Here is a 54,501-nt window from a genome sequence, read left to right as displayed (position 1 = left end):
CTTTAGATGACAAATTAACAGACGGACATTAAAGGAAATAACTTCTAATATTTGGTCACAGTTACATCAAGTCACTGACAGTTTTTGGAGCTTAAAGGAAGAATTTTCATCCTCTTTCTCATCTTCTTCCTCTTCTCCTACTTTGTCTTCTTCTTCTTCTTCTTCTTCTTCTTCTTCTTCTTCCCTTTCTTGCCCATCTTCCTCATTTCTTCTTCACCTCCCCCCATTTCTGTATCATCTTCTTCTTCTACTACTCCTCATCCTTCTTATTCTTTTCCCTCCTGCCCCTCCTCTTCATTCTCTTGTTCTATTTCCAGTAGATATGGTGCCCTCTTGATTAATTCAGTTCTACAGTGATTGATTACTTTTATCTGATCACATCATTTGATTTGTTCTCCATGTAAACTGTTAATCTCTGATCGGGATCAGGTTTACGTCTGAACTCTGGATGAAGTCTCCTCTACTCTTTTTTTGTGTGTTCCGTGAAGGAGGGTTTGTATCTCATTGTTCAGAGATCTGTTCCTTGTTGTAGAACAGATGGTTTTGTAAATCTCTTTCCTGGGTCAAAGTGACATCAGCTCATAAATACAGCCTCCTCTTTGTAATGTCTTTATTATTTTTATTATTTCTACTAACTTGTACTCTGGTGCAGCCTTTTTAAGATTAAAAAACATGTTTTTCAAATACATTAAAAAAAAGGAGAACTTGAAAAATACTCTTCAATTTAGCTGAACTGATTGCAGCAGGAAAACTGACATGAGGTAATTTGAACACTAGATGGCGCAACTAACAAACAAATCAACAGCCAGGGGAGGACTCACTGGCCAAAACTTTAGGTACACTAGTGAATGCATTCTTATCTAAATCGACCTCTATGACTGTTCTAATGTTCAGTTGTGTAAGACTAAATTATTTAGACTAAAATGTCAAAATATTAGTAACATGTTTCAATTCAATTCAATTCCATGTTTCAATTCAATTCAGCTGAATCAATATCTCTCTCAATTGTCAACTAATGAATACCAGAACCTTCATGAACGAAAGATTTAGAGCAGGACTGCTATATTAGAGTGTATTCACTAACGAACTGGCCTGTGAGTGCACATTCATACATCCACAATCAGTACATCCACTGATTGATTCAAACTAATTATTTTAGTAAGTTGTAAATAAGATAAGCCATAAGAAAATAAAGTCAGAACTTTAAGACAAAGAAAGAAAAAGGTCTGTTTTTTTTAAGTACTCTTTTACTACTTTTAGTAGGTAAGTACTACCTCCTGTCTCTTCTCTTTATGTCAGCTGATATAAAAAGAGTATGTTTAAATGTATGTTTAAGGACGAAGACACTGATGACATGAGTGTTTAATTTACTGCTGTATAAACCATCCTCTTCCTTCCCATACTCCAGTCCATGTTTAGTGGAGGAGGGCCCCGGGTTTCCTTCCCAGGGCATCCTGACCGGGTGGAGCTCCTGAATGACAGTGGTTTCCTGCTGGAGGCTCAGTCAGCTGTAAACCACTTAGAGTTATTTTTGAAATGTTTGGTCAGCATGTGTCTGGCAGAGTTTTTGGTTCACCGAGTTTAGCGCATCTGTTTCTGGTTCACAAGTTTCTTGCGTTTGTTATCAAACGTCAGGGTGGAGGTTTTAGTTTAAGCGTTTAAGTTTAAGTTATTTCTTGTTTTGATTTAGAAGCGTTGGAGAAATCTGTCATTCCACTGAGTTAGATGCTGTAGAAGAGTTAGTAGAAGAGTTATTAAAACAGAGGACTAAAGGAATGAATATGAGACACGTTTAATGTAAAACAAATAACTTGTTAAGTCTGGATGAAACTATATATATAACTAACTATATATACAGTGCTGTTTAAAACTTTTTGCATCCTTAAGAAGTGTCAATGAAGTCAATGAACATCAATTACAGTGATGTGAAAAAGTGTTGCCCCATTCCTGATCTCTTTTCTTTTCTTTTTTTTCCATGTTTGTCACACTTAAATGTTTCAGATCATCAAACAAATTTAAATATGAGAAAAAAATAACACAAGTAAACACTAAATGCAGTTTTCAAATTAAGGTTTTTATTATTATTAAAGGAAAAACACTAAACCTATATATAGCCTTGGGTGAAAATGTATTTGCCCTTCCTATTATAACATAACTTAACTGTGGTTAAAAAGGTGATTATGTAAAACTGCTGTAAAAACCCTCCAATGTGAATGTGTGTGATGTATGTGAATTAAAACAAATCTGCAAAGATGAATGGACCAAAAACCCTCCACAGCGCTGTAAAGCCATTGCCTGTTGCTAAGGGTGGCCCAACCAGTTGTTAGGTTTAGGGGGCAATCACGTATCCACATACGACCATGTAGGTTTGGACTATGTTTTCCCTTGCAATGCAATACCATCAGGAAGCGTATGATTGGCCCCAAATTTATTCTGTGGCATAATGGGGCACAATGGCCCCAAACATACAGCCAAGGTCACTAAGAACTATCTTCAGCACAAAGAAGAACAAGAAGTCCTGGAAGTGATGGCATGGCCCCCACAGAACTCTGACAAAAGGACCAGCTGACATCATGTCAGTGACTCTCTTATCAACACAGGTGAGTGTACTGTCAAGAACAAGGCTGGTGATCATTTTGTGGTGCTGATTGAGTTAGAATGACGAACTGGAAGCTTTTAAAGGAGGATGGTGCTTGAAATCATTGTTTTTTCTCTGTTAACCATGGTTATCTGCAAGGAAAAATGTGCAGTCACCGTTGCTTTGCATAAAAGGGTCTCACGGGCAAGGGTATTGCTGCTAGTAAGATTGTGTCTAAATCAGATCATCAAGAACTTCAACGAGAGTGGTTCACTTGTTGTGAAGAAGGCTTCAAGGTGCCCAAGAAAATCCAGCAAGTGCAAGGACCGTCTTCTAGAGTTGATTCAAGTTCAGGATTGGGGCATCACCAGTACAGAGCCTGCTCAGGAATGACAGAATGCAGGTGTGAGAGCATCTGCACTCACAGTGAGGTGAAGACTTTTGGAGGATAGCCTGGTGTCAGGAAGGGCAGAAAAGAAGCCACTTCTCTCCAGGAAAAATATCAGGGACAGACTGATATTGTGCAAAAGGTACAGGGACTGGACTGCTGAGGACTGGGGTAAAGTCATTTTCTCTGATGAATCCCCTTTCTGACATCCGGAAAAAAAGCTTGTCCAGGGAAGAAAATGTGAGCATGTACCTCAGTCCTGTCTCATGCCAACTTTAAAGCATCCTGACACATTCATGTGTGGGATTGCTTCTCAGCCAAGGGAGTGGGCTTTTGCCTAAGAACACAGCCGTGAATAAAGAATGGTATCAAAACATCATCCGAGAGTAACTTCTCCCAACCATCCAAGAGCAGTTTGGTGACGAACAATGCTTTTTCCAACATGATGGAGCACCTTCCCATAAGGCAAATATGATAACTCAATGGCTTGGGGAACAAAACATCGAAATTTTGGGTCCATGGCCAGGAAACTCCCCAGTCCTCAATCCCATTGAGAACTTGTGGCCAATCCTCAAGAGGCAGATCGACAAACAAAACCCCACAAATTCTGACAAACTCCAAGCATTGATTATGCAAGAATCCAGTCAGGATGTGGCCCAGAAATTAATTGACAGCATGCCAGGGCAAACTGCAGAGGTCTTGAAAAAAAAGGGGGTCAACATTGCAAATATTGATTACATTACATAAACTTATTGTAATTTTCAACAAAAGCCTTGAAATGCTTGTGTTTATACTTCAGTATACCATAGTAACAACTGACAAAAAAATCTAAAAACACTGAAGCAGCAGACAGCAAACTAATATTGGGGCATTCTCAAAACTTTTGGCCACAGCTGTATATATTTATAGATATAACTGATATGTTTCCATCTCTCTCTTCCTCTCCATTAATAACGTGTCTCTCATCCAGCTGCTTCCTTCCTTTGTCTCCTTCCTTTCATTCATTCAGACCAAACAATGACTTAATCATGTGAACTTATCATTAATTAGTATTAATCAAACCACAATGAGTATCTTTATATTAAGTGATGTCACCATCAGACTGGTTGAAGTTTAGGGTTAATGTTGCATGTTTGCTGTACGTGTGGTAAACATCAGGTGAGGAGTTTCCAGGAGGAACAGAAACATGGAGGTAGAAAAAAAACAGCAGTTGAAACAAGTGTTTGAAAAGATGAACCAAGCTGGAATCCATGTGGACAGCAACTCTGGAGACATGGAGACATCTTGGTTCATCTTCTTCTACTCTTGACATTCAGGACTGAAGGTAAACATGGAGGGGAATGTTCTACTTGTACAATTATGTCTCCTCTTCTTTGCGCCCTGCTCTTCCTCCTCCATCTTCCTCCTTCTTCTCCCTTCTACCAGCGCTTTTCCTCCCTCTTCTTCCAAATTATTTTCTTGTTCTTCCCCTAACTTCTTCATCTTCTTCATTCTTTCCTCCTCATTCTCCTCCTTCTTCTTTCTCTTCCTCCTAGTTTCCTAGAGCCTTTAACCGTGTTCATATATATTTGTATTTTAAACCCTGACTTCTATGTTTATTGTTTTTGTGACAACAACACCTGACTTCTAACCTCAACAGACTCTTAATGAGTTCAGAGCTGGAGGCTGAAGGACTGTAGGCTGCCTCATTACTGATGGAGAGATGGCTGCTTCCTGTTGGTTTCATGAACAGAAATAAACCTGTTGATGATCTGAGAAGAGGGAGCGTTAAGACCAACACCTGATGTCAGAATAAAAAAACATGTGACCTGCAGGGGGCACACAGCAGACCATGTATTTCTGTTCCTCCTCCTTCTTCCCCCTCCTCCTCCTTCTTTTCCTTCTTCTTCTCTTCCTCTTATTTCTCTTCTACTCTTTCTTCTTCTCCTCTTCCTCATTCGGCTTCTTTTTCTCTTCTTCATCTCTGGGTCCAAATTTTTGTGATCATGAATAAATAATAAACAAAACGGAATCTAGATAATTCTATTAAACTTTCCATCCTTCATGCTGAAGTCAGACTGTGACCATTCTGGTAGAACAAAAACCTCTACCAGATGAAGACATTAGCCATTTCTCACCACTAGAGAGTGGATGTTATGGATATGTCCCTTCAAAATAAAAGTATTTAAAGATTTAAGAACTTAACTGAGTGCAGTCTCTAGTAACAGCTTGAGGTCAGGTGTTTATAAAGGGCATACAAGTAGACCCCATCCCAACAGAATTGCTCAAGGAGGTTTTTCCATTAATTAATTCCTCCATATTAAATCAGATAAACTTATCTTTATTAACAGGATATGTGCCCCAGTCTTGCTGTTGCAATTAAACTTTTACTTAAAAAACCCACTCTTGACCCAGATGTTTTAGCCAACTATAGGCCAATTTCCAACCTTCCTTTTATTTCTAAAGTTTCAGAAAGGGTTATTGCCAATCAGTTGTGTGATCATTTAAACAGAAATGGTTTATTAGAAGAGTTTCAGTCAGATTTTAGAGTTCATCATAGTACAGAAACAGCTCTGATCAAAGTTACCAATGTTCTCCTCATGGCTTCAGATGATGGACTTGTCTCTATACTTGCCCTGCAAGATCTCAGAGCTGCATTTGACATTATTGATCACAGTATTCTACTACAGAGACTTGAAAGTGCGATCAAGATTACAGGAATTGCATTAGATTGGTTTGAATCATATCTATCAGACAGATTCCAGTTTGTCCATGTAAACAACAATTCTTCTATGTATACCAAAGTAAGCTATGGAGTTCCTCAGGGTTCTGTGCTAGGACCAATATTATTGACATTATACATGCTTCCCTTAGGCAATATTATTAGAACGCACAGCATAAACTTCCATTGTTGCGCAGATGATACCCAGCTATATTTATCCATGAAACCAGATGAAACTAAACAAATAAACAGATGGTTAAACTCCAAGCATGTCTTAAAGACATGGTTTCTTTGAATGGCATTACCTTGGCCTCCACTCTCACTGTAAAAAAACTTGGTGTTATATTTGACCAGGATATCTCCTTTCATTCTCACATGAAGCAGGTGACCAGGACTGCTTTCTTTCACCTTCGTAATATCATCAAAATTAGGAACATCCTTTCTCTGAGTGATGCTGAAAAACTAGTTCAGGCATTTGTGTCTTCCAGGCTGGATTATTGTAACTCATTACTGTCTGGCTGTCCAAACAGCTCTTCTTTAGCTTCTCTTTATTGGCTCCCTTTAAAATCTAGAATTGAATTTATTTAAAATCCTCCTCCTTACATACAAGGCATTGAAAGGCCTAGCCCCATCATATCATATCTGAAAGACCTCATAGTACCATATTGTCCCAAGAGATCACTACAATCTCAAAGTGCAGGTCTATTTGTGGTTCCTAGAGTTTCTAAAAGTAGAATGGGAGGTAGAGCCTTCAGCTATCAGGCTCCTCTCCTGTGGAACCAGCTCCCAGTTTGAGTTTGGGAGGCAGACACCATCTCTACTTTTAAGGTCAGGCTTAAGACTTTCCTTTTTGACAAAGCTTATAGTTAGGGCTGGACTTAACCATCCCTTAGTTATGCTGCTATAGGCCTTGGCTGCAGGGGAACGATGCACTGAGGACATGTCCTCTACTTTCTCTTCTCTGGCACCAAGCTCCTGTCCTCTGATCTTTTATAATTTATTTTCTATTACTAACCACTGTGTCTCACTCTCTCCCCTCCCCTCCCCCTCCAGTTTCTTGTGAGGGTCTCTGGCCTGGAGTGCTGTATATCTGACCTGTGGAGTTCCAGGCCACATCTGCTATCTCATCAACCTGCCCAGTCTTCATGGCCTGCAGTTGTCCACTCCTCCCTGGATGAACAATTCACCATCCTGCCCATGATTCCTCTTATACTCTCAAACTGTCACACAAGATCATCAGCTATATCTTGTATAATTAGATTGTACGTGTTTCCTTTAGCTCAGTGTATGCATGCATGTATGTTTGTTTATCTTGTTTCTCCTGCTCTTTTTTCTCTATGGTAAATGGTAAATGGTCTTGCTCTTATATAGCGCTTTTCTACCTACTCAAAGGTACTCAAAGCACTTTTACAGTCAGAGACACATCCACCCATTCACTCACACAAGCACACACACATTCACAAACCAGCGCCAGTTGCACTGGGAGCAACTGGGGGTTCAGTGTCTTGCTCAAGGACACTTCGGCATACGGCACACTCGGGGGATCGAACCGATAACCCTTCGGTTCATGGACAACCCGCTCTACCATAGCCGCCCCTGTTTTGGCAAATGGATCCCTCCATATGAGCTGGGTTCTGCTCAAGGTTTCTATCTGTTTAAGGGGAGTTTTTCCTTGCCACCATCACCTTCAGGCTTGGTTTCAGGTCAGTTTTTGTAAAGCATCTTGAGACGATTTTTATTATTATTGATGCTATATAAATGAAATTGAATTGAAACTCCTATCAAAACTGAGATATAACTCAGAAAAACAATAGAATAAGTTATCAATAAGTAATGCAAACATTCAATGTGATGATTCAATTAAATTGTGCATTTCCGGGTTTTATTTTGAAAGGTCTACCGGTAGCAGTGTTCTCTTAGCTAGTTTGTTTCGTGGAGGGAAACTTTTTCTCCAGGGAGCGCGCTCCTCGTCTCCACGCTCCCGGACCTGCAGCCTCTTCAGCGGGACACTTTTTAAGAGGCGAGCGCTGAATGAAAATCTTCCGGTTCGAACTGGGTTTTTTTGTTTTGGTTTCACCCGTAAGGATTAACATCGTGGACGGAAGCGGGATGGAGCGGTCCCGGTGAAGTTAAAAAATAAAATAATTTAATAAACAAAAACTCTTAACAGACTGAATTTTTGCTGAGTCTCTCCGCCGCGACTCATTCAGTGCTCCCTCCCCGCCTCGGAGGCCATGGGCTGCGGCTTGAGGAAACTGGAAGACCCGGAGGACAGTAGCCCCGGGAAAATCTACTCCACCTTGAAGAGACCGCAGGTGGAGACCAAGACGGACACGGTGTACGAGTACGTGCTACTGGACTTCAGCCTGGAAGGTAGATTCCTGATATAATTAACCGTAATTTAACGATTAATCGATTAATTTCGCGACAGGAAAATGACCGAATAAGTGTTTGATTGATGTGAAAATGTAGATTAATTGTTATTTTTAGTATGGATTAATCAATTAACTTATAAATCAAGTATTCCGTTAACCCCCTGGAAACCGTCAGTCAATAATCGATACAGATGACAGAAAAACACTAAATAAAGGTCAATAATTTACTCTAAAATTGACTCAAAGGATTCATAGCTCAGAATATATTGATTCAATCTTTGTTTGTACTGTGCTAATTATCTGGGTATTGATCTCCAGCTAGATATATATAAGATAATCATTTTGTTGTCTTTGTGAGAAATGTTTTTGGTGTTTCCTCAGTCATTATTTTTATTCAAATTCATAATGATTAATGGACCTCAGTATTTCATTATTGATTAACTGTAAATTTTTGAGCTTTATATGATTGTTCTGGCTTCTCTTCTCTTCTCTTTGCTTGTTTCACAGTTTTATTTATTCAGAAACTCACATTTTAACTGCTGGTCAGAAGAAATAAAGCTTCTTAGGCAGATCTCATTCTTTTATGATATTTAAATATATATGCATAAAGTGAAATTAACCATATATTTTGATGATTGGAATGTTGGAAAAGCGCAGTCTTCTATCTATGTCTTATTTGAACATCTTTTATTGTTCAGTATTTGTAAATTTAGGCCAATTGTTATTTTATTTTATTTTTTAGCCCTTTTTGCTTTCATTGTAGGTAATTTTTGAAACATTAGTTCATTAATCAATAAATCAGTAGAATCAAACAAAGAAACAATTAATGGTAGCTCCTGTTCTATAATTGATTCACCGGAAAATCATTATAGTTGGGCGTTACTCAAAACAAAAAAGGGTTAAATAATTAAACCGATCACTTTTTAATGATATTTGATTAACGATTCATGTTTAAGTTTAATTTTTCAGATAAAAGCCAATAAATATTCTTTTCCTACATCTTTGTAGTTGGATTTTATGATTTATTTTACAGTAAACTGAATATATTTGGGATGTTGGTCCATATTTTATATAAAAACCAGCAACTGAAGCTTTAGTTTGTATTATTTCTATTGTCACTAATCCTAATAGAGATAAACTACTGTTACAAACACATTGGAAAAGGCCTAAACTTTCCTCCTTCCTCACTGAAACATTCTTTGGTGTTTATTTGACTTTCAAATGGCCCTAAATAGCCGACATGTTTATGGCAGTGTCTCATTATTATTCCCTTGGGGGTTGTATTTTCCTGTCATGATTTTAAAGCGCAATAAATATCTGAATATCCATACTGGGTGTCTGTCTGCTTCCGTGAGACCCCAGTATGTTGACAGCTAACAATTATTTTCATATATTTTGTGAAATTCAGCTACAAAATTCAAATTTAGCACCTGGGTTAGCATTAAATAGATAAGATGAGGCTAAACTAGACAATATAAGCTGATGAATTAGCCTAACAAGATATCAGTAGCCAAACAAGAAAATATTATCCACTTGATTAGCCCAAATAAGATACACTATCCCAAACTGGACAAGCTGTGGTTCAGTTATATGATATTCATTTTAAATAATGGTCTTTTGAAGCTTTTTAAAACATGTCATAGCCTCTATGACATGTTTTAAAAAGCTTCAACAGACACATGGACATTCACTCATTCACACACCTTCATGTGCAGCAACATAAAGAAGAGGAATGATAAAAGTCTGATGACTTGAACATGTGCAAGCATTATTTTTTTAAGCATAATCCTTTCATCTGGTCCTCCAGCTGGCTGCTTTCACTCGGATTTATTTGGAAGGAAATGGTGATTAAATTGAGAATGGGAGCAGAGCGTTTAAACAGCAGGCTGGCACAATGATGAATCAGGGAGGGAATTATGTTGTGACGTTGATTGACCTCAATGTAGCTACAGCTAACATTTATTTTAATGATTTAGTAAATTATACCTACAAAATTAAACAGCTACACAAGCCCGAACCACATAGTATTAACCACTACATTAGCCTTAACTAGATAGTATTAGCTGCAGCATTAGTCTAAACTAGATTGTATTAGCCTTCTTCACTACTATTGTATGTACTATTGTACTACCCTAGCCCAAGCCACATTAGCCATTAAATTAGCTCAGTGATAAATAACGTTTGTTACTACACTAGCTCAAACAAGATACTATTGGCTACGAAACAAGATAACAAAATATGCTACATTAGCCTCTGCAGGATAACTTTAGCCTATTATTTAGCCTTTTGATTAGCTTAAGAAAGATGGATCTAAGAAAGATTCAATTAGCTGCTACGTTAGCCCAAACATGATACCATTAGTTGCTAAATTAGTCTGAATAGGATAATATGAGCTTAAAACAGGCCATTACCTACAACTATAACCTAAACAAGATATACTGTATATTTGCAGCTACATTAGTCTAAACAATATAACATCAGCTGCAATGTCTTTAATTGGTTAATTTACGTACCAACAACTTGGTCCAGGTTACATGACTAAAAGTTACAATGAAGTATTAATGCCAAAAGTATTCATGTATTTTAACAATATCTATAGACCATATTATGCTTGTGACTTTCTGCCATTCGTCAAGGGTGTGGGTATAACTAAAGTCTAGAGGTTAATTTGTGGGAATGTGTCAAAAGTCATGTTTTCATCAACTTCACAATCTCAAGAAAACGCAGGGACGGAATTTTTAAAATAGCACCAGACAGGCAGAAAGAAATGAACGGTACTTGTGTTTGTCAGTGTTTAAATTCAAGTCAGCATTTAATTAAATACAAGCACCACACTGGGTTCTTCTCGGATTTGTATCATCATCACTTCCTGGAAATGTGTTTAGTATGAAGCTTCATAATTGGCACAGCTAAAGATAAACTGGAGTGTTTCCAGTCTCTAGTAGTCTGCTGATGTCTGCCATCCTCTTTTTTTGTGTAAGAATAGAAACAATTTACTTCAGTACAGACTGTGTTTATCTCCTATTTAATGGTTTGTTAAAAAGAAAGAAATAATGAAAGATGTAATCTTGGTTTGTTCTTGGCAACGGAATCATGAACAGACCCACATAAAACCAATCTGTGCCTCAAAATGTTCCCAGGATTTACTGGCTGTTGATCAGATTTTAACCAGACTTTACTCACGCTGCAGTGTTGTATTGCTCCTCGGAAATCACTTCACAGAACGAGAGGATAACTGATGGTGTCCCCGCCTCATAGGATACAAAAATATTTAACTAATTTCCAGCTAATTTTCCAACAAGCTTCCTGTTTGCTGTTGGCTATAAAGAATCATATGACATGTGATTCTTTACGTCTATGACTCTGACTTTTGTGTAAATAAATTAGCTGCTACATTAGCTGTACCACGTGAATAAGTTGCTACATTTACCTAAAAAAATATATAACAGTGCCAGTAGCTCAGGAGGTAGAGCGGTCATCTAATAACTCAAAGGTTGGCGATCCGATTCCACCCTGTCCCTAGTCTGTCCATTGTGTCCTTGGGCAAGACACTTAACCCAACTTGCCACCAGTTGTGTGCTCTCTGGTGTATGATTGGGAGTGAGTGATGTTTGGTGGAGGTTGGAGAGGCTGCAGGCACAGAATAGCAGCCACGTTTCCGTCAGTCTGCTCCAGGGCAGCTGTGATTACTGAGGTATTTTACCACCACCAGGGTGTGACTGTGTGAGCGAATGAATAATACATTCAATTGTAAACACCTTGAGTGCTGTATATAAAACCCATGCATCATTATTATTATAACATTTACCATGATATCTAAATGAGATTGACATGACAATGACATTAGCCTTAATAAGCTGCTACATAATCTTAAGCCATCATTTGTAGCTGCATTAGTCTAAACAAGATAAAATTAGCTACTACATTAGCCTAAACAATGTAAAATTAGCTGCTACGTTAGCAAGAAATCAGACAAGGTTAGCCGTTACATAAGCTGAAACGTGAACAGCTACGTTAGCTTGATTTAATAGCTGCTACATTAGCTTAAACACAACAGGATAAGCAAATTCATTTACACAAGACACCATTAGCCTAGATGAGATAAAATTACCTACTACTCTTAGCTTACACCTATTAATGCTATATTAGCCCAAACCAGATAACATTAATTGTTACATTAACTTAAGATAAAATTACCATTAACATCTTTTAAGTAATTACTTCATTAGCTTAAACGGACACATCCCATGATACATCAGCCACTAAATTTACCTTAACAAATGTCAAAAGTTGATAATATCCACTACTAAACACCTGGTACTAATGTGAATACCACACTTCACTTCATAATATCACAGAGACAGAGGTTTTACTAACCTTTACTGGGAAGCGTCCCACATAGATTCAAAGAAGGTCATTTATTTAAACCAAACTGTTTGGCCCAATAAGACTCAGATTAGTTATGTAGTCTCAGAGCTGGATTCAGATTTGATTAATTGGATTCCACCCCATGGTTAGAGGACATCATCGCCCCTCCTTGACACAACCAGGCGTTTCTGGGACAGCGTATCTCCGAGGCCCAGTAAGCATGGCCTGGTTTTGAACGTGGAAGCTTGGGGCAAAGTACTCTTACAACTGAAGCTGACATGTGTGTATATATAGAGTTTAAACTGAGAGGGAGAAAGCTTGAGGACTTCTCTTAAATCGTTGTAGTTATTGATATTTTATTGTGTGTTAAACTGTGTAGCTTGTGACCAGTGTCAACCTCTTTACCACATCCATTTGCATCTAAAACAACTCTGGATTAATTTTGGACCTAATGTCCAGTATGACTTATTTAAACGTCAGATATAATATCATTAAAACAACATACAGTAAGTGACAACAAAAAAGTCATGTATTAGTTCTGATGAGCTCAACTTAAATAATTATGTAGCACCCACCTAGACCAGATCAGGTGCCCCCACCCCATAGTAATGGCATGTCTTGATGGCTGCAGAAAATTGGTGCTGCCATCCATCGACTACAACCAGAGACTGTGCGGTAGTGACCATCTTGAGATGCATAGATGACAGACTATAAAGGCGGGTCCGAGGATTATTCATTCATGTGAAGAGGGCACATGATGGCAGATGAATAAATGTGAGGATACAAAGAGATTGATGGTTGGAGAGATGGCTTAACGTGGTATGTATTCATGGCTGGCTGCATGAACTGCAGGTGAAATGTTTTGTAATCTTCTCCCAATCCAGTGAGAGTTTATTTTTCTGCCCCAGTTGTAAATGGTTTCTGTTCCATGTGAACACCAGAACTGCTTATTATTTCCAGGGATGATGACAGTTTTCTGTAATGCTAACCTAATCTGAGAATCTAGAGCCCTATCCTGTATTATCCTGGATTATTTCAGATTAAAATCGGTAGGTATTTTAGGTATTAGATTTGGAGGATATTTTAAGGTCGTTCAAAGGCAGTGCAAACCCAGTGAACTAAAACAATGTACATTAGAGAATTAAATATTTTCTCTACCTTCTATAAAGTACTTGTTGATGCTAAAATTCAGAACATGAGTGTAATGTAATGAGCGCACTAGGGATTAATTAATGTTGACAATGATATGAGTCTTAAGTATTGCTGGTTCTCTGATGAGCATGCACATTGATGACGTTAATCAGGAAGCAAGTCAAATGAGCATCGCTTGTGTTAGTATTGGTGATTCTGCATTAAAGTTTTCAAGCAGATGTTCCTTCAGTGTGATCATTAAATACAATAAACTGCATCAATAGATGATATAGCAGTCATATATTCAGTGGCAAATGTTGTCTTGTTTAGGCTGAGGCAGCAACATGTTTACATTAATGTAATAGCTAACATTAGGCCAACATTACAGCAAAAACACAAAAATATCCTTTTTAGGCTAGGAGAGCAGCTACTATTATTTTATTTAGGGTAAGGTAGAAGCAGCTGATGTTACCTTGGTTGATACAGCAGCTAAATGATCTTGAGCACAGACTGTATATATGGATGACATGTCTCTACGGACAAGTGTGAAAATTAAATAATTTAGCCATATGGCTATAATCTCTTGTATTTACGTGTAAAGGTTCATTAATACAAACTGTACTGTTTTAAAAATCTATCAATCGGTCAATACAGAATACAGAACACACAGAATGTGCTGCTGTTTTGCCATTATCTTATTGGTCTGCCCCACTGTAGATTAAATTGGGCTCGAATTAAAATGAGTTTGACACCTGTGGTATACTGCCTGTCACCAGAGGGTGCTCTACTTGCCTTGGCTTCACTTTTGAGGAGCAGTTCTACCATCCATACTTACATTGTCTTGTATGATCTTGAGGCTAAAGTCAGTGAATCAGCTAATGTTATTGGCTGCTTGTTTAGGCCAACATAGCAACTGCTGTTGTGGCACAGTCACTGAGGCTAAAGCAGCAGCTGACATTTGATGAGGTTAAAACAAAGCAACAAACATTATCTTGACAATGCTAGTTTTTGTGCAAGTATAGCAAAGAATGTTATATTGTTAAGGCAAAAAGAGCAGCTAGCATTATCATGATGAGGCTAAAGCAATGACCCAGCTAAGTAGCAAAAACAATATTTTGATGAGGCTAAAGCAGCAGATATATCTAATGTGGTTACTGTTATCTTTTTTAATCTTTTAATATAGCAGCTTTATTTAGAGGCTGAAGCAGCACATCTATTAATATCTTGTTCAGGCTAACATAGCAGGTAATACTATCTTGTCCAGACTAATGCACTAACACATACAAAAAATATTAAAATATCAAATTCTCTGTACTGTGAGACTGTGTTTTAGTGGTGTTAAGGTTGGTGGTGTTAATCGTAGTTTTGAGTTACAAATACTATGGTGAAAATGTGGGTAAGCACACATCTAGCTTTAGTTTTAGAATTACACCAATTAACACATAACTACAGGACAAATCGTAGTCAATCCAGTCAAAATGAATCACTAGCAGTTAAAGGCTCCCATGAGGACCTTGATGGCGTCAAACACACTTCTTAAACAAGGCTTTCGTTACAGCTTTTGGCTTTCACTCGCCCCCTTCCCCCCACCCTAATCTGCCAGCGCTAGCTCTGTCCACCCTCACACTGAGGCCTCTGTTCAGTATGTGGGAGAAAGAGGAGGAGGAGGAGGAGGAAGCAAAAAAGGGTAAAGAAGAAGCAGGAGGGCACAGAGAGGGGTGACAGAGCTGAGAAAATGGGAGATGAAGGAGGAGGGGGTTTATAGCCAGAAAGTGGCTTCAAGTTGGCTTTCATGGCCCAGTGTGTTTGAAGGTGTGAAAAGGAGAAAGCTACCCAGCAACAAGAATAGTAAGGTCTCTTTCACATTGAACGGGTTTTTCGTGTGATGTAAAAGGATATACCCGGGTTTTCAGTTCGGCTTCGATGTGAACAGGAATGCTGCATTGACCCACTAATTTACACGATCATGTTGATGTACCTGCCTTTTAGCTGGAACATAAAGAAGGCACTGTTAGCTGGCTGTGAAAGCCAAAACAACAAAATGTTAACATAAACATAACAATATTAGCTATTATAATAGCCTAAAAGGTGGTCCAAAGCCAGAGCAACGTAACATTTCTTACTAGGATATAGTACCTAAGTATGGTAGCTGCTATGTTAGCCTAAACAAGATACTTTTAGCAGCTATGCCAAGCATTATAACTAAACTAATATTAGTATTACATTTGCCCTTAAACAAGAAAATGTTAGCTGTAGTAAAATTAAAGCCTAGAAAATGTTATCTTAAACAAAATAATGTTAGTTTCAACAAGAAAATATTAGTTGCCATGTTATCCTAAGCAGGATAATGTTAGTGGCTAAGTTAGCCTAAATAATAAAACGTTAACTTAAACAAGATTATATTAGCTGCAGCAGCTTCAGCCTAGACAATAAGTGAATTAGTCTTTACTGTTAGCTTCTACGTTCTACTATGAGCCAAATAACTCATATATATTGGAAAAGGGTAGCTGCATTATTAGCTCAAATAAGATAATGTTAGCCTTTTGTATGCTGTGTGTTTCGCATTGCATTGCATTGCATTGCACAGCAACAATAACATTTTTAGGCCCTGATGTTGTCAAAAGAAGCCTGAATTCTGTGGTTTGGTCAATGATAACTCGTCCCTTATCTTAGACTCAGTCTCTCTGTTACATGATCACAGCCAGTGTACTTGGCCCTTCGCTCCGCTGTCTGCAACATGTGTTTTTTAAATTTAAATTCACCTCAAGTATTTTGAGGCTTTAGTCCCTCAGGAATGCCAGTAAACTGCTGCAGTGTTTTGGCCTGCCTGGCGTTTACTGGTCTCTCTGACGTTCTGGTGGTCGTTGGCCTCATAATGAGAGCCAGCCAGACGGCCCATTCAGAGCCGGACTCCCCGGTCTCTGGCCTGTTTGTCCCTGAGAATGTGGGGGGTTGTGGTGTGGAATGCACACACACAAGCTTTATATTTTTGTGAGGACCTTCCATTGACGTAATGCATTCCCTAGACTTCAACTATCTCAGCCTAAGCCCTTAGCTAATTTGAATGTTTACCTTCATGGCTCTATAATATTAGGATTCAATGAAAAACTTACACTTCTGAGGACATTACACTGATGTCAATCTTGCATTAACCATAACCCTCAAATATCCATGTCCGAATAAAACATCAGACATCCAACAACATCAATACATGCATAAAGTAACATTACCATAATTAAATTACTTTTTGTCTCCACAAACAATTAGAGTCTCCCCAGTGTGACTAATAAAACACATTTATGTCCCCACAGAATTAGCAGTGAGTATAAACACACCTTTCTGTGTCTATGTCCACATTTTTTCCCTTGAAGTCTAAAATGTGGTGTGTTTAAATCTAGAGATCCATTAAATAGCATTAGTGTGTGTGCTTGTGTGGCATGAAGCCAGATCTCCTCCTGTGAACAGCCCACTCTTTGTGGACACAGGAAGTGCAGCGATGGTCGCAGGGATTTACAGATAGAGCTGTTAGAAAAACACCATGAGACCCCAGCAGTGACTGTGATGGTGAACTAATGAATGGAGTTTATATATATTTATAAGTTAGAAGTAATTAAAACGGATTATTTTAGTTACCCCACAATTTAGTCTTAATACAGTTCAATTTTATTTACATAGCGTCAGTGACAATACAAATAGTCTCAATACGCTTTACAAAAAAAACAATCTGAAACCTTCAAAGCAATCAGAATCAGAATCCAAATGTACAATGTATGAATTTTATCTGCTTTAACTGGTGTAACAGAGATGGTGGCAAGGAAATGAACTATATTTTTGCAAAGTTGTGTTATTTCAACAATAATATACGTCATACATACATATATATGTATGTATGTGTATGTATGTGTATATACACACACACACACACATATATGCTTTATGTGTGTCTGTATATGTATATATATATATATATATAATGTATTTATTACCTTTTAAACACCTGACATTGAGTTACTACTGGAGATTGCTGCCAACCAAAATTTCATTTTACTTGTGTGCAATAACATTTAAGTTCTTTAAATAAAAAAGAATTTAACATGTGAGATACTTTACAGCTTGTTTCAAAATATGTATGTAACAGCTGTTTATGGGTCTGATCCAGTGGTAGGTAGAGACAGCAGCTGTTACAATATTCTACTGAACACATGATGGCGCTGGTTATTTACAGACAGACACATCACTCTAAGTTACAGACAGTTTATTCCTATGTTTTTACTAAATAAATGTCTCATCCTTGCAGGAAGCCGTCCCACCGTCCAGTTTGTGTCCTCGCTGTCTGAGCTGCCACAGGTGTTACAACCCTACTACACCCAGGGCTATGTCCTGGTCACTCTTCACCCCATCATCCTGTCTGTGGGCCGAACCCGCTCACTGCCCTTCAGTCTGATCTACAGAGCGGTCCTGGCCCGACTTCGACCCAGGTATACGCAGAGATGAACTATTAGCATGGAGACCAGATCAAATGATGTGATCACTGTAGAACTCTATTGTTGAAGAGGAGCATCACATCTATTGGAAACAGAATAAGAGGAGGAGAAGGAGTAGGAGATAAAAAAAGGAAGGGGAGATAAAGATAAAGGAGGAGAAAAAGGAGGATATGGAGGACGAAGAACAAGGGGGAGAAGGGGAAGGAAGGATGAAGGGGAATAAATGGGGAGGAAAAGGAGTAGTGCAGGAGTAAGAAGAAGTAAAAGGAGAAAGAGAAGTGAAAGAAGAGGAGGATTAAGGAAAAGCAGCAGGAGGGTAGAAAGAAGAAGAGGAGGATGAGGAAAAAATAGGAGAAATAGAATGAGGAGTAGAAAAAAACGGAGGAAGATGATGGAGGGAGACAAGGGAGATTTTTCTGTCCATCTTTTCAAACACTCATTGCTGAAAGTAACTTTTTATCCAACATCTGTCTCTGTCTCCAGTAAACAGGTGGTGTCCATGTGTCTTAGTGTCCCTGTCCTCAGGGTAGAGGAGTGGCCTTTACCTGGAGACTCTCTGACCAGTGACACTGTCAAAGCTCTCATCGACAGGGTCAGCCATCATTAACTCTGATCACAGAGTCAACACTGATCAATGAACTGATGACTGATGGTAGCTGTCGTCTGTCCTGTAGGTGAACAGCAGTGCTCGGGGGGGTGTTAGATTCGTCGGCTCTGTCCTTCAGCAGGTGAGCGGGGTCAACAACGGCCAGGTGCACAGTCCGAAAAGAGGCTGCCGTTCGCCGCCACGGACACCTCCCAGAACGCCGCCTGGAGACAGGCAGCTGGACGACCACGCCTACAGCCCCGGTGAGACACTCGGCTACACAAATCCATCGTGGTTGGAGGTGTGGCCACAGAGTTCCACCTCTGACCAATCACAGCTGGTGGTGTCTCATTGTGCTCTTTCCTTCCAGACTTGAGGTTGCTGGTGTTCTTTCACTCGTGGGCACCAGGCTGCGCCCCTCTAGATTCACTGGCCTGTCAGTACCACCAGGGGGCGTTGTCCATGCGCGTCTCCAGGAAGGGTCAGGTGGTCAGTGCCTTGGAAGCTGATTGGCTGGAGCTGACCGCGGCCTACTACCGCAAAGGCTGGCTGCTGGTGGACTCCTTCGTGTACTGGGATACGCCGAAAGGTCGGTCTAATGAGACGGGGATCAGTGGAAACATGATAAATTCACCTGTCAGCCATATCATTATAACCACCTATCTAAGATTGTGTAGATGCTGCCTGATGTGTCCCATGCACCAACAGGACCCACGTCAACCAGTTAATCAATGGTCATAATGTTACGGCTGATCACTGGATGTTGGCAGGTGTCAGGACATTAGAGGAACAGGAAGTGAGGTCGCTGGGTTCAGGTGACCAAATATAGACGCACTGGGCGCGGAGTCAAAACAGGAAGTGACTGAAAACAGTGCTTTGTGATTTTTATTAAAAAATAAATAAAGTTGAGTGGGGGTCTTTATTCAGAATATTTTTATGGTGCAAGTTCAAATGAATGCTTCAATGCTTCAAATGAACATCCTTTAATCCTATTAAATCCTTTAGATGGCAGTGTACTGATTTGTTACACATGAAATCAGAACAGATCATTGTCAACTGTGGAATAAAATAAAAATATTTTTATCTAAATCAAAAAAAAAGTTTAAAATTACTTTTGGAAATAAGTTATGTTATACCAAAGCCAGTCTTCTTGTTATTTCCAGTCCTCCACAGATGTAGACTCTGCTTCTGATAGAAAACAAGCTTCTGAACATCTACCTATTAGAAACAGTTGTCACTCAAAGTGGCGTCGCAGCACCCCCAAAATTCTTGAGGCTCCAGTCCAGCAGTAGAAGGTTGACACATAGCTTGACTGGTAAACTACTGAATTACGTGTCAGCTTTGCTTCCTTTGCCAGCATGAATATTTAAATTACTTAACGTTTCAAATAGTTTGACATTCAACAGATTCAGGCAGCAAATCATGGATGGATGAAAGTTTGCAGGGTTGCTCAGAGATCAGGAAAGCTATGAGCTGTCTGAATGAGTTTGAGGTTGTTAATGTGAACTTTATAAAAAAAAGCTATAATTTGGTTTTTGTTTCTGTTGTTAAGGTGAACCAGTGCCCAGATCACTGGAAGGATTGTTTGTTTATGAGGAGAAAAGTTCGTCTCCACCGGCCAACGACACCATCGTCGTCGAGCAGTGGACTGTCATCGAGGTTTGTTCAAGTTTTTCCACTTTCTACATTTCTACATAAAATTACTCAAAACTTATGCGGATTTTTACACAGTTCATGAAAGCAGACAGAGAGAACACAAACAAATGAAACACAAATATTGTACTTGGAAAAAAATGCACTACAGTTTTTCTCAACTGCTAAAACACGTTTTCTGAAACCTTGCTCCATTGTCTGAAAACATTGAACACAAAAGCTCAGCTTCAAGCACTATTTACAAAACAGTTTTATTTGTGCTCAAAATGTAACTTTCACCTCAAAACAGTTTTACCTGTGCTCAAAACCAAACACTGCTCTCAAATCATAAACAAAGTGATCAAAATGATATACACTGTCAGTCAGTAAACAATCCACCAAAAAACAAAAAACACATTGTTCAAAACATATAGAACGGAACGGAAAACATGTTGTATCATAGTAGCTCAGAATTGATCAGAAATTACTGCTCTGCTTTGTTCTTTGCAATTTTTCTTCTTCCTCCTCTTTGTAGCCCTATTTTTACAGCACTGTAACCTGCATCTCACAAACGTGTCGTTTGTTTCTGTGATACTGGTCAATTATTGTTGCTGGAATTTCATCAGATATTTCCACTCTTTGTCTTCCCCTTCCTCTTCATCCTCCTCTTCCTCTTCATCCTCCCCTTCCTCTTCATCCTCCTCTTCCTCTTCATCCTTCTCTTCCTCTTCATCCTCCCCTTCCTCTTCATCCTCCTCTTCCTCTTCATCCTCCCCTTCCTCTTCATCCTCCTCTTCCTCTTCATCCTCCCCTTCTTCTTTATCCTCCTCTTCCTCTTCATCCTCCCCTTCCTCTTCATCCTCCTCTTCCTCTTCATCCTTCTCTTCCTCTTCATCCTCCCCTTCCTCTTCATCCTACCCTTCCTCTTTATCCTCCCCTTCCTCTTTATCCTCCTCTTCCTCTTCATCCTCCTCTTCCTCTTCATCCTCCTCTTCCTCTTCATCCTCCCCTTCCTCTTCATCCTCCCCTTCCTCTTTATCCTCCCCTTCCTCTTCATTCTCCTCTTTCTCTTTCTTGCCCTCCTCCTCTTTGTCACCCACCTCACATACACACTCGCCCTCGTCCCATCACACTGTTTCTTCTATCCATTCTAAGACTTTCTCCTTTCCACCTTCAGCAACCTGTTTGCACTCTGACCTGGCTCATACTGGTTGTGTCACATGATTTGAAACAAGTGAAATCAAATTTGGGGGGTTGTGTTTAATCAATGATGTGTTCTCTCTTTGTATTTGATTGTTGCCCCTTGTGTTTCCCAGTATGGATGGCATGTGCATTAGAGTGCACAATGTGTTTTGAGAATGAGAATGTGTTTAGAGTTCTGCTGAAAAGTCTGAGTGAGATCTGCAAATTGTGTTTTACCATGTGAAATGGTTTAAGGTATTGACAAGACCGCACAATTAGCTAAATGAGTTCAGGCAACTGCGAACTTTGTTCAGCCAATGGCTTTTAGTGTTTTAGCAATTGAGAAAAACTGTAATATTACACATCAGACAGGTGACCACATCAGTATCTGCTGTGACCTTGTGCAGCATTGGCATTCAGTAAATGTTTCTGGTAACTTCTGATCCGTCGTCTACAGCATCTTGGAGGAATTTTAGCTCATTCCTCTGAACAGAAGCACCTTAATTCTTAGATGTTGGTGGGTTTCCTCACATGAACTGCTTGCTTTAGGTCCTTCCACAACATTTCTATTAAGGTGATTAATCGTTATCACCTCATCATCCTTACTAAGGTGATCATGACTAAGGTCAGGACTTTGACTTGGCCTTTCCTAAACATCCATCTTGTTCTTCTTAAACTGTTCTTTGGGAGAAAGACTTGTGTTCTTGGGCTCATTGTCTTGCTCCATGACCCAGTTTCTCTTCAGACTTCAGATGTGGACCGATGTCCTGACCGTTTCTTTTAGAGTCCACTGGTAGAATAAAGAATTCATTGGCCCATCAGTGATGACAAGACGCCCTGGACCAGATGCAGCAAAACAGGCCCAAACACTGACATTGCCACACCCCATGTTTCATCTCCAGACGTGTTTTTTTTCATAAATTGGTCCTTTAAGTGTGTAAAAAAGACTGGTTACAAAAAGACTGAAATAACTGATAAACGATTTAAATCTTGGTTATTTTACTGATTTCTGTCTTGTTTTTCTTCAGGGCTCCAATGTGAAAACAGACTACGGGCCTCTCCTTCACACTCTGGCTGATTTTGGTTGGCTGCTCACTTGTGTGCTACCCACACCCATCATCCGACATGACAGGTGCGTCTTTAACATCTCCAGATGATGTTTTTGTTTTTCTGAGCCTGACACTGTTGACATTTGCAGTGATGGGAATCTGGCCACTAAGCAGGTGGTGTTTCTCCAGAGGCCAATCAGAGGTGAGACGGGTGGTCAGTCGAGGAACCAGGTGAGATGACAAGATATTTATTTATTTAATCATTCATTCATTCTAACGAATAAAAGAAAGTCAGGGGGTGTGAGGGGTCAGATCCTGGATGGAGGGAAGGTCGGTGCCAATAATCCTCTCTGCAGACCTGATTGTCCTCTGCAGTCTGTCCCTGTCCTGTCTGGTGGCTCCTAAACTAGACCATGATGGATGCAGTCAGGACAGACTGGATTATTGCAGAGTAGAAGATGATCAGCAGCTCCTGGGGCATGTTGAACTTCCTGAGCTGGCACAAGAAGTACAACCTCTGCTGGGCCTTCTTCCTAACAATGTCAATGTGGGAGGTCCACTTCAGGTCCCATGAGATTGTGGACCCTAGGAACCTGAATGAGTCCACAGTGGGGACTCGTTCAGGTTCCCAGAACCAGCTGGTCCCCTCTGTATGCAGACTTGTCCCCGTCCTGGATGAGTCCAATGACGGTGGTGTCATCTTCAAACTTCAGTGACCTTGGACAGCTTGTGGTGCAGAAGCTCAGGGACGATGGTGTTGTGATATTACTCATAGATTTTTATTATAAATTGAACATTTTAATGTTTATCTTTATTAATGAGTATATAGATATTCTAAACACATTATTACACATATTTAAATGAAGCACTATTGAAAAGACTTCAGTTGTTTCTCAACAATAAATATGTTCTTCCAGTTCTTCCTTTTGATCTTCTGCTGACGTTCTCCATTTTTTTTCACTGTGGAAACAGTTTCTCCCATGTTTTCCCATGCCTGTGCTGCAGCCATAGGCTGAGCATTTTAACTATAGATCCAACTTTATTCTGTTATTGCCACTTGTCTATGGGTGAATGTTGGTTATATGTATCTAACATGGCGCCCATGAAACACTTGACCAGCTTAGAACCAATCAGCATAGCAGGATAGCTCAGACGGCCCATTCCCTAGTAGGCCAGACTTTCTAATATTCGGCTTTGCTGTGTTTGAGGCTACACTGCCCCCTGGTGGTCCCATATGTGTCCTGGTCTAACAGCGTCCACGTCTGTCTCTAGTCTCTGTCAGTGCAGAGTGATGTCTCCAGTCGCTCGGCGAGCCAGGCAGTCGGCAGCCCTGACCCTCCAGATGACCTCCGGCCCAACATGGGAGGCATCGGCGGCTTCCCGGTGTTCGAGGGAGGATTCCCTGCCTCCATGTCTCACCTGGAGGAGGGAGGCTTCGAGCAGGACGAGGGAAAGTCAGAAGTCACCTGTATGTAGGCAGCTGGACACAGACACAAACTCTCTTCTTCTTTTTTTTTTTATCTTCAAACATAGAAGAAATCTGCACTTTGCTCTTTTTTTCAAGAATCTTTTTAATGAAGCCATAAAGTTTTATTTAAATGTTGGACACTGAGACGACAGGATACGCCTCTTGCTTCCTGTTCTTACCATCCAGGTAAACTCTGGAACTGACTGATCATGTTTCAAAGTATTATTCTCCTTGTGGTACTCCTTTCTCTGCAGTGATATGCTTCTTTAAAGGGGAACGTGATGCATTCTGGTTAATGTAGGCTCCGCTGCTGATGTATATTTCTTAGTATAATTGTTTTTAAGGAGTGTTTACCATGTCAGTATTAATATTCCAAGTTTTCCTCCTTTTGAGACACATATGTACATCTTCATTCCTTCACTGTTTTTTTTTTTTTTTTATTACAGTTACTCATGGTGTTTAGTTCTGCTCGTGGTTTCTTTGGAGGTGAAGAAAAATACATTAACCTTAAATGATTCTTCATTCTTCTTGATTCCTGTTTACTCCATCAATAGTTTCCATGGAGACTAAACCAAATGATGCAATCAGAAATGTTCAATCAGGACATCAAATCACTGTAGAAGTCTGCTGAAGAAGAACAATGAGGAAGAGAAGACAAGGAAATTAAAAAGGAGAAAATAATGAAAAGAAGAGATGAGAAAAAGGAAATGAAGAATAGAAGAGGAACAAAATGAGGAGAAAATGGGATGATGTATATTCTACACCATGTTAATGTCCCGTCCAGGATATCTAGAGTAGAAGACAATAAAGATGTCTCTAACATTGCTGTCCACATGGATTTCAGATTGGTTCATCTTTTCAAACACTTGTTTAAACAACTGGTTGTTTTTCTACCTCCATGTTTCTGTCCCTCCTGGAAACTCCTCACCTGATGTTTACCCCACATGGAGCAAACATGTTAGAGAGAATGGATTTATTCAAGCCACAGAGAAACTTGACCATTGATCATTAATGTATTAAAGTCTCTACACCATCAGATGAATATCAGTTTGTTTTTTTTATTAACAGACATCATGAAAATGTCGACAGTAACAAAAATCTTTTTTTTAGTCCATTTAAAAAAAAAAAGAAAGAAAAAGTGGGTTGGATTGAGAAGACCCACAAAATAATTTAATGAGAGAAGAAGTTGTGCTCTGATGCTAACATGTAGCCCACATTCCTCCTCACTAATCAACAACCACAAAGGAGGAACATGGATCACATGGAGTTAAAGCGGTGGAGGTGGTGGTGGGGGGGGTGGGGGTCATGTTAGATGAGGATCAGAGTTATTAACCTTCCTGTAACACTTCAGCTAGGATACACACGAAGCTACAGATTAATGTTCACTACCACACAAGCCGCACACCTACATCGTGTTTTGAAAAATGTTATTTAATCAGCCGGCTGATCACTGATCTGTTCCATGGGACACCCCCCAACAACAACAAAAAAAACACAACAGGCAACACAAGCGAATAGAACAGAAGCACCATCAGAAAACATGACAGTTATTTACAGAGGGAGGCCAATAGCGAAACCAGTCACCACCCCTACACCCCAACATGTCCACAGCAGGCAGCGCAGTCACAGTCCCACTTTACTTTAACACTCAGCATTGATTTAGTTGCTGTTAAGAGTTTCCACCAGGAGCTAACAGGGTTTTAAACAGAACATGTTTCTTCGGTAACTTTTTGTATTTTTGAGGGGGTTTAAACATTTTAAATTTCATTCTCATTTGAATTTCCAGCAGTGGAAAGTAGCCTGAGAGTCTTAATCTTTGTTAACTTATTATCTTTTAATGGTTGTTTTCTGTATACATTTTTGCCAATTTGTTGTAAATTTATTATTTTGCTTTATATATCAGGGTCATAATTAACACCTTTCAAGGAACATGTAAATTTGTTATTTTTAAATTAACTGTTACATCACTGCTGAGCATCTGAATTTACGCTATATTAAAATCTGCAAACACTGGTTTTGACCACTTGGGGAAATTAGAAAAACAACACTGACATCAAACTGTAATATTCCTTTAGTTCAAGTTTGGGCTCCACCTAATCTGTTATAGTGAGACTGTGATTCTTAACATCTGGATTTAATTATGAGACTGGTTGACAGTCAAAGGAATTAATGCAACGTATGCTTCCCAACAAGTGTCTTAATCACTATTAGACTAACAAAGACCAAGATGGTAAACAAGAGGGAAAATATTAATAATTAATAAGGAAATAATAATTAATAGGAAAATAATCAAATCAGGAGCGACATTACGAACTGAAGCCGAGTGACAAGAGTTTGGAGGCACCAGAGCATTGATAAATTCCAGTAGAGCCATGAGGGATTTAAATCTAAACAAGTTAATGCTGTGAATATTTTGTAAAACGAAACGACAGAGCAGCATCCTATGGACATGTTTGAGTGAGAAAGTATCCTCTACTCTCTAGCTTTACTTCCTCTCAGACAGACACAGGTGACTGGGGACATGACAGTGTTAATAGACAGGAGCCTTAATACAACACTGTAGTGTGTTTGTGTGTGTGTGTGTGTGAAGAATCAGTGTGAATATCGTGTTTACATGTGTCTCCCTTTACTGGCAGCAGCTGCTCTTAGGCCTCGCTCTCTCCGGCTGACGAGGTGTTCTGCACTTCCTCCTCCAGGATGGGAACGATCAGGTTGTCCTTGGACATCAGGTTGTACTTCATCACGAAGCGCGTGAACCGGTGACACAGGAACGTCTCATTCTGCAAACAGGAGATTTCAACTTTATGAGTCTGTGAGGTTTAAGAGCAGATCTATTAACATGTCATATTATCTGGGCCAGTCTTGGTCTGGATCAGATTGTTTTAATGATGAATGTGGAGATAAATCATCCTGAAACTCCATCAAATTGAACAGGTTAATTAAGACAAGTTTTAAAATGAAAACATGTGTTCAGTACCCACCTCATACTTGTCGAATATCTGGCGGTGATGGAAGTAAGCATGAGAGAATATCCTATAGATGCGACGACAAACGGAGCCCAGCTTGGCTACAGACGACTCCTTGATGCTCACCCTGTAAAAACAAATAAGACAGCAACACTGTTAGTCCGGAAAGACTATTAGCTGGAAGGCTAGAAAGGGCTACTGTTAACTGGGAGGTTAGGTAGCTAGCCGACAGTAAAGGAGTAAATAGGTGAGACTGACCTGCTGGGGAAGTATTTGTTGCTATTGAGAAGACAGGCAGCTCCGTCCAGCGTGTGCCTGGTGTAATCAATGGCGGGGCACTACGAATGCAGCGAACATTCAAAGGTCAGTGATTTAATTTAACATCATCATCAAAAAGGTAAATAACGGGCCAGCGTCTTCAGTCACCTCTTTGGGTGTCTTGTGGGCAGCACATAAAAAGATCCACTGCTCTGTGGCTGTCATCTGGGTGCAAGTGTCTGGATGGCACTCACTCTGAAGACACAAAGATGGCCATTAGAATCCTTTAAACTATTAAATCAGTCCTTAGACAGCTGAAGACTCAAAGACTTCACCCTCCACCACATCTGTGGAGGATCTAGACAAATTCTTTAATTTAAAACATGTTCAAATAATAAAATGTGACGATGTATCCGTGTTAAATTACTTACCTGCAGTTTAACAGCTAGTCCATTGAGCTCCAGACAGAACTGCCTAAAAGAGATTAAAAAAAAAAAAAAAAAGAGTTGAGCGTAATTTATGTTTCTGCCCTCAAGTGTAACGCAGACCCCTTCCCAGACCGCTGTGGACCTTGTGTAGCTGACTTTGTTTAATATGAATGTTCTCCAAAAGAGAAAAATCCCACAGACAAATCTGCCCCAACAATCTGAACACAGAGTTTCTGATATCTCCCAACAAAAAAATTTACAATTATCATATCAATAATACCAATCCCTGCTACAGGAGGCAATGTTCATACAATTCTACCTTTGGACATTTTATTTAGCCTGTACATCATTAAATTCTACCATTGTGCACATTACAGAATCTATAAAAATATTTCAGTTTCGTTCATATGACTGTTGTTACTCCCCAGGGGAACAAGTCACCAAGGTGTCTCTCTGACCTTATTAGTTCCTGCCATGAACTTTTTTTTGTTTTTTACCTGAGATGCTCATACTTCCACACCCCTTCGTCTTGACCTTCCGGAGGCTCCAGGATTTTGTCGATGTTGGAACAATCTGATCGGATGTTCTGCTGAATGTACTGAAACAGAACTCAACGTTAGTACAGGCACTCAAAATGCTGTGTCCATCGTGTGCTACAATGGCAATAGATAACATAATCATCTAAATATGATTTTGTGTCTTCAAAAATAGTTATTTGGAGCAGTTTTATTGTGAAAGAGACCACGGGAAGTTTTTTTTTTTTTTTACAGCAATTTTGGTAAATGGTCTTGCTCTTATATAGCGCTTTTCTACCTACTCAAAGGTACTCAAAGCGCTTTTACAGTCAGAGACACATCCACCCATTCACACACACAAGCACACGCACATTCACACACCCGTGCCAGTTGCACTGGGAGCAACTGGGGGTTCAGTGTCTTGCTCAAGGACACTTCGGCATATGGGACACTCTGGGAATCAAACCGCTAACCCTCGGGTTCATGGACAATCCGCTCTACCTACTGAGCCAAAGCCGCCCCCAGTTTATCATATCAGATTTTTAGATCTAGAGCTGTTGTACAACATAAACAAGAGAAAACATTTAAACTTTGGGTTTAACGTGCAATGAGTAATAACTTATGTTGAGGGCAATTAAGCAATGACCTAAAGTCTAAAATCAGTCTATGGTTATAACGACTCACACGCAAATCGATAATGCACAGTAAACGTCACACTAGTTAATCACAACAGCAACATACTTATTTCATAAATTAATGTAGATTTTTTAAACTGCTTAACATTTTTAAAATGGCACATTGTTATTCCCTTTATTACCAAAGGATTCGTCAGTAATACAGTTAGAAATTAGGGTAAATGTGCACAATTGTGCTCAATAATCCAACAACACAGTGTACTCAATCTGAAAATGGGTGGGGACCACACACGCGCGAGTCAACACACCTGTTGGACAGCCAGGGTGCTGTCCATCTCCTCAAATGATTCATCCGGCCAGTTGTAGAAATCCTGCAAACGGAGAGAGGACACTTTTAGCCAGAACCGAGCTGTAGCATGAGCTAACAAAAGCTAGCTGTCAGCTGACGTTACCTCCCCCCCCCCCCCCCCCCCCCCCCCCCCCACACACCCACACACACACACACACACACACACACACACACACAAATGTCTACCACTAAATGACACATGACTTAAATGAATGGAGTATAGTAATATTAGTGATAAGAAAACTTTTTTTTCCTAAAGATAGATGGAAAAAACTAGCTAGATACCTAGATAACGTAAGATGGAATGCGACTACTTCCTGAAAAGGAACCACTTAGGTCGGATACTATATAAAAACAAAATTCATCAGAAACGCCTTATAATTATTTAATTGCAAATTTGTACTTGAATCTTTGCGCAAAAAAAAAAGAAAAAAACGATGCGGCACCAAAAGTCATTAACAGTTAGCTAAATCGGGCAGTAGCTAAGGTTAGCTAGGTGGCTACTTCCAGGTCAGGCCCTTCCTTCACGCAATCTACGAATTCTTGATCAAATCCGAGCTGTAACGCAGTACAACTACACGGAGAAAGTTTTACCCACTCATGGGGGTATTGTGTGGTAGTACAGGAGAGACAATGGTAGGAGAAAACGCACCTTAGCCTTGGTTCCAGGCCGATTCCTCCTGAGAACTGCAGTACCCTCCGCCATGACCATCTCGACAGAATACCCGGATGTTCGTCAGCCTCGGTGGTTATAGTCGATCCGAAACGGAGGCGCAAACTTTTTACGACTATTACCGCTTTATTTAAAATTATGAATGCTAATAACGTGCAATCAACACATTTTATGACATACAATACGAATTTGTTACTAAAGTGTTGCATATATGTATTGATTATTGATCTGTATACAAACCCAGGGTCTAAAGTTCAGGGCTCCGAGCTACACCTGAACTACACAGCGGCTACAGTCACACAAAACAACAAACATAACATAACAATGGATAACATATGGATTCAAAGACACACAAAACGGCCACAGTGACAGAAACGTGGCTGTATTTTACTAATGGCTCATTAGAAGTCAAGAAGAAAAGCTTTCATTAATATTTCACATCAACATGTATAACCACATTATAACTGACTATAAACATACATTATTTTAACAAGATACACAGATATCAGTCTTTATTTAGTCTATAATTTTAAAAGATGGGCACTGTGCTTAAGGTACGTAGGCAATGTGGTTATTCCATCAGATGAAGAACTACATTTGCTCGGCAGTTAATCAGGTACACTGTTGAATGCATACTAATCTAAATAATTCTTTATGACTGTTGTAATGTTCAGCTGATGTTGACAAATGTTGACAAGATGTTATCAATGTTTTTCCCAGACCTGAGGGGTATTGCACAAAATATAAAAACATATCCCACTTTCCCCTATCCCACTTTTATGCATCCAGATCATGGATAAATTCATCAAGGACAACCGACATATCCCGGGGGCCGTTGCACAAAACCAGGATAAGGGATTAAGCGAGCTATGTTGGTTATCCTGGATGATATCCAGGTTGCACAAAAGTGGGGTTGGGGAAAGTGGGATATGTTATGACATAAGTTACCATGGAGATTTATTCTGTGGAGCTAGCTTGCTCTAGACCAGGCTAAATTAATCTCATCCCTTATCTCCATCAGCAGTCACCACAAATGGAAACCACTGCCCACTACACATTGTTATCACATTCAACTAGACCCACTTTCATTATTTAAACATTTGTAATCATAAATTGCAATCATTTTAGATGATTGTACAATCAGTAGATAGTTTAGTTTCCCATAGATTATTTATAAAAGTTCCGGTCAAGACAGTTGGGGAATACAGATACCTGGGAACCATCATGGACTGCCAACTGAGGTTCTCTTCCAACACAGAGGGGATCCTGAAGAAGTGCCACCAGAGGATGTACCTACTAGGGAAACTGAACTCTTTTTCTGTCAGTCAGAACATCTTGCTGACATTCTACTACACATTCATTAAAAGTGATTTAACTTTCACCATATGTTGCTGGTATCACTCCGTAACTGTTCAGGATAGGAACCGTCTGCATAACATTGTCAAGGTGTGTTCTAAGATTATTGGACTCCCTGCTCACCAGTTGAGCACTGTGTATGAGCAGCAGGCTAGCGGCCTGGCTCGTCGAATTCTCAAGGTCTCAACCCGTGCTCTGTTCCCGGCATTAGAGCTGCTGCCATCTGGTCGCAGGTTCCGATGTCCGGCCTGTAAGAGCCAAAGGAGGAGAGCAACCTTTGTTCCCAATGTTATTCTCCTCCTGAACTCTGAGAACTATACGACAGTCACAATAACTTAAGTCCTCCTGTGTTACACTCAAGTGCAATATCACATGTCCTCTTGTGCAATACTACTATGACACTTAAACTACAATGTCACTTTTAATTTATTTTGTTTTTTGGCCACTTTTGCAATTTTTATTCTTTTTGTTATCTTATTCTCTTGGTCTTATTTTATGTACCTCTCTTCACCCTCCTAATTGCCCTTCGGGGATAAATATATTTATAATAATTTTCTGATTCTGATTCTGAAGTACACATCCCATATAAATATAAATATAAATCAACGAGTAACATGATGTTCCTTTTAGATAAGATAAGATAAGATAAGATAAGATAAGATAAGATAAGATAAGATAAGATAAGATAAGATAAGATGCAACAAAAAAGTACGGTACACAAAGTCACAACAGTTGTGGATAAAGTGACAATGTAAGTAGGCTACATATGGGCTCAGTGAGATCATGTCACACTTTTAACATTATGACTGTGTCAAGAATGTAATTCTATTTATGAGGTTGTGATAACATTCTGTATACGCAGGTGATTTCTCTGGTGTCCTGCTGGGGGACAGAGGGTAAGTCTCCCAGCCTTTTTGCCTCACACCATATTCAGACCCTCAGGAAGCACAGCAGAAATATAATAATGTCCACACCAGGACAAGGGCTGGATGGAGATGATCTTTGGACTCCAGAAGGAATGCTTCCAATGTCTGCACCATCTAAGGTCAGCCCAGACAGGACATGTGACATCACTGTGGCCTGTGCTGTCCTCCACTCCACTGTCCTCAGCCTGCCTGAGGAGGAAGTGGTCCCCCAGACTAGACTGGATTGGACTGGGACAATCCGCCACCTTCCTGGATGATGACAGTGGTCGGCTGGTCAGAGACCAATACGTCTTAAATTATTTAAGTTAAAATACATTCTGTACATTTAAGTTGAATATAGCCTGCAATAGCAGAGACACATGCTTTAGAGTTAAGTTAAACTGGGCCTGTAATTGCAAAGGAATTTGTGTTATTTTATATTGTTTTAGCCTATTGTGCTGTATGCTGTGTATACAGGCCACACATTTGTCTGTTCATTCAAGTATGGATTTGTCCTGCATTTATTTGTGTGATGTATAATATACTTTGATTCTGTGTTTTCTATCTTGTAGAGCACTGTTTGACTACAGTTTACTTGCGTTGATATATTCTTATTTAATAAAGGAACATCCTGTTACTTGTTGATGTGTATTTATATTTATATGGGAGGTGTACTTTTATATATAGTCTATGGGAAACTAAACTATCTACTGATTGTAAAATCATCTAAAAGGATTGCAATTAATGATCAGAAATGTTAAAATAATGAAAGTGGGTCTAGTTGAATGTGATAACAATGTGTAGTGGGCAGTGGAATAAATACTGGTTTACATTTGTGGTGACTGCTGACTGAGATAAGGGATGAGATTAAATAGATCCCGAACTTCCTCCTGACGTCAATCACCATCTCTTCAGTCTTGTCCACGTCAAGCAGCAACTACATTTGTTGTTGTGGTCTTCATTTGCCCAGTCTTCATGGCCTGCAGTTATCATACTCCTACCTGAATGAAAAATGCTCCAACCTGTCTACCTCTTACATCCTCAAACTGTCATGTAAATTAATCAGATTGCTATAGTCAGATATATGTATCTCATTTCTCCTGCTGTTTTCCTCTGCTTAATCCCTTATCCTGGTTTTGTGCAACGGGCCCTGTGTCTGCTCATCCTGGCTTGGGGTTTGTGCGACCGATTAAGCCTGGATACTGTTGTTTAGGATTCATTGAGCCCAGGCTTAGTCATTTATCCTGGATATCTGAATCCTATTTTTATGCAACGAACCCCTGGTTTCTTTGGATGGCTCTATTTGGTCTCCAGTACTACAGTGAAAAACCTTGGTGTTATATTTGACCAGGATATGTCCTTTAATTCTCATATGAAGCAGGTGACCAGAACTGCTTTCTTTCATGTCAAAATTAGGAACATCGTTTCTCAGAGTGATGCTGAAAAACTAGTTCCTTGTGTCTTCCAGGCTGGATTATTGTAACTCATTACTGTCTGGTTGTCCAAATAGCTCCTTAAAAAACTTCCAACTAATTCAAAATACTGCAACAAGAGCACTGACAGGAATTAGCGAGAGAGATCATATTACCCCAGTTTTAGCTTCTCTTCATTTGCTCCCTTTAAAATCTAGAATTGAATTTAAAATCCTCCTCCTTACATACAAGGCCCTGAAAGGCCTAGCTCCATCATATTTGAAAGACCTCATAGTACCATACTGTCCTAACAGATCACTACGATCTCTAAGTGCAGGTCTGCTTGTGGTTCCTAGAGTTTCTAAAAATAGAATGGGAGGTAGAGTCTTCAGTTATCAGGCTCCTCTCCTATGGAACCAGCTCCCAGTTTGGGTTCAGGAGGCAGACACAGTCTCTACTTTTAAGACTTTGCTTTTTGACAAAGCTTATAGTTAGAGCTGGCTTAACCTACCCTTAGTTATGCTGCTGGGGGATGATGCACTGAGGACATGTCCTCTACTCTCTAAGCTCCTTTTTGGATGGATGGATGGATGGATGGATGAGGAGTTAGGCGTATGGCTTGAGGCAGCTGTCATTGGGTGAGAGACAGAGTACACCCTGGACACAAACATTTATTCATAGTCACACCTAGGCTCAACTTAGAAGATCCTGGAGTACCCAGAGAAAACCCACAACCCAGAAAGGCCTGAGCTGGACTCAAACCCAGACCTTCTAACTGGAAGGCATCCGCGCTACCACCGAGCCACACCATTGCCAAGTTTTTTGTTTTTTTGAAAACCAGCCGCTACAGAAATGACAACAATTAAGAGGTCATATTTATTATTGTAACAAAATGTGTTGAATTATTTACAATTTGCAATAACATAAAAAAGAAAAACATACATGACTGAACTTTAATTTCTTTTCTCCACCGATGACAGGACTTTACACGAGCAAACAAAAAAGAAAACAAAACCTAAAAAGAAAAAACAAAAACAACAACAAAAAAAAAAAGTATTTATTACGTATTTATCATTCCACGTATTTACCGAGGATATCTCCATCACGGAACAGGAAGTAGTCCTGGAAGAGAGAAGAATAAGTTAAAACAAAGAAAAGTAAACAAAGGAAGAAACTGTTATCACAGATTCAGTTAAACTGTTGCTTCACCTTGTCATCCAGAACAACTTTAGTGCCGCCGTACTCTGGTAGAAGAACTTTCTCTCCAACCTTGACGCTCATCGGCTGAATGTTTCCTTTCTGTAAAAATAAAATTAATAAGGAAAAAAATGCATTCTTATCTTTACTAGAAGAGCAGTTTGACTTTCAAGACCGATATGAAGACGTCATACATCTTTGGTAATTATATTAGCTTGCTTAGGCCAATAGGCTAGCTAAGAATATCCTGTTTAAACTCGTGTAGCAACTAACGTCATCTGGTTTTGTCTAACTTAGCATAACATAAAGAAAAAAAGTACTCATGTAGGAACCAACATTACCTTGTGGGGTGACTTAGCAGCTAGCGTTACCCACCCTAAGCTAATGAAGCAGCTACTATAAGCAAGGTGAATCTAGTTTAAGCTAATATAAGAGATTAAGTTGGCTTGATTAGACTAACATTGTTCTGTTGCAGATGAATATTATATCTAATAAGAATCAGAAAAAAACTTTACTTATCCCAAGGGACAATTAGGAGGGCAAAGAGTGGCACATAAAATTAAAAGACAAGAAATACACAAAGGTGGGTGGGCAAAAGCATACTGTGTGTAATGGCAGGCCTGCTGCCAGTAACAGAAAGAGTCCAGATGATTAGTGGAAAATATGACGCTGTGGGTAAACTTATCAGCTGATTTGTACAGACACTGACACTTCTACTATCATCACCATGTTCATGGGTTAGCGTATTTGTGACATTGATACAATTGATAATAATTATAAATCATTACCTGGTTGACAGTGCCAGGTCCAACTGCCACCACTGTGGCCTGCAGCACTTTGCCTTGAGACTTCTCCGGCAGCATGATGCCACCCTTCGTTACCGTCTCGGCCATGAGGCGCTCCACTAGCACCCGGTCGAACAGTGGGAGGAATTTTCTGAAAGCCTACAGAGACGAAATAAGTAAATAATGTGTTATACGTTGGTTAAACTGTAAATCTTTACAACATGGCACAAGTTTCAGTTAAAACATGACTGACACAAAAATATTCTGGTTAAATAACAGCAGCTACTCTGTTGGAGAGCTAAAGACAGGGAAGGTTGAGCTCGTCTATGACAAATGACTCTAATTTTGCGGTAACTTATTCACAAAGATTTCAGAGAGATGTTTGAGGTCATGAGGGAGGGAGATGTCAGCGGAGTCTGATAACAGCAGATGAATGAGTGACCTTGGCTGAAGATTATGTATGGACAAGGTGGTGGAGAAAGAGTGGTGCCAGTTTGATGACTGGGGGGTGGGGTGGGGTGGGAGTGGTGTAGGGGTCAACCCCCCGCCCCCCGCAAAAAAAAAAAAAAAAAAAAAAAACTAAATGAAAAAGTTTAACTTTTGAGTTACATGGTAATGCAGAGGCTACTAATGTAGATAACGCAATTTTTGGTTGGCAGTGTTTTACATGTCAGCATGTAGGGATCGTGGAGCTAGCAGCAGCTCAGTAGCTACACATCACACGTTTGCAGGTTCGATCCTCCGCCTTGCCATGTGTCCTTGAGCAAGACATTAAAGCCAAGCTCGCTGCTGGCTGCCCTCACACTTAGACATTTTAAGGTTAACATAAAAGCATTAAAATGCACGAGCTAACAGTTAGATTGTAACTACACTTGTGTGTTTAGTGGTAGATTAAATCTCTATCTTTTTGTTTTATGGATATACAAATATGTGTGTGCTACACTTCTCTCTCGGCTCCCCTGCAGATTGACCTTGTCCACGGATGTTCACGTTAGCTACCTCAACGTTAGCTGCTATCTTAGCTACGGTTGGGTAGAAATGAAAAAAATCAAAAAACGGCAAATTATTTAAAACGACCCCCTAACCCGTTTCTCCTATAACTTCATCGACATCATTTAATTTGTACAAAGCACCTTACCATTTCTGGATGTGAGCAGTCTGAACGCCGGCGTGGGACCTTCCTGGCTGAGTGTGGATCTGACACAGTGAACGAGACCGTCTCCACGTGAGGAAATATCCAGAAAACGCATGCGCACTACATGCCTGAATTTGGCAGTCCCTAAAGAAAGTTCTAGTACGTTCAATGCTAACGGCAGAACACCGATTTGTGAAAAAAAATGAAAAATTATTAAATCAAAAATATACGCGTGCACGATTAAACATTATTTTCTAATAAATGTGTCTAATTTAAACGTTACTAGATGAAGCAATATTGCACAACGTCACCTTTGACCTCTATTTTTTTCCTCCAATGGCACGCGAGAAAATTCTGGAAGCATTTGCCCCGGAAAGAGTATTACTGATAATAGTCTCAACAAATCTATCGTAACCGATCAAGTGACCAAATTATTACGATAATATATCAGATCTAAGATACGTTTAAAATGTTAGTCCTTTTTGAAAATGTTATTTTAAATAAGCAAATCGCGTATTTGAGAGTATTGTTTTGGCGTATCCAGATTCCGGGGCAGGCCGGTAAAATACCCGGATGTGATAGGCCATGTGCAGTCCTCCGCAAGTAGCACCACACGACTGTCCTCTCGTCAAGTCGTTATATCATTCCGTCTTGCGGACGTTGTACGAGCTACAGGCGCTAACCTCACAGGTGAGTGTTCACATTTTATTCTAAATATGTTAAGCTCATATCACAGGGTATTTATTTTCTCTAATGCTTGCTTCTTGTATTATTTTAACACCGCTGTTAGCTAGCTAGGAGGTAGCTTTAATTTAACGGAGCCTAGCTAACACATTTTCTTCCTGTCTACAAGGACATGCATGTTGAGATGTCACGACACATTTTAAATTGCTATAGAGTTCTCTGCAAACATTTTAACTTAACAATTTGACTTATTTAGGGACTTCGTGGCTCGTGATTTGACTGGTTTAAACTACACTTTGGACAAATTAACTGGCACAGAAGAAAGAATTTAATTAACAGGCGCGTCAGTGCAGTCACTGGAGTGATTGCTCTTGGTGGGACGTGGGCACGGAGTAGTAGTGGTGGTGGTGGTGGTGGTGGTGTCTGAGATGGAGATGCTGTTCCCGCACATGGTTTTACAATTTGACCTTGTGACGCGTGACCGGAGGAGCACACGTGGGGGAACCAGGAAGTGGAGTTGGGGGTGGAATACTTTTAAATCCAGTCAAGCTCAATGCCATTGGAAATACTACTTATTATTAAATCAACCACTTATTGAAAGTATTTGAAAAAAACTCCACAATGTGGTTAGTAGTTATTGGATAAAGTGTAATTTTGAAGTACTTATACTTTATTTGGGTGTTTCCATAGTTACATTTCAGATAAAAATGATACTAAAATGTAAAAACAATGGTTCATTTTGAAATTAATCAACAAAAAACTTAAAGGTGCTTGCTTAATTGTGTCACCTGTTTGATCACATATTTGGGTAGTTTGTTCTCTGCATATAAATTAGCCATTCACACACACAAGGTCAACAGATGGAACAGTTTCAGGGGTTAGGGTGACTTGCTCAAGGGCACTCAAGCCTTTGGTGTAGGGGTCTGTGTCAAGTCTGCTTCTATTAACAAATAGTCCAGTAGTTGACCTAATAAGAATAACATTTATTATGCTTCAGGAATTAAGAAGGAACATGTGCCTTTTATATTTATTTTAAGGTTAAGTGGAAGAAATACTTGGTAAAAGTAGCAGCACCAACGAGCATAGATAATCTTGCAAGTAAAAATTTGTGCTAAAAGTATGTATGATGATGTGGGATGACTTTATTATCCAGGAGTAGGAAAGAGACGGAGTTATCTGGATTGGAGATTTTACCACAAGTTAGCCACAAAAACACTTTAGGGGACAGGATTGTGTGAGCTGATGTCCATGAGAATGCTGCTGTCGGGCAGTGGGTACTAAATATAGGAAATGAAAAAAGGTTGAGGCTGTGTAAGTGCTTTTCATAAAAGCGTCATCTAAAGATTTTCCAAACAGAACCATTTCCGAAACATTTCCAGGCAGTTCTTTTTTTTCCTCGCATTTTTATTGCCTCTAAATATGTTTTATACACTTATGAAACTAAAATGATTAAGAATCTTACAATTTTTCTTCTTAAATGTTTTTTTTTTTCTCTTGGCACATCGTAAGGAGTCTGGGTTGTTAAATAAATAACTCTTAGTTCTGTTAATAATTGTCTAATATTTAACTAAGAGCTCTGTGGATATTTAAACATCATACCACCAGTGACCACTAGGTGTATGTGTGGATTTATATAGATTTCTGTGACGTATGAACATTCATTCATTGTTCTCTCATGTCCGATGTGTTTTCCTTCCACAGACATGTTTCGTTTACCAGCAGTCATGAAGCAGGTGAGGCCCGTGTGCCGGGCACTGGCCCCTCATCTCACCAGGGCCTACGCCAAAGATGTGAAGTTTGGGGCTGACGCTCGGGCCCTCATGCTGCAGGGGGTAGATCTGCTGGCTGACGCCGTGGCTGTCACCATGGGCCCAAAGGTAATAACAGGCTAAGTGTAAACTCAGTGTCAGGTGATGATAATATTATATGCAATATTAAATCATATAAGATTTAAGGTGATTTTATGCTAATATAGCAGTGTTGCTAGCTGACTCAAAATGAAAGCCTCAGCCTTTATAAAAACGTAGAGTCCGCTGTTATAGAAGCCCTCATCTTACCTTCCTGCCTCCTCTCAGGGTCGAACCGTCATCATTGAGCAGAGCTGGGGTAGCCCGAAAGTCACCAAGGACGGCGTGACGGTGGCAAAGAGCATCGACCTAAAAGACAAGTACAAGAATATTGGTGCTAAGCTGGTCCAGGACGTGGCCAACAATACTAATGAGGAGGCCGGCGACGGCACCACCACTGCCACCGTGCTAGCCCGTGCCATCGCCAAGGAAGGCTTCGACACAATCAGTAAAGGTGCTAACCCAGTGGAGATCCGTCGTGGTGTCATGATGGCGGTGGAAACCATCATCAACGAGCTGAAGAAGCTCTCAAAGCCTGTCACGACCCCTGAGGAGATCGCACAGGTATATGAGAATGTTGTCTGCTTGGTTCTGCTGCCCCCTAGGGGTTACAGGTTTGATAACGCAGCTGATTTTTCAGGTCGCTACGATCTCGGCCAATGGAGACGTGGAGATTGGTAACATCATATCCAATGCCATGAAGAAAGTCGGCCGCAAGGGAGTCATCACTGTTAAGGTACATTCGCACAACACTGCTTAGATTTATGAGGTAATTCAGTTATAATCCTGATTATGCTTTGATTTTGTGTTTCAGGACGGGAAGACCCTGAATGATGAGCTAGAGATCATTGAGGGAATGAAGTTTGACCGTGGCTACATCTCCCCATATTTCATCAACACTGCCAAAGGTAAAGAACTGCCAAAAGAATAAAATCATTATGATAATCTAAATAAATGGTAGGCTAGGTTGCTTCAATCAAGTAACTATTGATATTTAAATATCACTAATGACATCAATGATGGTCTTAACATGTTTTTAAAATTAGTTAAAAGTTTGTTGCAAAAATCTAGTGGGTTTGTCCATTTATGGACTACTGGCTACTGAGCATGGATATATCCACCGGGGGCAGATGTTTTTCTAGGTTTTTGATGATGAAGAGGAGCAGACGTCTGGTGTTAAAGAGTTGAATCTGTTTTCAGGTCAGAAGTGTGAGTTCCAGGACGCCTACCTGCTGCTGAGTGAGAAGAAGATCTCCAGCGTCCAAAGCATCGTTCCCGCTCTAGAAATTGCCAACCAGCACCGCAAACCTCTGGTCATCGTAGCTGAAGACGTGGATGGAGAAGCTCTGAGCACTTTGGTTCTCAACAGGTTTGTTAAAGGAAACAAACTGAAGCTGAAAGATGCTGGCTGTCGTTGGACTTGTTAACCCTTTAAGACCTTAACACCCACTTGCGGTATTTAAATTAGTGTTAACTCACCGATGGACAAAAAAAAGTGTGGCATACAGTGTTGCCACAGTTACCTTGAAAAAGTAATCAGATTACTCCTTTAAAAAGTATCTTAGTTACTTCATTGATTACTGGGTTTTAAAAGTAACTAAGCCCCCTGCAGGCACCAGGAAGAGAGTTGTTTGGAGGAAACATTGTTTAGTAAAAACAAAGTTAGTTATTCCCTTGAGATGTCACAGAGGTCTTCCAGATAAAAGCACAACTTCCCAGTGTTCAGCCACACTCTGAATTTTGTCAATAGCGCAAAACTTTGAGTTATGGTAATTCAAATACTGCATGCTTTAATGGGTCGCGGGTGATCCGTTCGGTTTTAAAGGGTTAATGACAGTCCTCCTATCCTTCTCCTCGTCCTCCTTTTCCCTCCTCCATCACCTTATTCGACTCCCCTCATCTTCCTTCTATTTGTCCTTTTTCCTCCCCTTCCTCGTCCCCTTCCTCCCTCGTCTTGCTCCTCGTCTTACTCCTCCTCTCCACCTGCTCTTCCTCCTCCCCCTTCTTTTCCTTTTCTTCCTCCACCTACATTTACTCCTGCATCTCCTTCTTCTCCTTCAGCCTCTCTTCCATCTGCATCTGCCTCCTCCTTCTACCTCTCTTTCTCTTCTGTTTGCCCCCTTCTCTTCATCTCCTCTATCTCTTCCTTATTTTATTCTTCCTTCTTTTCTCCTAATCTAACTACTTTTCCTTCTCCCTCTCATCTTAATCCATCTCTCTTTTTTTCCTCCTTTTGGTTCTCCTATTCCTGTTTCTCTCTCTTTTCCTCCTCACCTACCACTCCTCCTCTAAGTCATTATTATTGTTCTCTCTATAATCTCCAGGCTGAAGGTTGGTCTGCAGGTCGTTGCCGTTAAAGCTCCCGGTTTTGGTGACAACAGGAAGAATCAGCTGAAGGACATGGCGATCGCCACTGGGGGCACTGTAGGTCACCTCTTCACTCATTGCTCATTATTAAATCAGGAGGTTGGTCTCTGAGGGATTCTGTCCCACCGGTGTGTTCAGGTTTTTGGAGACGAGGCGCTGGGCCTGACCCTAGAGGACATCCAGGCTCATGACTTTGGGAAGGTCGGCGAGGTTCAGATCACCAAAGACGACACTCTGCTACTGAAGGGTGGTGGCAGCGCAGCCGAGATCGAGAAACGGGCAGCAGAGATCGCTGAGCAGCTAGAGAGCACCACCAGTGACTACGAGAAGGAGAAACTCAACGAGCGTCTTGCCAAGCTGTCGGACGGTGTCGCCGTCCTCAAGGTACAAAGATCACTTTTTTTATTGATGAAAATTTATTTATAAAGCTGATTTAAAAACAACAAATATCAGTGATAAAGGTGGTGACATCAGACTAGTGAGGTTTTGACCAAAATTTATTTCCCTTGATTCAGTACTGTTCCATTGGATACAGAGCGTCAGCCAATATGAACCCTCTTCCTCCTCCTTTTTTGTCTCATCCCTCTAAAACAAGATCCTATGTGATAACTTATTTAAATAATCAACATCAACAATGTTTGTAATGAAACATTACAAACCTGTAATGTCTTCGCTCTGTTCCAGATTGGAGGAACTAGTGACGTGGAGGTGAACGAGAAGAAGGACCGTGTGACGGATGCTCTGAACGCCACCCGGGCTGCTGTGGAGGAGGGCATCGTACCTGGAGGAGGCTGCGCCCTGCTGCGCTGCATCCCCTCGCTGGACACCATCAAACCTGCCAACTCTGACCAGAAGATCGGTCAGTGATAAATTCTGTCCTCAAACTTTTAAAATAAACGAAAATCTCAAGTTTGCTCCTCTTCAAACTCAACCTCATTACCATTCAGGTGTGGACATCATCAGGCGGGCACTGCGTATTCCGGCCATGACCATTGCCAAGAATGCAGGGGTGGAGGGTTCTCTGGTGGTGGAGAAGATCCTGCAGGGGTCGGCCGAGGTTGGTTATGACGCCATGCAGGGAGAGTACGTCAATATGGTGGAGAAAGGGATCATCGACCCCACCAAGGTACGACACAGTCAGATCAGACCTACACAAGCTCAAAGATTTAACATGTTGTATAAAATCTGGAATCTACATCTGCAGGTGGTGAGGACGGCGTTGTTGGATGCCGCTGGAGTTGCGTCCCTGCTCTCTACGGCTGAGGCAGTCGTCACCGAGATACCCAAGGAGGAGAAGGAGATGCCGGGAGGCATGGGAGGCATGGGCGGCATGGGTGGCATGGGCGGGATGGGAGGCGGCATGGGTTTCTAAGCCGGATTTCCTGACTTCGTCTACTTTGTGTACAGACTAAGAATTACAAAAAAACGACAACAGAATATCGGGAACTGGAGAAATCTGCTCCACTGTGACTTTAACCGACCCGCAAAGTATGTTGGAGCTGGAAAAGATGGCCGACAACTTCTCCGAAGACTTCTAGCCCCAAACCTCCTCACACCTCCATGTTGGCACGAAACCCACTATCATGGAAACTGCTCAAAGAAACTCTAATAATAATAATAATAATTATAGAAGAAAGAGAATTAACAGTGTTGGTGTTGAAGAATAATTCTGGTTTAAACCAGATGTGTTGAGTCTCCATGGGTCAAGCTAACGTCTCCTAGCTTGACCCATGGAGACACAAAACCTTTATTCGACCACTTAACGAGGGGTCTCTGTCCTTTATTTTTCTTGTAGTGTTTCATAATTGTTTTTTTATATATATACATATGTGTATGTCATCAGTGATTTTGTTTAATTTCAACCTGTTTTCTTACAGACTTAAAGCGTTTTTTTGTTTCCTGATCACAGCTGGATGAATCGTGCCTGAAATGAGCCGATGTGGAGTGTCTCATGTTTCTTCTGAATGTTTACCGAGTCATCTTCATGTCTGAGGAGGAGGATAAAGTCTGTTAACTGAAGAGCTCCGTCTCCTCCGACTTTGAGTATGTCACTCTCGTGGAGCCGTCAGAAGGGGGCGCATTTGTACTTTATTCCAAACAGCGTTGATATGTTGCGTGTAGACGTTAATTTTCTTTTTTTTATTTAATAAATCTGTGTTCATGTTTTATTGGTCTGTTCCTTAAATAATACTTAAAGGTCAGACTGATGATCAGCTGTAGAGGTGCTGGTATGAATGCCTCTCTCTTCTACCTCTCCCTGCTCCTCCCCATCTTCTTCCTTCTGCTTCTACAACTACTGATGTCAAAGGACAGAGGAAGCTCAGATTAAATTTTGTCCCAGTGGTCACATGACAAGCCTGTTTCTGGCCACAAACTATCACAGCGTTCAGAAAAACACCTGGAGACAGTTTGTTAAAAAAAAAAAGTTTATAAATCATGCAGTCGGTACAAGTCATCAAACACAAACCTCATTAAATGTCACGACACACCATTTTTAAAAACTTTCGACAACTTAATATTTACACTTCAACAACACTTAGCCACAGATAACATTTGTGATCAACATTAAATGTGGCTCTGAAACTTAAACTTGCTAATAAATAGTTTAAAATGGGTATAATATTGCTTTAATGTAGAGATAAATACGCTGCCAGCAGATGGAGCAGCTCAGAGACAGAAATGTCGTCCTGACTGAGACCTAGGCCTGAATCTATCAAACAGAGGTGTCACCAAGCAGCCAGTTTGGGTCCTTGAATCAACATCAAGACTTTGACACGCCTGTTTTGATGCATTTAAAAAAAATAGCACTTACTGTATTTCTAATATTGCACAAAACAAAAAGTATTCTCAGCTGACATGTTAATGTCCAGTGGGGCTCTTTTGACAATGAAGAGAGTTTAGTAACATTAAAAAGTGACTGGCCCATCTGAGAAATAAAGCTAAATAAGGCTAATGGCTAGTCATTTATTGGGCCAATGCAACACATAACTGTTAAAGCTAACACAGCAGCCAGCTTTAAAATATCCAGGGCAATGTAGAGGCTAACATAAGCTTGTTTAAGCTAACGAGGCATCTAATATTACTTGTCTATCTAAGCTTAGAGATTTAACATTATCTAGTTTAGGCCAGCAGCAAACAGCCGGCGCTAACTTGTTCAGGCCAAATGGCACTTGATATTATTTATGCTAACAAGGCAGCAAGGCAACTAATATTATTACTAGAACTGATCAAAAGCTGCAGTTGCATTTAATGATTGACTTGGTTGTTTAGTTGGTAAAATGTCAGAAAATGGTGACAAGCGCTGTGTAAAATGTCCCACTGTGTCTTATCTATTCAGTTTAATTAGTTTTGATTAGAAACGCACCGAACCCTGTTTTTAGACCAATATAAAATGTTAAATAATCTAAAGCATTATTTCTGGTTCCTTTCATAATGTGTGGGAGCAAACTATTTTTCTGTAGACTGATATTTGTACATAACTGTTAGCATTAGCATTTTTGTTTTTATTCCTACTACACCTCTGATTTCAGTGGTGTACCACCTGGTCTGCTGTGGGGACGTCACTAATGTTTACAGATCTGGTGACGCACTAACTTGACATAGTGCACCCTCAACCTGTCAGGTCAGTTTCACAACCAGGCACAGATCAAAGTTAAATTTTGCATTCGCACCAAGGTGAAATCAGTCGGTGGGTCCATATTGGCTCTTAAAAAAACGAGACAGTAGGTAGTTTCATTGCTGGGACGAAGGCATACAGGTAGTCTCTTATGTGTTTTTGGCATTGTGTTAGTCTGCGTTTGTGCGGGGTGGCCCTGCTGGTGCTACGTGTGGTGAACCTCGTGGAACATGAGTTCACGAGGGATGGCCGTCTCAGCGCCATATACCTTGGAGGCGCGACGCTCGAATGCTGACACCATTTGCTTCACCACCTCATCGAAGAAGACGTGAGCGAGCTGGGAGTGGAGAAGGGAACGAAACTCGAAGGAGATCTGAGGAGGAGAGGATAAAGTTAACAGATGGGTTTCATACTATGAACACGTCAGGGGTTTGTGTGTGAAAATGATCCAGAGATGCCAAGCTCAGAATATTTTATTGATCCTTCAAGGAAACAGTTTTATTGCAGTTGTTCTCATAAAGTGACAGTTGAAAATAATAGCATAAAATACAGACTAAATAACTGTATAGATCAGTGCTTCTCAAATTTTCTTGGTCATTCCCCACTTTGAACAAGGGGGAATTTTCAAGCCCCACCTGACACAATTGAGCAACACAAATCCTGACAAATCTGTGCAAAAAAGCAACAGAAAACAACGAATCAAATCCATTTGTAAAGGCAAGTGAATGTTCCTGCATTAGTAGCTGCACTGAGTCCGTCTTCCATTGCACATCTTTTCAAAACGGGGTGAAAAGCTTGACACTGCCACTCTTAAATCATACTCAATGTTGAGCTGTTGTCAACCCTTCTCACAGAGATAAGATGTGCCAAAAGGTAGGAGAATGCAGACAACTCTGTAAGGCCGGATTTCCACCCCGACACGCCTGTGTGTGTACTTGGGGAACCACTGGTATACTTATGTCCTATTCACACCAGGCTCATTAAGTCTGCTTGAAATGGACCTTTTCTCTGGTGCTGACCTTTTGGGTAGGTGTGAATACAAATCAGTGGACTCTGGTGCGGACCAAACAAGTGAACCGAGACCAGACCAGAGTCCTAATGAACCCTGGTACGCTTTGTTTGTGGTGTGAATGCAATCGGAACCTTTTCTGAACCAAATGCAACATCTGAGCACCTTTTTGGATTAAACAGGCTTCCGTTTGTAACAATTCACCATACACACAAGGGGGATCTTTTCAGGACAACAGTACCTTTAAATGTAATTACTACCTCATGGAAAAACTGACCCCGCCTTTGAAACCACCAATATAACACACAAAAGCCCAACACGTGTAGGGCGTCCCGCATTTAATTAACAGAAATAATGTCCTTTTTTACATTATGTAAATTCAGAATAATTCCAAATCCACCAATAAATTTGCCCCATTCAACCCACTCTTAAATCAGGCTCAGGCTGAAACTGATGATGCATTACATATTACCTTTTATCTATTACCTATTATCTTACCTGAAGTGTCTGCTGTGAGCACTGCTGATAACTGTCTCACTCCAGTCCTTTCTTTTAATCACCAAAGTTGTCTATGACAGGCAGTGACTGGTATGTGATAAAACTTAAGGTTAGTGTTTTTGTTTGCCCCCCAAAATACAGCAAGACCCCATTTTCGCAGTGACAGTGGCAGTGTTCCCCTCAGACATCCCTCTGTTTTGCCTCCAGCTAACGTGGTGACATCACAGTGACAACCAACTTGAAACAACTTAGTAACTTTTTGCCTCTTTTTTTAAACAAACTTTTATCCACATTAATGTGCTCCACTTTCAGCAGCTACTAGAATTCTAGAGTTAGATTGTGTTCTGTTTTGCATTTGCATTGAATGTCTATTGCTAAATGCACTCCTCCAGACTGGCCAGTATGTTGTGGAGTGAGTGGATGGGAGGACTTGTCCAGGATGGACATGTGGAGGACAGATATGTGATCACAGAAGAGGACATAGTCGACTGTTTCCTCGCTGCTACTTACAGCAAAGTCCACCGTGCAGGTCCGAGGGTAACCAGGGAGGCCGGGGCTGAAACGCCAAACTGTCTCCAAGTGGTTGAACAGTTTACCATCTGAACAGGATGCCTGATGACAAACATACACGTTAGCTGCAGAGAATATCTGAGACTATTACAGCCCTTCAAATGGTGACATGATTACATATTTGAGGGTAAACTTGGTAATCATGTTTAATTTATGTAAAACATATGTAAAGGTCATGAGTTGTGATATTTTGATGACGTAAGGTTATCCAATATAGCCGATGTAGCGGCTAACATTGCCTTGTTTACTAGTAGCTAATTTTCTTTTTCAGGACTATTTAATGACAAAGGTTATATTGATAGTGCTGAGAAGGCAGCTAATGTTAACATTTTTCTGCTGAGGTAGCGGCTAATATAATCTTCGGCTTATCAGCTAGTAAACAATTCAGTGCCAGAAGTTATCTTGATGGTGACCCACTCTTTATGCTTCTGTGCTTAAGTGTTGCAAATACTCCTGCGTTAACACAGACACCTTCACAACCCCTGAGCAGACCTGGTTTTCCAGACTGCACTTCATGAGCACCATCAAGTGAGAGTTGCAGAATGACTGTACCTTGTCCTCCTTGTCAAGTCCAAACATCAAAGTATGCAAATTTGAAGTTCTGCTACTTGATATTAACAAACACCTTTAGTTCCAGTTACCTGGAAGCACTTCCTCACCTTGACCATGTGGGGGCGTACTGTGGTGACGAGAGACGTGTAATTCTCCACCACAGGGGGGAAACCCACAGTCAGTTTGGCTTTGCAGAATCCAGACCGTTTGAAGACCACATCAGACTTCTTACACCAGGGAACAAAGAGGCGGTAATCCTCCACACCGGCCACAACCTCATATATCTCCTGCATGGAATACCTGCAGGAGCAGAGAGGGAGGAAAGGAATATAACAAACATACACAGATGGATGACGTCTCAAACACCTTCATCCTTATATAACGACAGCAGAGGGAAAATAGTTGCCACTGTCTGTCTCTATTTATACACACAGATTAGTGATTATGACCTCTCTGAGAACATTCAGTTCGTCACATGGTGCAAACAGGGCGACAGCAGTTATTATAAACTTAAGACCTGAGAACGCAGAGACGAGTTCACGTCAAGAGCCTTGTGAATAAGTTCAGTGACTGGAGAAGAAAGCAGTGTGGAACCAGTATGGTGGAGCATGTCTCTGAAGGATGGACTGTCCACTCACTGCAGGTGTCCAGCTCTGGTCCATGACATATATATATATATATATATATATGCATATATATATGGATATATATATGCATATATATATGGACTTGCATATATATCATTCACCCAGAAAAACTTCCAGGTATTTTCTAAAATGTTTGGATCAGGTTTCAACCATCTCTGATGTTATCACAGCTATTTGTTTTAGATCTGCCCATGTCCCTGTAGCATCAAGATTCTTCTTCTGTTTTAATGGTGATTGCATCAAAGCTCACAAAAAAACAAGGAGAAACAAAACGATGTGACTAAACTTGTCTCCCGGTGGAAGAAGCTTTCATGTGTAAAATGAAGTCAGTCGGACAACAGTTAGTACAACTCATGAAAATTCAACTCAAACCACCAGAGAAAGTTCACAAACATCAGTTTAGAGACTGCAGCGAGGGGTCACTTCAGTAGTTGTCTGAGAATCATTCCACGTTTTATTTATTTATTTAGTGTCAATGTCACAGTCATTCAGATGAAGTAGTCTATACATTCAGGGTATGCTACAAACAGGAGATGCTAATGGTTATTTCAGCTACTTCTAACTTCACCAATATGTCACCATGTAAATATTTATGTGTTAGAACAGGGAAACTACCTGGCAAGGCTGCCGCAAGAGACATATATGGTGGAGCAGATATTGGGCTGAAGAAACTGAACCTACCCAATGATACGTCTCTCTGAGTACTCTTTTCTCTTGGACAAGGAATCGGCAAGGTTGAAGAAGCTCCGTGAAGGAAGCATGGTGCCGTGGCCCGGCATGGTTGCACTCAGTAGAGGAGGAACACGGATCATCAAGATTCCACATGAAGACAGGTATCTGAGAACAAAACACCAAAGAGTCGATCAATGCAGTTGGTGATTGATGTTTCTACTAAATATATCTAAACCCACATCTGAGAATATCCAAAAAAGGAAACTGGACCTGACCCCCCTCTCAACATGTGGAAATATTAAATTACCGATGTTTAACATTACTGCAGCGTGTTAGGCCAGTCAAAATGATTACGTTCTTGGAAATTTATACTATGCTTGTAAACCTGCGCGGCTCAGATCCAACTACTAATACTTGAAGATGACATTCAGTTTAACCACAGCGTGTTTTAGCTGTATCCCTATAAAACTATTTCTGAGATTTGTTTTCAGACTACGGTGGACAACAGGGGTGTAAACGATACAGAAAAATCACAGTTCAATACATACGTCAGTTTTGAGGTTGCGGTTTGGTTCATTTTCGGGACAAATTGCAAAACCTAAATTTGCTTGTTGTTTATTTGCATGTTTATTATTTGTAAACCAACATTTTTTTCTAACATTATACAACATGAAAATAAAAAAAAATAGTATACTGTTGCAAAGTGTCGCCTGGTAATAAGTTAAATAAAATATTCTCAAATAAAGAAAAAAATATATGAAATATTATAAAAAATAAACAGCTTTTAACAAAACTTTTCCACAAGTAAAGTGCAGCACTAACAGTTCCAGCATAGCTCAGCTGAAGTCAACTTTCAGAACCATTAACTTTGGCCCGATCTGCTGATGTCAGTTGCATTTGCACTAAGGTGCTTTTCATTTGTTTTTTCTAACAGAATATTAGTATTCTCATCCTCCTCCAACCATTCATCGAAACTGACAACGGACAAGGGCTGCAGTCAGACAGTCGAATCGATTAAGCTCTGCATGTAAACGCACCGAGTGACACTCACACTTGGGTGGTGCCGTTTCAGGTGAATTATGTTTGTTTGTGGTGTGGTGTTGCCGGAAATGTACCCAATCCCAGCTGAACAGTGTCGACAAAACGCCCTCATTTTATCCACTTGTCTTTCAACGTTGCAATATTTAACCAGAAAACCGAAGTGTTCCCAAGCAGGAGTCTTTAGCGACAAAGGAGGGTCTACGCTCTGGTTTAACACTAGCGGTGTAGCAGCAGGTGGAAAATAAACACACACAACTTCCATTCTGGGAACTCAATGTGCAGAGCTCTGACCGAAGTGTAAGTCCTGTACCGAAACGGTTCAATACAAATACATGTATCGTTACACCCCTAGTGGACAGCCATAGCCGAAGCAACAAAAAGGAAACAAAACTAGCATTAAATCACAGACTTTCATTGATTTAAAACGGCATCCATTTTAATCGTGTTTGGTGAAATGCAGCCAAAACTTAGATCGCTTAATTCCTGCCATGAATCCTGGCGAAGTAGGACGTCCGCTCCCAATGATCTGTTAGAGGAATCGATAACGTTGGAAGAGTATGATTCAACTAAAACGGGTTCTAAGTCGCAACTGTAGGAGAATTACGATCAGATTGGCTGATACTTAATATTAAAAGATCTGTATGGGGTGGATTGGGGTAAAAAAAATCTGGGCATTCATAATATTTGATTTTCATCCCAATTAAAATGCAATTTTTTTGTCTTTTGCTCCAAACTAAAGCTGAATTATTTAATAGCCTAATCTAAATTCAGACCAATCACAGCTGTTGAGGTCTACAGGGACATGTCTCATTTCTGAACTTCAAGCTATGACATAGGCTCCAGTGTAGATGTGACATACAGTCATAAATCAGGCTGGACAGCTGACATTACCCGACAAGCATTTTGTGTTCTTGTCTTCTCAGGTTATAGCCACAAGCTCACAATTTCCACCTGGAGGCTGCTTGTAACTTGGTCTAAAGCAGATTTGTTAAATGTTTCCTTTAATATTTGAGCTTCCATTCTTGTTGTGTTCTGTTGTTTCCATTAAACTGAAAATACGGAGAAGTATTTGGATTATACTAAGAAAATCCTTAACATTTTTGGAGTGGGACAGGAACCCCACATGCAGACGAAGGGTAATGATCCTGTAAAACCTGTAAACTGAGAACAAGGTGACGTGCTGCAACATGGAAACTTACTACACCTGCCAAAAGTTTGTCATTCAAATAAAACGAGTCACGGACGTTCACACACCAGAACAGAACAAGGTCAAGGACTTGTACTTACTACCAGAAACCTAAATCATCATCTACTGTACTTTGTGTTTGCCCTGGAGGGTAAAAACCGTCAGAATCAGGTTAATAATTAGGCTTCGAATGAAAATAAAACTGGTAAAAATAAGAAAAGAAACATAATGAATTCCAGATATTCTTAAAAACACAGTCCAGACTAGATATCCTCTGTTCAAACTGTTGATCTATATCACATTATCAGAGGATTGGTTGATTAGTTAATCGAAATGAGTTAAGTGTCAGACATTTAAATGACATGTTTTGAATCTTTGTAGTAATGTGAACAAATTATGTCATTAACATTTTAATATACATTTGTACTCCTTTAATTTTCAGTAGCTTTGAGGCTGTTCAAACATTCTTATTCCTCCCTGAGCCACAGTGTAAACTTGTTCCAACTTGTTATGAGATATTTACACTTAGAAAGTGAACAATGTTTGGAGGCAGTGAGAAACTGATAAGCAGACTAATTGACAATTAAAATAATTTGATTAAGTGAAGACATTTCTTATTATTTCTGATGCTAAAAGGTCAAATAATGTATTGTGATATGAACCATTTTCTACATCTTAGATCTAATGAGTGATTAATCGAGTCAGTGGGATCAGGGCTTGATCCAGATCCTCCCTGACACCATGAATGGGATGACTCCTTTAATCTAGACTGGGTACAAACTGAAACTCAACTTGAGCGCTGCTTCCAGCTGCAGGGCCTCTGTGATTGTCTGCTGCTTAGGGATGTGTCTGACAATTTGACTGATCCATTGTGTCTGGATTTTACCCGCAACACCTGTGGCTTCATTCCACGGGCATGTCTTCTGCAAACTTCAAATCAATCTTTTGTATTTTTGGAAGATCCGATACCAATTCATAATAAATGTTGTTTCCGGCATCCTCTTGAGAGAAAACACGCAAGGATTACTCCACGTGTGATGGGGATGCCAATTATGACAAAATCTATATACATGGATCAGCCACAAAATTATGAACACTGACAGTAAGCAAACAACATTGGCAATTTTGTGACAACTCAATGTTCTTCTGGGAAACTTTTGGACCTGGCATTTATCTGGATGTTACTTAGACATGTGGCACCCACCTAGACGAGAACAGACACCCCCACCCCATAGTAATGACACTCCTTGATGACAGCAGACATCACCAGCACAAAAAAAACATTTTAGGAACAACTAAAAAAAATCATGAAGAACAGCACAAGGTGTTGACCTGGCCTCAAAATTCACTAGATCCCAAACTGATCAAGTATCTGTGAGATAAAGGCCCCATTAACAACATGTTACGTTGTTAATGAGGCCTTCGTTGTCAGACACCACAGGACACCCTCAGAAGGCCCATGTCCATTCTCTAATGATTCACGACTGTTTTAAAGACCTACACAATAACTACATTTTAATCAGCTATCTGTCTTTACTAACATATTTAACAAAGAAAATGTGACGGTAATAAGTACTCAAAATTGGAGGATGCTATGTAAACAGATATAACCTGGAAGCTAGTCAGACTTTCTCCCTTCAGACTTTCTCTCTGAAGTCTTTCCATTGGACGACTGTACATTCAGGATACTCGACTGGACAGAGCTTTATGTGGTGATGGAGTAACCTGTCATATAGATCACCTGAGCACCAAGGAGTTGAATTAGTTTGGTTAGTATTTTTTTCTGTAGCAGTTGAAACACGCCTCATATTAAAATCCATATTATTTAATACATCCTCATTCTTTTAACATTACAATAATAAACAAAATACTAAATATCTGCATACAGTGAATCTGCAACAATTAGTGGATTAATCAATTGGTAGAAAGATTAATTTTACAAGTACTGTTGGCTTTAGACAAGCAATGCGTTACCATTTTATTAATATTGATTTATTGATAATACAAATATTAGGTTTTTGTTTATACGTGCTTACATGTATACAGTATACATGGGTTTAAGTTACGTTCAAGTTATCTTTCAATATTATGATATATATAATGTGCAGTTATAATTTAATTTACTTGTAGTATTGCACAACAGGTTACCAGTTACAAAGACGTAGTGAACATGTTTATCAGCCTTAGTAGTTTCCTAATAATAGTTAAAATCGTAAATGTGTGTCAAGTAACCTTGACATGTTAGCTAAAACCAAACTATTTTCAAGCCAAGGGTAACTGAGTAACTTCAACCAACACTGTGACTAGCCGTTTGTTTTTATCTTATGTGTACAACTCCTACAGTGGACACTTCTAAACACATCGAAGATTATTTTACCTGACGTTGTTTCTACTCTGTATTTCTCGGCCGGTAACCGATGGTAACTGCTTTAAACACTCGGCAACTTTCCGCAGATTCCGACTGCCTCTCGCCATCTTCCTTTCTCTGACAGCTTTCTTCTCTCTGCAACGACAACTCGGCTGGCACCTGAGCCTGACGACTGACCACGCCCCCCAGACTCCACGCCCCCTCAACTGCCATTGGACGACCCATTTCCACCTATTGTTTTAATTGGTCAGTCCCGCCTTTCGTGGTGACGTCTTTGCAAATGAACTCGCAAGTCACGAGATGTGGCTCAGGTTTCTAAGGCTGGGCGATACTGGGGATTTTAGTATCGATTCGATACCAAGTAAATCGCCGATACCGATACTTTTCTTGAAACGTTCACTGAATAATTTCGTAATTTTGCCTTTAATTAGTTGATTATAATTATGATAAAATACAGAACACATATTTAGGCGAAAAGCCCGTTTTTCTTAACTAATAACAGTATAAAACAGTACATAGTTTAAATAATCCCCCTTTTACTACATATAACTGTTTTAGCCGTCGGCTGAGAAATTGTGTGTGCAGCCCAGCACGAAAGGCAAAATCGAGGACAGGCTGATGTTTTGTGTGTTTGAATTACCTGAATTTACCAGTATTCATTAGCGCCTTGTTCAAACCTTGTTTTAACCCTTCAGAACAGAGCGGATCTTTAGTGATCTGTTAAAGTACGCGGTTTTTGAATTACCGTAACTCACAGTGGTTTGCATTGTTGACAAAACTGCACACGATTGTTTATTGAAAAACAGTCATTAGTGCAAAATAAGAAAAAGAAACAATGTAACAAAAATATAAATATAACAATGTAAACAACACAACAACAATGAAAAA

At 40.1% G+C, this 54,501-nt stretch overlaps 5 protein-coding genes across 5 annotated transcripts; 2 read left to right on the top strand and 3 right to left on the bottom strand.

The window, feature by feature from the left end:
* The first annotated feature begins 7,610 nt into the window (after window positions 1-7,610).
* rftn2 (raftlin family member 2) lies at window positions 7,611-24,978 on the top strand. The gene is made up of 9 exons (XM_047600712.1): window positions 7,611-8,040; window positions 17,839-18,019; window positions 18,509-18,617; window positions 18,700-18,874; window positions 18,982-19,200; window positions 20,164-20,270; window positions 22,454-22,557; window positions 22,624-22,705; window positions 23,747-24,978. Exons 1-9 carry the CDS (start codon window positions 7,902-7,904, stop codon window positions 23,948-23,950), a joined length of 1,320 nt encoding a protein of 439 aa, XP_047456668.1. The 5' UTR covers window positions 7,611-7,901; the 3' UTR covers window positions 23,951-24,978.
* Window positions 24,979-24,980: 2 nt separating this feature from the next.
* mob4 (MOB family member 4, phocein) lies at window positions 24,981-29,892 on the bottom strand. Its single transcript, XM_047600714.1, has 8 exons — window positions 29,746-29,892; window positions 29,053-29,115; window positions 28,092-28,192; window positions 27,598-27,640; window positions 27,335-27,421; window positions 27,167-27,246; window positions 26,924-27,035; window positions 24,981-26,722 (listed from the first exon to the last, which is right to left on the bottom strand). Exons 1-8 carry the CDS (start codon window positions 29,803-29,805, stop codon window positions 26,588-26,590), a joined length of 681 nt encoding a protein of 226 aa, XP_047456670.1. The 5' UTR covers window positions 29,806-29,892; the 3' UTR covers window positions 24,981-26,587.
* Window positions 29,893-34,301: 4,409 nt separating this feature from the next.
* Window positions 34,302-36,724, bottom strand: hspe1 (heat shock 10 protein 1). Its single transcript, XM_047600715.1, has 4 exons — window positions 36,560-36,724; window positions 35,425-35,580; window positions 34,649-34,738; window positions 34,302-34,561 (listed from the first exon to the last, which is right to left on the bottom strand). The coding sequence occupies exons 1-4, from the start codon at window positions 36,560-36,562 to the stop codon at window positions 34,511-34,513; spliced, it is 300 nt and encodes a 99-aa protein (XP_047456671.1). The 5' UTR covers window positions 36,563-36,724; the 3' UTR covers window positions 34,302-34,510.
* Window positions 36,725-37,079: 355 nt separating this feature from the next.
* Window positions 37,080-43,620, top strand: hspd1 (heat shock 60 protein 1). Its single transcript, XM_047600711.1, has 11 exons — window positions 37,080-37,246; window positions 38,942-39,117; window positions 39,316-39,651; window positions 39,728-39,823; window positions 39,902-39,995; window positions 40,288-40,456; window positions 41,412-41,511; window positions 41,593-41,838; window positions 42,139-42,313; window positions 42,402-42,580; window positions 42,659-43,620. Exons 2-11 carry the CDS (start codon window positions 38,944-38,946, stop codon window positions 42,824-42,826), a joined length of 1,737 nt encoding a protein of 578 aa, XP_047456667.1. The 5' UTR covers window positions 37,080-37,246; window positions 38,942-38,943; the 3' UTR covers window positions 42,827-43,620.
* Window positions 43,621-43,862: 242 nt separating this feature from the next.
* Window positions 43,863-53,776, bottom strand: coq10b (coenzyme Q10B). The gene is made up of 5 exons (XM_047600713.1): window positions 53,623-53,776; window positions 49,028-49,183; window positions 47,807-47,999; window positions 47,088-47,189; window positions 43,863-45,443 (listed from the first exon to the last, which is right to left on the bottom strand). The coding sequence occupies exons 1-5, from the start codon at window positions 53,718-53,720 to the stop codon at window positions 45,276-45,278; spliced, it is 717 nt and encodes a 238-aa protein (XP_047456669.1). The 5' UTR covers window positions 53,721-53,776; the 3' UTR covers window positions 43,863-45,275.
* Window positions 53,777-54,501: the final 725 nt, after the last annotated feature.

Source organism: Mugil cephalus, chromosome 12, assembly GCF_022458985.1.
Source record: "Mugil cephalus isolate CIBA_MC_2020 chromosome 12, CIBA_Mcephalus_1.1, whole genome shotgun sequence".
Lineage (NCBI taxonomy): Eukaryota > Metazoa > Chordata > Actinopteri > Mugiliformes > Mugilidae > Mugil > Mugil cephalus.
Note: the sequence above shows the minus strand (reverse complement) of the source record. Positions and strands in the feature narration are given on the sequence as shown.

What these genes read in the sequence shown, in the direction of transcription:
- coq10b (XM_047600713.1), bottom strand. Translation starts at nt 53,720, where the DNA reads ATGGCGAGAGGCAGTCGGAATCTGCGGAAAGTTGCCGAGTGTTTAAAG. An exon ending in TCAGAGAGACGTATCATTGG is followed by an intron (nt 48,000 to 49,027) that starts GTAGGTTCAGTT and finishes CTGCTCCTGCAG; the next exon opens with GTATTCCATGCAGGAGATAT. An exon ending in CCTGCACGGTGGACTTTGCT is followed by an intron (nt 45,444 to 47,087) that starts GTAAGTAGCAGC and finishes TCTCCTCCTCAG; the next exon opens with ATCTCCTTCGAGTTTCGTTC.
- hspe1 (XM_047600715.1), bottom strand. An exon ending in GACCTGGCACTGTCAACCAG is followed by an intron (nt 34,739 to 35,424) that starts GTAATGATTTAT and finishes TTATTTTTACAG; the next exon opens with AAAGGAAACATTCAGCCGAT. An exon ending in AAGTTGTTCTGGATGACAAG is followed by an intron (nt 34,562 to 34,648) that starts GTGAAGCAACAG and finishes TCTCTCTTCCAG; the next exon opens with GACTACTTCCTGTTCCGTGA.
- mob4 (XM_047600714.1), bottom strand. Translation starts at nt 29,805, where the DNA reads ATGGTCATGGCGGAGGGTACTGCAGTTCTCAGGAGGAATCGGCCTGGA. An exon ending in GGCCTGGAACCAAGGCTAAG is followed by an intron (nt 29,116 to 29,745) that starts GTGCGTTTTCTC and finishes CTCCGTTTGCAG; the next exon opens with GATTTCTACAACTGGCCGGA. An exon ending in CCCACAAGACACCCAAAGAG is followed by an intron (nt 27,247 to 27,334) that starts GTGACTGAAGAC and finishes CTGCATTCGTAG; the next exon opens with TGCCCCGCCATTGATTACAC.
- rftn2 (XM_047600712.1), top strand. Translation starts at nt 7,902, where the DNA reads ATGGGCTGCGGCTTGAGGAAACTGGAAGACCCGGAGGACAGTAGCCCC. An exon ending in AGCAGTGGACTGTCATCGAG is followed by an intron (nt 20,271 to 22,453) that starts GTTTGTTCAAGT and finishes GTTTTTCTTCAG; the next exon opens with GGCTCCAATGTGAAAACAGA. An exon ending in CCCATCATCCGACATGACAG is followed by an intron (nt 22,558 to 22,623) that starts GTGCGTCTTTAA and finishes TGACATTTGCAG; the next exon opens with TGATGGGAATCTGGCCACTA.
- hspd1 (XM_047600711.1), top strand. Translation starts at nt 38,944, where the DNA reads ATGTTTCGTTTACCAGCAGTCATGAAGCAGGTGAGGCCCGTGTGCCGG. An exon ending in AGCACTTTGGTTCTCAACAG is followed by an intron (nt 40,457 to 41,411) that starts GTTTGTTAAAGG and finishes TATAATCTCCAG; the next exon opens with GCTGAAGGTTGGTCTGCAGG. An exon ending in CGATCGCCACTGGGGGCACT is followed by an intron (nt 41,512 to 41,592) that starts GTAGGTCACCTC and finishes CGGTGTGTTCAG; the next exon opens with GTTTTTGGAGACGAGGCGCT.